This window comes from Netta rufina, assembly GCF_964035555.1.
Source record: "Netta rufina genome assembly, chromosome: 13".
Classification (NCBI taxonomy): domain Eukaryota; kingdom Metazoa; phylum Chordata; class Aves; order Anseriformes; family Anatidae; genus Netta; species Netta rufina.
In genome coordinates this window covers 11,943,891-12,010,690 of record NC_140136.1, presented here as the reverse complement: position 1 = coordinate 12,010,690, position 66,800 = coordinate 11,943,891, and the positions used below count along the sequence as shown (strand labels likewise).

Below are 66,800 nucleotides of genomic sequence, written 5' to 3'. Positions count from 1 at the left end.
CATGACGGTGGAGATGTTGATGATGGCTGCCTTGCTGCAACTCAGTCCCTTCTCCGTGCTGTTCCGGGCAGCCTTCTTCAACAAGGGCAGGAAAGCCTGGGGAGAAGCAGCCTGCTGGGATGTCTGTGCCTCCTGCTAGCCCCACTGCAACCCAGCCTGTCTACAGCAGGTAAGGAGGAGCAGTGGGAAGCCAAGACAGCGTGGGGTGGGAGCACAGGCTGGAGCCGTCCCCTCCCTCCCACAGCCTTGGGAAATTTTGGGAAGCGCTCTGGGACCTCCACCATGACCACAGACAGCAACGAGGCACGTGGCACAAGGAACAGGAGGAGGAGAGGCTGCGACAAACTCCCCCTCCGAGGTGGGCTCTGCCCCGAGCGTTACCTGGGCCATCAGCAGCGGCCCCACGGCGTTGGTCCTGTACGTCCTTATCATCTCCTCAGAGTCCACCGTCTCCAGCGACACCTGGGCATAGATACCCGCGTTGTTTATCAGCAGGTTCAGGCCCGCCCCGTTCAGCTTCCCCTCCACAATCTTCGCTGCATCGGTAATAGCTGAGGGATTCGCAACATCTGCGGTGACACAGAAAGGGCTTTCAGAGCCAGGGCTGACCCCGTTTCCCCATTATTTTTTTTTTTCCAGTTCCTTTTGGGCCAGAGCAGCCTTGGGGTGGGTACTCCTGTGGGCAGCTCAGACTGGAGGTGCTGGGGCAGGACGGGTGACCAGCCTTGACCCAGGTGGCAGTGGACGACCAGATCTCTGCACGCTCCTGCTGCCCTGGGTTTGCTCTACAGGCTGCAGTCCTAAAGCAGTGCCCATCCTGCTGCAGTCGCTCTCACTTGCAGTACATCAGCCTGACAAATGCTCTGCTGCCGGGACAGCTCACAGCTGGCCACAGGCAGGTCCATCTTTCCTCAAGATAACAGGACAGCTGGATTTATTTCTGAATGCTCAGCATCCTTGAAATCTTTGTGTCCGGGGTCCACCCAAGGGGCTGAGGGGAGAGGATGGAGGTTAAGCTGCTGAGGAAGAGCGGGGCACCCAGACTTACACAGTCTTTTCCATTTGCGGGCACCAGATGGTGCTGTGCACCCAGCCCAGAGCACCCCAGCACCCACAAACCCCAAAGAGTCTCCTCAGCAATGTAGGGTGCCCTGCTTCGGGCAGCTTGAGGACCCGGCCAGGGTTTTGCAGACATCCCCGTGGCGGCAAAGAGCTGCTGTGACAGTCCCCAGAGGGGCTGTCCCCAGAGGGGCTGTGGCAGGACCCGCTGCAGGATGACCCTACAGGGTGAGATGGGCTTGGAGAAGCTGGGCCTTCAGGGGCGGCAGCACTTGGAGCCAAACATTGGGCAGCTCTGAAGAGATGGAGGCAAATGTAGAGCCTGGTGGCAGCGAGGGGAGGAGAAACGGAGCCGCTGTGGCTGGTGGACACAAATGGCAGAGGCAGAGCACACCTACCCAGCTTCACAAGAACCAGGTTTGGGTGTCTGGACGCCAGATCTCTCAGCTCCTGTGAAAAGAAACGTGGGAACAGCTAGATGTGATGCCAAGCACAATCCCAGGGCACCAGCAACCAGCCACCTCAAGGGAAATATCTTCAGAATGTTACTGAGCACTTGTGGATGGCTGGGTAAGGCACCCAGGATTTTTCCAAGCTCCACAAAGCTGTAACCATTTACTCAGTGCACAACACAAGCACGCCTGCAAGGTACTGTGGCCACCCTCCCAAAGCCTGCTGCATCTGCATGCAAGAACCCAGCCAGAGCCACAGTGCAGGATGACTGCACATTTATTATTAGGGACCAGCTCACCCAGGAAGTGATGCACAGCGAACAGGCAAGGCCAGAAGCATCTCCCAGAGGCTGCTGGAAGTGTTAGAGGTGTGGGGATGACTGGGAGTGCATACCTGCCATTCCTGACCTGGCAGCATCCTCATTGCTGTGGGTCACCAGCCCCACAAAGCCCCATCTTTGGCTTTCCCTGGCTTTCCAGGTGCTTTCAGCGGGGCTGAGTCTCCTTAGGGCCCAGCTGAACATCCAGGCCTGGCTGATGAACACAAAGGCAGGCAAACCTTGGAGCACGCACCTAAAGCACCTTCACACAAGTACACACAGCCCTATCTGAAGATGAGGAGGGAAGAACTACACAACGAAGAGCATCTCCTCCCCCCTACAAAAACCTGGCTCTGTCTTTTTACTTCTAAGTGGTTTAATAGAGGTTATTTCAAACACCTGAGAAAACAGGTTTAAACCAGGGAGGTGTAGAACGAGGCAGGATCTCCAGACACTTCTCCCTGTACTAAGAGGGGTCCAAGAGCTCCCTGGCCCCCAGCCCCTGCATCTTGCCATGTCCAGCATCTCTCAAAGAAGGTCAGAGCACGTCCTGAGTGCCACAACAGACTAAGACAGCTAGAATTTTTATCCAGCCTTATCTGGAGCCAAACAGCACCATCACTCCAGACTCTGCATCTCACCTGCTCAACTGAAAGGAAACCCTCTGCAAATTTTTATTGATTACTGCCACCAAATGTAGAGGATTCAGAATCATTTTTCAAAAAGAATAAAATCCCAAGTGAAATGTTCAGCTTTACACTTCTTAGCAGCTCTTTGCTCTGAGCTTTTTAACTATAGCAGGTTCTAGACAACAGAAATCAAAGCACATTCAACATGTCCAAAATGATTACTTTTAGAGCTATTAAAAAACTCTCACAAACAAGCCCATAGAGAATGTTGCAGGGAAAACACAGACTGGCAGCTCCTTGTGAGGGGACACTTCCCTGGGACTCATCCTGGGACCACATCCCACTGCTGTGGAGTGGGAGTCACTGACCTGAGTGTCACCATCAGGCTCCACGTTCCCACATTCCCTCTGAGCACAGAAAATGATGGAAGATACTTCTCAGTGATTTGTGATGGCGATGGGCATTTTTCCTTCCCCTGCTGCTTTGCTCAGCTGCTGGCTTCAGCAGCTTCTCACCCCCAACATCTGCCACAAGGCTTTCCACAGCACCCTGACCATCTGGGAGAAACATGCTCCAGTCTGCCCTGCAAAAAGTCCTCTGATCTCAGCACTGCCCGAGCCCAGCAGGTGTAGGGAGGAGAACAGGGAGAAAAGGGAAGCGCTGACCTGGCTCTGATGCATCTCGCTTAGGCACCAGCAGCAGGAGCTCTGCACCTGCAGCAGGGTGCCTTCTCCCCTGCCATTGCCCATGAGCCTGAACAGCATGGGCAGGGGGATCCCGACCACCTCAGGGGCTTTTTGGGGTGGGATTCCTGCACCAAGCCCTGCAGGCAGCCAGGCGGTGAGGAGGGGCAGCGAAACAAACCAGCGGAGCAAACACCTCCCCTCCGGTATTTCAGCATGGACAGCAAGGGGAGGAAAACAAGCGCTGATGTTGTTGTTAGAAGGAAAGCTGTGTGTTTACAGATGCTCCCGTGACTTCCTGGTGAAACGATGCGTCTGACTCGCATTTTAGCGAATGGCAAACCCGGGCCAGGAGGGTCCCATGGCTGCTTTCAGACCCCGGGGACCACCGACCTTGCCCTCCACCGAGTCCAGCAGCATGGCGGCCGCTCATGCCCACGGCCCCCCGTGGCACAGGGGGGTTTTCCACCACCATCACCTCCACCCACCACACTCCAGGCCACGGTGCAACCCCTGAACCCAGCCCTACCCTCAGCATGTCCCACCCGCCGTGTCCCTTGGCCGGCCACGCACTGACCTGCGCCCGCGGCCCCTCGGGGTCCCGGCACGTCGCAAAGATCCATGCAGGCGGCCGAGGGCCCCCAAGCAGCTGCTTCACCAGCTCCAGCCCGATGCCCCGGTTGGAGCCGGTCAGCAGCACGGTGCGCGCCCGCAGCGCTGCCATGCCCGCCACACTGGCCCCCCGAGCCCGCTGCGGGCCGCTGGTGCTGGCCGGGGAGGGCCAGGCCTGGCGCCTCCCTCCTGGGGCCCAGCCGAGGCTGCTTGGGCCCCCGGTGACCGGGAGCGAGCTGCCGTGCGTGAGAGCACCCTTGCGGTACTGGTTTTTGTTCCTTTTTTTTTTTTTTTTTTTTTTCCTTCTCCACAAACAGTACGCAAAACGCCTCTGGCGCCAGTGAATGCACCAGAGAATCAGTAATAAAAAGAAGCAGAAAGCCTCGCTAAGGACGTTGTGTAACCAAAGGTCCCATTCTCCCTTTTGCTGCCTCAGGCTGGGAGCAGGGTTACTCGCCTCCTCCACACAGGCTGGGGTTAAGGACAGAGGGGTGCAGGCACCCGGTCACGGAGAGCCACACCGGGGAGCAGGACTTCAGCGTCCCGTCCCATTGGGACTGCTCAGCTCCTCCTGGGTCCCCACATGCATGCCATTAAAGGGTTAGTGTGCCGGGCCCCGCGGGAGCTCGTCCTGAATCCAAGGAACTGAAGCCTGACAAGAGGCAAGCTGCAAGCAGCTCTCATTGAACGCTTCCCAGCGTGGGCATTGCTTGCCCCAATTCTGGGCTTCAAAGCTTAGTGATTTTAGGCAACTTTGTCAGTTAAATGCTGTGAGGCTTCCACGAGGTTGTAAAGAGAAAAAGAACTGAAAGAAAGGGAAGAAAGCAAGGAAAGCAAAGAAAGGAAGGGAGGGAGAGATGGAGGGAGGGAGGAAGGAAAAGAAAGAGAGAAAGAGAGAGGGAGAAAGAGAGAAAGAGAGAGAGAGAGAGAGAAAGAGAGAAAGAGAAAGAAAGAGAGAAAGAGAGAAAGAAAGAGAAAGAAAGAGAGAAAGAGAGAAAGAAAGAGAGAGAAAGAGAGAAAGAAAGAGAGAAAGAAAGAAAGAAAGAGAGAAAGAAAGAGAGAAAGAAAGAGAGAAAGAGAAAGAGAGAGAGAGAGAAGGAAAGAGAGAGAAAAAGAGAGAGAAAGAGAGAGAGAAAGAGAGAGAGAGAGAGAAAGAGAAAGAAAGAAAGAAAGAAAGAAAGAAAGAAAGAAAGAAAGAAAGAAAGAAAGAAAGAAAGAAAGAAAGAAAGAGAGAGAGAGAAAGAGAGAGAGAGAGAGAGAGAGAGAGAGAGAGAGAGAAAGAAAGAGAGAGAGAGAGAGAGAGAGAAAGAAAGAAAGAAAGAAAGAAAGAAAGAAAGAAAGAAAGAAAGAAAGAAAGAAAGAAAGAAAGAAAGAAAGAAAGAAAGAAAGAAAGAAAAAGGAAGGAAGGAAGGAAGGAAGGAAGGAAGGAAGGAAGGAAGGAAGGAAGGAAGGAAGGAAGGAAGGAAGGAAGGAAGGAAGGAAGGGAAGGAAGGAAGGAAAAGAACATTTGGTAACTTTTTTTTTTTGGTAACACATTTTCAAGTGCAGTGGTTTTATCTGTAACTTCCACCCGTGTTGAAGCCTGTGGCTTGAGTGTGCTTTACAGGTGGTAGTAGCAAGTAGGACTACAGCTTTTTGCATACTCAAGCAAAACTTGAGGAGGAGTCAAGAAGCAATCAACAAGACAACTGTTGCAAAAAAGTGGTGGGAAGCGTACCAGAAGGATCTTTAAAGCCCACACAAGTCTCCTGATTTGAATGAAATGGCAATCATTATGGGGTAGCTGTTACAGCATCTGTGTTACAATCTGTGTTACAACTTCACTTTTTTTTCTTTCTTATGTCAAAGCTTGTTTCTTTGTTCTTTTATTCATCAAGAACCATAGAATTACCTTCCACTCTGCCCCAGACCTCCCAAGCTCCAAGCATGGGTTTTGTCTTGTGCCTTTCCATGGGCCCACCTGCACAGAGAAGTCTTGCAGAGAGGTTACGGCATGTGCACCCATTGTCTGCTAATTAAACAATAACATCCAGACTTGCTGACGGCACTTACATTTTACAATAGCTTGGAGAGATTCTGGGACCATTTTGGAACATATTCCTGTTTTCTGCATTCCAGCAGCCCTTAGTATTGTCCACGTGGTGTCCACAAGGAATGTCCCGTCCTGCTGCTGGGGAGAGACATCCCTCACAAACAGGCCAGGAAACCAAGCCACCCCCCTACAGAGAAAGGAATTCTCTTCAATGTTTTTTATCAATAACACAGGATTTGAGTGCACCCTAAGTAAGTTTGTAGATGATAAAATTTGAATTTCCTCAAGGGGTGAGAGGCCTTACAGAGAGATATTGATGGATTAGAGGTCTGGGCAATCACCAGCCGTGTAAAATTTAACAAGAACAAATGCTGGATTCTGCACCAGGGAAGGTGTAATCCTGAATGTACATATAGACTGGGGGACAAGTAGCGGGACTGCAGCCCTGCAGAATAGGATCTAGGCGGTTTGATTGATGAGTCAACAATAGGCTCTGGTGGCCATAGATCCGACCATATTCTGGGCTGCATTAAACACAGTCTGGCTAAAAGATGGGGTTGTCCTACTGTGCTCAGCATTGCTGTGGCCTCACTTCAGGTACTGTGCGCAGTCTGGGGCTCCACAGTGTAAGAAGGACATAAACATATTACAATGTGCCCACTGGAGGACAACAAAGATGGTAAAAGGTCTATAGTGGAAGATGTATGAGGAGCAGCTGAGGTACCTTGGTTTGCTCAGCCCAGAGCAGAGCATGCTGAGGGGAGGCCCCATGGCCTCATGAGGGGAGCAGAGGGGCAGGCGCTGAGCTCTGCTCTCTGGGGACAGCGACAGGACCCAAGGGGACGGCATGGAGCTGGGACAGGGGACAGTCAGATCCAATATTAGGAAAAGGTTCTTCACCAAGATGGTGGTTGGGCACTGGAACTGGCTCCCTGGGGAAGCAGTCATGACCCCAAGCTTGTCCATGTTCAATAAGCATTTGGACAATGTTCTTGGATGTTTGGTTATCTCTTAGGTTGCCCTGTGTGGAGTCAGGAGTTGGACTTGATGATCGTCGTGAGTCCTTTCCCACTTAGGAGAATCTCTGATTCTGTGCCCGAAGGTCTGTCTTGCAGCTAGCCATGCTTGTGTACTTTTGCACAACCCCATCTTCCATATTCTGTCCCAGGAGCCCAAGCACTTGTCTTCTCCTAGGCATCTATTCAAGCTTCATTCCAGCAAGTGTTTGGCAAGGTCCACACAGTTCCACAGGTATATTTGCCATGGCTCTGGGAGGGAAGCCTTCACTATAAACTTCTGTTCCCAAATATTTGCAGATGTGCTTCTTCGATCATTTATGTGAAAGGCTCCACACAACATAAGCAAAGTGCAGGATGGAGTTTTGCAGCTGGACACATCACAGCCCTGGAAGAGGTTGTCTATGAATGGCCTTCTGATGAGAGGGGGGAGACACAACCAAGCCTTTGCCTTCCTGCAGCCTGATGAGCATCACAGTGGGGTTGAGCAGGCCTCTCACAGCCAGATCAGCTGTGGTGGGGATGGCTGTTCGGGGCAGGAGGTGGTTGTGTCCTGCTAAAATCCAGCAGCACTGAAGAATACTGGCTGCTGGGAAAACAGCAAGGTTATGAAACAGGGCCATGAGAATCCTTACCAGGACCTCCTCACTTTGCCTGGGAGCTGTATTTAAGCTTGGGTTCTCATCCTGAGCGTAAAAGCACAGTCTCTTCACAATGGGGTATCACTAGTCCTCTTCAGCCAACAAGAAAATGAGTCACATAGGCATGCCTTGCCCAGCTTCAGGATACAGGCAGTGGCAGGAGAAAGCCCCACCCCACCCCTTGATTAGTTTTTCATTCATCGCTATCTATTTACTCTTCACCAAGTAAAGAATATGTGAAGACATGACACTATACAATCTTGAACACATTGCGAAGCAAAAAGGCTTGATAAATAACAGCACATTTGTTGCTACTTACACGGTAGATTAAACATAGTAAAGATAATTCTGCCGTGCCCTGTTCCCCAGGCTAACAAACAAAAGTGTATTTCCCAATACTTCTGTAAGTAGTGCAGTAATTGCCCTTTGTACAAACATCTGGATGGGTGTGAACACAACTGAGGCTGCAGTCATTGATAGTGGAGAAGCTGAGATCATGTGCTGGAAAGCTGCCTCTGACTCCTTCCAAGATAGAAAGATGGAAAGCATCTGTATGTGATATACGGCTGTCAGAGAGTCTATGGGACAGGTTATACAGCAGGGCCTTCCACCGCTAGCACTGTTGGACTCTGAAGCAATTTATTAAAAATAATTGCTTTTGCTCATTGTAGGAATCAGACCATGCAAGAATGTCCCAGCACAAAGCTGTCCAAATCCCTGAGCCTGTCAAAGTCCCTTCCTCAGCTGAGCCTTGGGGACAGCAGCACTTGTGATGAAGCTCCATTGCCAGCCTGACAAAGCTGTTTTTTTTTCTTCTGTGCACGTTTGCTCCAGGCTGGACTTTGACCCCCAGAGAAGCAGTGCTTGTTTAGACTTCAGTGGTCAACAATCCAGTGTGGGGCACCAGAGCAAAGTCAACATTATAACATAACAGCTGTAAAACAGCCGAAAGCTTCAAAAACAACATGACACGGCAGAAATAGGAGATTTAAAAGGTTATATTTTATTTCTGGTGTTATCTAGTTCTGAGTCACAATGGAGGTTTCTAGCATGCTGTGTGGCAATGATGCAGAAGAGGAAAACCAGAGTAAGTCTGTTAAACAAAGTGGAAGAGCACTGCACTCCTCTGCGAACAGTGTGTACCAGCAAGTATAGCTGTGGTCTGTGGTCGTAAAAAGAAAGTGAAAATAGAGAAAAGGGCATTGAAAAGAACTATTGGGGCTGGAAAGCCAATCCCACAAACTGGTAGGTGTGCTGAGGCAGGGGGGAATTGACAAAATCTTCAGTGAGAGATCAGCCTAAGACAAAATTCATGCGGGGAGACAGCTGGAAAATCCAGAGATTTGTGCTGGTGGTGAACAGCAGAGGAATTTTGCACCAAGAAGATGGTGCACCAAGTGCGGCCCTAGATGGCTAGCAAAGCAGGAACAGGATGCTGGTGCAGAAAGTAGTATGGGGCTACAAAAAGGGGAATTATCATGAAAGAAAAGCTACAAACAGCAGAAGAGAGAAGGTAAAAGTCTAGTCTTGGTAGTGATGAGATTGTCTTCGTAAGTGAATGAAATGTATGAGTGCCTAACAAGGTGGTGTTGTACCTGTATGCAAAGACTTATGAACAGCAGCAGCAGAACTAAACAAAAAAAGTTATCAGGGAACATTTGTCCCAAGGTCCAGAAAAGCAAATGTTGGATATTGCATGATGACAAACATTATTTTTTATTCCATGTGCTACACAGGACACTGTATTTGTGTGCATTTCTTACATATCATTTGGGTTTTATCTCAAGATTTACCCCAAGCAAGCAAAATAGTAAATTTTACTCAAAGGAGGTGGAAGCAGGTGCAGGTATGCTAACAGAGCTTGCTGCAGGAGCAGAAGGTGACTGGGGCTGCTCCAGGAGAGAAGTTTATGCCCAATCCAGCTGGAAAAGAAAGCCTATTAAAAGGACTGAATATCTTCTGCTGAGATGCTGAGGTAGGATGTGCAAAATTCAGTTTTCTCACAGACATGTGCATGGCAATGGTATTTCAACACCACCACAGCAGAAACTGAGAATTTCTGTCTGAGCTTGGCAAAAATTAAGTGGAGTTTTCCATTGTGATTTGTGGCATGCCTATACTTGCTAATCCTGTCCTTAAAACAGTTACTGCTGCAAGGGTTCTTGGTAAACAGGCCTTTTGGAAAAGGAAAGCTCAATGTTTTATTTACAATTAATTTTTAACACATCCGGGAAATAATTGATCACACTGCCAATAAGAGAATTTCTCAATGGCCTGAAGTCCACATCTGGATGAGGTCCAAGCTGATTTAACAAAAAACACTCGTCTGTCTTGTTCTGGATTAAAACATGCTGTGACAGCCTGAGCCAAGCCTGGGGGAAAACCTGGTGAGAGCAGGCTAGGAGCAGAAGATACAGTCTCTTGTGCGTCTGGACCATCGTGCCCTCCACTAAGCTGCCCAAACGTGAGTGCTGGCACAGGGGAGGTGGGAGATGAATGAGGCAGGGCAGGACTACCTGCCTTGGTGGCACCATGTAGCCGGCCCAAGGGGCAGAGGGGTCCCTGGGGTGCAACGTTGGCACAGCAGAACTTTGGAGTAGTTTTGGCAGTGACGTTGGGAGGAAGCAGGTCTGGTTGACACTGCTGCCAAGAAAACCTGAGGGAGAAGAAAACATGGCAGCAGTGTTTGTGATTCCCATGCTGCTCATCTACCCAGCAGCCTGTGCCCATGGCTCTGGGACTGAGTGCTCGAAAGCAAGGGGCTGCCACGGGAAATGTCTTCACCTGCAGTGGAGCTGAGTGCAGTGACGCTGGAGGGGATGGGAACACACGGTATGCACCCACACCAGTCCCAGAACTGCCAATCTGTAACGCCTCACTTGAGGAACTGGGCAGCACTGGGCTTCACTGGTGGTGTTGCAGAGCCATCTGTGCCCCACTGCTATGAGTGATGTAAGCCAAGGGGCTTTGTCCAAGACATTTATCTTTGCAGGAGAATACCCTCGGCAACTGAGCCCTTCGTAGCCCTGTTGCAAAAGATCTGCTCAACTCGTGGAAAATGGAAAGAAAGAGGAAGTGGAAAAGAAAAGAGGCTAGAGGATTCAGCAGTAGATGTTTTTAACCCCTTCTGACCCATTGCCCTGTAGGACTTCAGAAAGCCCAGATGGTCTGAAGGATTTCTGCACAACTTTGCAGGCCATGCTCACACAGGCCAAATACCAGGGTGCTGCCACTGGTGACGAAGCACAGAGAAAGGTCCAAAGAGGTCACCTGTTGACAGGACGTTAGCCTTTTACTCCACAACCATCTGAAGAGAATGGCTTTACGGAACAGAATCCACACACAGGATATGGATGATGACTGCAAGGTCCAACAAGTGCACGAGGCAGAGAGACGGGCAAGCATTTGCAATAATCAGGCTGTTAATCAATGACTTCCTCTTTAATCCTGAAAACAAATTAAAAGTTGTGAAATGCAGGGACACAATACGCAATAACATGATCTAATCTGCAAAGTGACAAGGCTGAGAGTGGAAGTCCTGACAAGAGCAATGGCTCCAGCATGGCCGAAGTGGTGGGATGGTCACTTAGATTAGTGCACTGCGAGGCAGCATCCAAAGTGCATGAAGAGCAAAGTGGTGACCTGCAGACTGTGCAGGGTCCACCTCCTTCTGCAAGCAGGCCATGCTGAATTTCCTCCACAGGGCCTGAATGGGACAATCAGTGATGGGGCATTTGCTTGGAAGACAGAGGAGAGCAGTGAAAATCAGCTCATGGCCATGTGAGGCATGACCTGACAGAGGAAACCAAGGGAAGGGGAATGAGACCAGCCTGTTTCAGCTGTTACATGGGTACAATCTGGAAAGTCCATCTAGCCTGAAGGATGCTCGTGAAGATGATCTGTACCTGACCCGTGGGGTATCCATCCTGTATCCCTCCCACTTGTTTCCTCTCTCCTCACCCAGCACCCACCCTCCTGGAAAGGGTGGCCATGAGTTACTGGGTTATGGGGCCACGTTTCACCAGAAAACCAGTTTGCCATAAAAAGCTGAGTGATTTTTGCCCTTCAGTAAGGAGAGATGGCTCCCAGCCAGAAACTGTGTCCTATAGAGTTCAAAGAGCTGGAGAGATTGCACCTAGAGCCAAGGGTTTGTGCAAGCCCCGTGTGGGTGGGGTGGCAGCTCGACACACTATAAGAAGCATTAGGGAACTGAACAAACAATGAACGTTGGAGTAGAGGCGGGAGAAGCAATATGGGAGAGCTTCGTGTCCGCTCCGTTCTGGTGACTGGAGCCAACCGAGGAATCGGCCTGGGGTTAGTCCAGCACCTGCTGGGGCTGCCAAACCCACCCGAGTGGGTCTTTGCAGCCTGCCGGGACCCCAAGGGACAGCGAGCACAGGTGAGGCTGGTGGCGGTGGGGGACAGCAGGGCAGGGCAGCGCCTGGTGCAGGAGCAGCCCCGTGGTGTGAACTGGGGATGTGTGGGGGCCTCCTTCACGGGGCTGCAGCCCAGGGCCCAGTCCAGGGGCACAGAAAGCTGGGGTAGGATGGCCATGGGATGAGCTGTGCCCAGGGTGCCCAGGGCTCCTTGGAGCTGGGCAGGGAGCTTCTGCTGCTGGGGCAGGTGATGGCCATGGTGGGCAGGGCGAGACGCGTGGCTTGTGGGGTGTGAGGGATGCGCAGAGACCTGTCCACAGGGAGCGGGTTGGCAGAGCAGGGTGCTGGGTGTGAGGCGGTGCTGGATCAAAGCCGAGCCTCTGTGCAGCCAGCCCTGCCTCTTTGTGCCCACGTTGTGCCGTCTCTTGCAGGAGCTGCAGAACTTGGCTTCCAAGCACCCCAACCTGGTCATCATCCCACTCGGTAGGTGCCCAGGCTGTGCCCCGAGGCTGAGGGTCCCTTGCCTGGGCTCCCTGCTCTTGCCTGGGCTCTCTGCTCTCCCTCTCCACCACATCCCCGGGGTGGGGGCTCCATCTCCCAGCACCACGTGTGGTGGCAGCTGCCGAGGTGATCGGATGCTCACCTCCCCGCCTTGGCTCTGCAGAAGTCACCAAGCCCGCCAGCATCAAGGCGGCTGCAGCCAGCGTCGGGGAGCGCCTCAAGGACTCGGGTCTCAACCTCCTCATCAACAATGCTGGCATGCTGGTTTACAAGACACTTGACACCGAGACACAGGAGGACATGGCCCAGGTGTATGCCACCAACACCATTGGGCCCCTGCTGCTGAGCCAGGTGAGGCCCTCACCACAGCTCCAGGAACGTTCCTGCCCCTTGGATCTCCCAGGAGCATGGAAAGAGCTGGTGGGACAGGGTCCCTGCTGGGTCTTTGACCTCATGACAAGCCCAACACACTTCAGGTCTTACTCTGGCCTCCTGATTCAAGAAGCAGGTGCCCAAAGTAGTCCTGGAAATGCTGAGCACAGTGAACGCTTTCTGGTTTGACTATGGTGGGCAGCAGGCTGAGGGCTCTGGCACTTTGGAGCCTGGGGCCTCTCCATTGGGACTGATCAGAGTGCAGAGGTGTGGGACCATGTTAAAGAGCAGAACCTCACGTTTTGAGCCAGAGGGAAGCAGAATTTACTCATTGACTTGGTACTGAGCACTGATGGGAGACTAAGTGCTATTGTGGTCTGCCCAAAGAGGTTATGGAGTGTCCCTCCATGGAAATATTCAGAAGTCACTTGGACATGGTCCTGGACTACTGGCTTTAGGTGGCTTGAGTAGCAGGATTGGTCCAGATGACCTCCAAAGATCTCTGCCTCCCACAACAATACTGTGATTCTGGGGTTCTGATGTGACCTTCTATGTAAGGAACTAATTCTCTCAATGAACCTCTTTTGTGCACGCTCCTCCTTCCCCTTCTCACAGGAATTCCTACCCCTGCTGAAGAAGGCTGCCCAAGGGAGCCCAGGCTCCGGGCTGAGCTGCAGCAAGGCAGCCATCATCAACATTTCCAGCATTGGCGGTTCTATCAAGGAAGTCCATATGTGGAAAGCTGCACAATGTGTCTCGTATCGCTGCAGCAAGGTATGTGCAGTGCTGGGCACGAACCCAACCTTCTTTTTTTAACCAAAGCCTGCATAAGCCCTCCAGAGTCATCTCTGGCAGTCCCTGTAATAGCCTCCAGCTTGGCTGAGCTCCAGTCGGTCACTGGTTCCCTCTCAAGGCACATCCCTGTGCCTGGTCCCAGACCTAATCGAGAGGATCTTCATAGGACAGAGCTGCTGCAGGGAACTGGCCCTGCCTGCCCCTGCTGTGGTGTCTGCACGTATCCCCGTGCAGGAACCTTCTCCTCCCCACCCTGATCCCTGCGGTGTCTCCTTGCAGGCTGCTCTGAACATGCTCACCAAGTGCCAGTCCTTGGGCTACCGGGAACACGGCATCCTCTGTGCTGTTTTTCATCCTGGCTGGGTACAGACGGACATGGGGAACGCAGCTGGAGAGAAGGTAGGAGCTTTACCACAGCGGGTCCATCCGAGCCCCTGTGCAGGTTTTCCATGGGAGGCTGTTGTCACCCCGAGCTACATGTTTTTCTCTGCCCCTGCAGCCCCCTGTGACAGTAGATGAGAGCGTAGGAGGGATGCTGAAGGTGATCTCCTCCCTCTCTGAGAAGGACACCGGGACCTTCTTGGACTGGGAAGGGAAAGTAGTGCCCTGGTGAGGCGCTGGCCCAGCCTCATGCCCAGATCCTGCTGCCCGACCTCCACTACATCCTCAATAAACCTTTTTCTTAAAACAGTAGTGTTGGTGTATCTGTCTGTGCACTCGACAGGCTCTGCCACACATTGTGAGTCTGTGGAGTTGGGCTCCCCAGGGCTGGAGGCCACTGAAAGGTCCCAATAGGTGCCCAGGCAGCTGAGGGCACAGAGCAATGGGTCTTCAGTGCAGGCAGTTGGGGTGCAGGGCACTGTGCAGCCACACATCGGGTGGGGGCCCGCAGCAGCAGAGGGCCCAGCACCGCTGCCCCTTCCCTGCACAGCATGGTGGTACCTGCCCTATCCCCACATTGGTCTCCACCCAGACAGGATGGCTTGCCACACAAAAGAGTCCCTTGTCCCTGAGCTCTGCAGCCAGACACCTGGTCACCATGTTCTGGGCAGCCTGGAAGAGGCACGGCCATGCCAGCACTACACTGGGCTCAGGGAGCTGGTACACGTGGGTGGGAGGGGGACATTTTGCAGCTGAAGGGCTGTGGAGGTGGGAAGCGGGCTTTGCCCTGCTGTGGAGCATGGGCACAGCCTGGGCTGGCACTCTGCATGCTCACCCTTGGAGGACCAGGTTGTGGGGGTCCCATGAGCTCCCCTCCATGGTGAAGCATCCCCAGCATCTCCCCTGGCTCCTCACCTTGCTGGCACGGTACGGGTACATGGGGGCCTCCAGCACCCCAAGGCACAGCCCGATGGAGCCCACTTTAGAGGACACGTTGACGATCGCGGCCCTGCTGCAGCTCAGCCCTGTCTTCTGTGCACTTTTTACCACCCTAGAATCAGAGGTGGAGCGGAGTTTTGTCTCAGGACATGCAATCCAGGAGTCATCTAGGTTGGAAAAGACCTTCAGGATCATCACATCCAACTGTCAACCAGACACAACCTGACCGATTCAAGTCCCATCACTAAAACATGATCCTTAATGCCACGACCATATGTCTCTTAAATACCTCCTGGGATGGGAAATCTACCACTTCCCTGGGAAGCCCATTTCAAACCTTGGGCAACTTCCCAGCCACTCCTCCCCGGGCCTGTACCACTGCACAGGGTTTTTGGGACCCACACGCAGCACCCGGCACTTGCTCTTGTTGGATGTCTTGAGGTTGGACTTGGTCCATCAACCCAGCCTGTCCGGATCCCTCTGCAGAGCCTTCCTGCCCTCAAGGAGTTTGACAGTGCCACCTACCTTGGTGTCACCTGTGAACTTAGTGAGGGTGCACTCTATCCCCTCCTCCTGATCACTGCTAAAATTGTGGAACAAAACTGGCCCCAAGACTGAGCCCTGGGGAACGCCAGTGGTGACCGGCCACCGGCTAGTTTTAACCCCATTCCCTGGGAGCCTTTGAGCCAGTTCTGCAGCCAGCGAGCCATACACCTGTCTGAGCCCTGAGCCACCAGCTTCTCCAGGAGAATACTGTGGGAGATGGTGGCAAATACATGACTAAAATCCAGGTAAACAACATCCACAACTTTGCCCTCATCAGCTATTTTTCTCCCTGCACAGACTGACCACAGTTTGACAGTCCTCCTGTGTTGCCTGCCCCTTTTTCCAAAGTCCATAGACTCTCTTTTCCTTCCTAAGTTCCAGAAGAAGCTCTGTGGTCAGCCAGGGTGGCCTTCTCCCCCAGTGGCTCCACCATTGGTGCTTTGGGATGTCCTGCTCCTGTGCATTTAACATTACATTCTTGAAGAATGTCCAACCTCCCTGGACCCCTTTGCCTTTCAGAACCACCTCCCAGGGGACTCTGTCAGCCGGGTCTCTAAATTGGCCAAAGTCTGCCCTCTGGAAATCAAAGAGCAATCCCAAGCACAAATACAGGTGACAAGAGCCAGCAATGTGCGCTTGCAGCCCAGAAAGCCAACCGTATCCTGGGCTGCACCAAAAGAAGAATGGCCAGCAGGGAGATGGAGGTGATTCTCCCTCTCTATTCTGCTCTTGTGAAGACCCCACCTGGAGCCCTGCATTCAGGTCTGGAGCCCCCAGCACAAGAAGGGCATGGAAGTATTAGATCGAGTCCAGAGGTGGGCCACAAAGATGATTAAGGAGCTGGGGCACCTCTCGTATGAAGACAGGCTGAAGGAGTTGGGGTTGTTCAGCCCAGAGAAGAGAAGGCTCTGAGGAGACCTTATAGAGGCCTTCAGTACCTAAAGGGGGTCTACAGGAAAGCTGGGGAGGGACTCTTAATGGGACAAGGAGTAATTGCTTTAAACTAAAAGAGGACAGGTTTAGATTAGATATAAGGAAGAAATTTTTTACTATGAGGGTGGTAAGGCACTGGAACAGGTTCCCCAGAGAAGCTATGGATGCCCCATTTCTGGAAATGAGCAACCTGTTCTAGTGGGAGGTGTCCCTGCCCATGGCAGGGGGATTGAAATCAAATGATCATTAAGGTCCCTTCCAACCCAAACCATTCTGATTTTATGTTCTTCTAACTGCCTTCCTAACTTCACTAGGGATCAAAGACACTGTCCTTTTGATCACTGTGCCCAAGATAGCCTCCAACCATCCCATCACCAACAAGTCCTTGCCTGTTTGCGAACCACAGGTCAAGTGGGGCACCTTCCCCAATTGGCTCCCTCACCATCTGAGTCTTCTGTCACCCACCCTTATCCTTTTTAGGTAAGTTCTGTGTCCCTGTGTGTTCTTCATGGCTTCCTCACTTTCTCCATATGTGGTTTTGCACTGGAAAATGGCCTTGAACAGATACCTCTGGAGCAAACACTGACCTTCTGCACACCTTACAAGCAGAGTTTGCCATAAAAAGCAAAGCGATTTTTGTTTGTTAGTAAGGAGAGATGGCTCCCAGCCAGAAACTGTGTCCTAGAGAGTTCAAAGAGCTGGAGAGATTGCACCTAGAGCCAAGGGTTTGTGCAAGCCCTGTATGGGTGGGGTGGCAGCTCGACACACTATAAGAAGCAATAGGGAAGTGAACAAACAATGAAAGTTGGAGCAGAGGCAGGAGAAGCAGTATGGGAGAGCTTCGTGTCCGCTCCGTTCTGGTGACTGGAGCAAACCGAGGAATCGGCCTGGGGTTAGTCCAGCACCTGCTGGGGCTGCCAAACCCACCCGAGTGGGTCTTTGCAGCCTGCCGGGACCCCAAGGGACAGCGAGCACAGGTGAGGCTGGTGGCGGTGGGGGACAGCAGGGCAGGGCAGCACCCGGTGCAAGGCAGGATTGTGTGAGGGTCTCCATCATGGGGCTGCAGCCCTGAGCCCAGTCCAGGGGCACAGAAAGCTGGGGTAGAACAGCCATGGGATGAGCTGTGCCTGGGGTGCCCAGGGCTCCTTGGAACCGGGCAGGGAGCTTCTGCTGCTGGGGCAGGTGATGGCCGTGGTGGGCAGGGAGAAACATGTGGAGTGTAGAGGGAACAGGACGCTGGGTGTGAGGCAGTGCTGGGACAAGGCTGAGCCTCTGTGCAGCCGGTCCTGCCTCTCCATGCCCACATCATCCTGTCTCTTTCAGGAGCTGCAGAACTTGGCTTCCAAGCATCCCAACCTGGTCATCGTCCCGCTCGGTAAATGCTCCAGCTATGCCCTGCAGATGAGGGTCCCTTGCCTGTGCTCCCTGCTCTGCCCACACCACTGTGGCCCCCAGCACCATGCGTGGTGGCAGTCCCTGATGGGATCGGGTGCTCACCTCCCCGCCCTGGCCCCACAGAAGTCACCGATCCCGCCAGCATCAAGGCGGCTGCAGCCAGCGTCGGGGAGCGCCTCAAGGACTCGGGTCTCAACCTCCTCATCAACAATGCCGGGATTGGAAATAACAGTTCTCTTGACAACGTGACACCGGAGGACTTGGCCCAGATGTACGCCACCAACACCATTGGGCCCCTGCTGCTGAGCCAGGTGAGGCCCCCACCACAGCTCCAGGAACATCCCTGCCCCTTGGATCTCCCAGGGGGACGGAAAGGGCCGGTGGGACAGGCCCCAGCTCCGCTCTTGTGCTGGTGACGGGCCCGGCACTCCCGAGCTGCCACAAGAAGCTGGTGGAACCGACTGGGGCTGGTGCTGAGGGGCAGGGGGAAGAGGAAGGCGGCTGCTGGCGGTGCTGGTGGCGGCGCTGCCCGCTGCAGAAGGAGCCGGTCCTCTCCCCTGCACCGCCTCTGTGTGGACCCCCCGCTTCTCCTCTCCTCGCAGGCGTTCCTGCCCCTGCTGAAGAAGGCTGCCCAGGGGAGCCCGGGCTCGGGGCTGAGCTGCAGCAAGGCAGCCATCATCAACATGTCCAGCTATGCTGGCTCCATTCAGGACGTCTATGTCTGGGAGTACGGACAAGCTATTTCATATCGCTGCAGCAAGGTACTGCTGGGCATGAACCGGGACATTTTTCCTTCTGAAGGATCTTGCACACCTCCCAGCCTTCCCCTCAGTCCCTGCAACTCTCACCGCTGCGGCTGAGCTCCAGTCAGTCACCGTTTTCCTGCCATGGCACATTCCTGTGCCTGGTCCCTGTCCAGGCCACAGAAAGACTTGTCAGGACAGGTTCTTGCCTGGGCTGGGCATCTGCATGGGGAGAGTGCTGTGGGGTCTTCATGTGTCCCTGTCTTCTTCTCCACCCTGATCCCTGAGGTGTCTCCCTGCAGGCTGCTCTGAACATGCTCACCAAGTGACAGTCCTTGGGCTACCGGGAACACGGCATCCTCTGTGCTGCTTTCCATCCTGGCTGGGTGATAACAGACATGGGAGGCACAATAGAAGATAAGGTAGGAGAGTTTCTGACCAAGGTTTGGAAGAACCTCTTGTTTTGGGAATGTAGAGCCTGCTGTGGATTGAACACTCCGTACATGCTGGGCTGTGGGATAGCTCTTTGGAAGGTGCTCCCTGCACATGAGGAGATGAGATAGCAAGACAAGGACTCTTCTTTCTTTGTGCTGGCCTTTCCTTCTTCACCCTAGAGAGCCCCAAGCCCTTGTGCAGGGAGGCAGTGATCCAAGCAGGCACCAGGGCAGACCCTGGCCACTCCTTGGGCACACACAGTTGTGTTTCTGTCCCCACAGACCCGTGTGACAGTGGATGTGAGTGTGCGAGGGATGCTGAAGGTGATGTCCTCCCTCTCTGAGAAGGACACCGGGACCTTCCTGGACTGGGAAGGGAAAGTTCTGCCCTGGTGAGGCGCTGGCACAGCCTCGTGCCAGGATCCTGGCAGTGGTCCCTTTGCTGCTACACTGAGTTGTGCCTGTGTCTTAATAAACTCATATCTGTAAGAAATAACAGCACTGTGTGAGCCTTCTTGTTGCTTGCCTTTTAACTACCATTGCAACAGTCTTCACTAATGCTTTGGGAGAATTCCTCAGAGTTATTTTGCAACTAATTGAGCTCAGTTGGTCAGATTGGCTGATTTCTTACTAGGGACCTGGCCATCATCCTGGTAGGGCTTTGTGCCTGGACACAGAGGGTCCTACCCCTCGGTTCTCTATAGTCCCTCATCTCCCAGGTGTCTTGCAGGAACATTAGCAAGAGTTCATCTTTATAATACATCTATACCAGGTGTGCCATGAAAAGAAAGGCTTGTGTTTTGTGTAACACCAGTTTGCCTCCCCAAGGAGAAGCACCACTAGATTATGAGTTTCTTTTGCAGTAACAGCAGAGCAGTGATTCTCATGGAAGATGAGAGTAGAAGCAAGGAATTAAGCAACAAAACCTGCTTGCAAAAGTAGCTTAATTTAAATAATCATTGATTTGTGATGATGTTACATGGATTCATCACGCTTATACACAAACCTTCAAGGACTCTTTTATTGTCACTGTCCACTAGCTTGACCTTATTGTACCCACTGGATTAATGTTTAACAGTAATTTCCTGCACCATTTGCTCTAGGAAAGCAGTGCCAAGAAAAACTTTCTTGACTGAAATGGGAATCAGTGGGACAGAGCTTGCTTAAGTGGTGATAACGCAGTGCATGAGCAACTACTGGAGGCAACAGAACAGGCCATGGCTTGCAAGAACTGCCACGGAAATCACACATGAAGCCTCACAGCCTACAATTGTCTGCAACAGAACTGTGTGCTCATGACAAATTAGAGGGCAGCTTAGCACACCAGAAGTATTTCTGGAATTCCTTTCAAAATGAGGAAGCAAGAAGGCAATAAAGAATCTAGGAACTCTGGGTGTGAAATACCATGTCATCACTCATCTGAACACCTGGGGACGTCATCCCTGAGACAAGGGCAAGACCACTTACCCTAGCTGCTACTACAAATCTAGATTTGCCAGCCAAGAGGAGAAATAGCAAGAGCATCTGGCATATTAAAACAGAAGAAACTACAGCTTTCATGAGGAAACGTGCAATCTCACACAACCAGTAGCAGAGGGAGCAGCACAGGAGGATCCAGCAACTGAGGTGGCTGGATTTGGAAGAGCGAGATGGCATAGCTCCACAGTAACAGAGCAGACTTAGATTTCGGCACCAAGCAGACAGGAGTAAACAATCTCCTCCACCCTCAATGAATGTCTGGGCCACATCCAGCAGGGCATATGCTGTCTCAGAGAATTCTCCACCTAAAAGCATCTCCTGGTGGAAACAGGATGGGCAAAAGTCTTGTGATGGCAGAAAAGAGCTCCTCTGGGTTGAGGCCACAGTCTGGAATAAACAAAAACAAACCTGAGCACCAGACTGATACCATGAATTTCAACTTCTTCTTCCATTTGTCCTTTCAGCACCTAGAGCTGCCCTGGATGGCACATACATATGGATAAGACTAAAGTGAATAACTGGAGTTTGTTTTCTTTAAAACAGCCTGTAAAGTGTATGTTTTAGATTCATGGCTAACATGTCATTGATAACACACCGCTGTTTGCCGAGTGGTGCTTGCACAGCATCAAGGTTGTCCAGACACACACACACATTAGCCCCTTGCTTCACTTATTTTTTGCTAATATCAATTCCAAAATTCTGGTCACTTGAGACTGGTTGTCAGATTTCCCTGGGTCAAAGGACAAGTTCCTCTATTAGTTTCCCAATAGTTGGACTAGAGAAGCAGAAGAGGGATTTTCAAGCATTTTCTTCTTTATTCTTATTATTCTGACCTCCCTGTGGCATTTGATACAGCCTGACTCACCTTTCCTTTTAAGAGACTGGCATTTCAGGGGTGATTCCCATTAAGGCTGCCCAATTCTGCAGCCCTTGAGCCCTTATGGTGCTCCATGGGCTCCACCACGTAACTGAGGCTCGGCTCTTTGGTCCCCCAGGCACCGATTTGGCAAGACTTTTGCTTTCCCTCTTGCTGTTGCTAAACACAGACACCATGCCCTGGGGTACGTCATTTTGTCCATAAAGGACATCTTGGACAGCCAGTGTCAGTGTCCACGTGGAAAACCCAACAGGAGCAGCCCAGGGAGGGGAAGGACATCTGCCATAGCTGTTCCGCATCAAATGCCACTGTGGTCATTGAGACCTGGAGTGGTGGGGGAGCACCTTTGTCTTCAGCAGTACCCTTTCATAACAGCGTACAAGGAGGCTGTTTAATCAGGCTTAGGTTCAGGTGATGAGATGGGGGCAGATGGTCTGTTGCCAAAATCAGAATCATCATCCTCATTATCAGTTCTTGGTGCCTGTAGCTTTTCAATGGTCTCACTCTTGGAGACTGGCCATGTACACTTTGTCTAGCTGTCGTAAAGCCAGAGGTCTGTGGTTAGTTTCTATTTCTCAAAGTATTTACTTTTAACATGACTACAAGATTCAAAGGCAGCCACTAGAGCTTGTTGTAAAGCACCTTGACCTTTCTTGCCTTTAGGAAAAACAGGCGGAGCTTTCCTCCTGCTTTTAGCAATGTGTCTGTGAACACCAGTGTCTCCTGTCTGTTTTTCTGTTATTCCAGCTGGAACAGCCAATAGCAGTTGCCAATTTCTACTTTCTCAGGATGGTTTTCCCTTTCCCAGACCATTTTCTTGCCTCTCCAGTTGATCAGTAGTGCTTTGTTCTTGCACCTGACAAGGCTATCTCAGGATATCTCCATTTTTTCAGTACCCCTTTCCACTTCAAAGAAGCTGGCTGTGCTTTACAAGGATGCTTCTTGCTCGCAGGTTTAATTGTCAGGCCAAGATCCTATGCTAGCACTTCTTAGACTCACAGGCAGCTTATTCTGCCAGTTCTTTCACAGAACTCTTCTGCTGGATGTTAACCCAGCAGGAAAGGGACGGAATGGGGATGTGCTCCTGGAGGATGGCTGTCCATTGGAAAAGGGTCCAAAGGAGGCCAGAGAGAAGAGGCCACGGTACGGTGGTCTTGGAAAAGGTCTGGAGGGCAGAGGAAGGACCCTGCTGCTTCAGGGAGCACAGAAGAGCTGGGGGGAGAGGAAGGTCTGGCAGCCGTTTCTGAATGAGAGGCTACCGGAGGGGTTTTTGGCAGCACACATGCACAGCTAATACTGCTTCAGAGACCCCTGGATCCCGTGTTTGCCCCTGCCGCAGAGCCCTGAGCCCACCCCGGTGTTGTCTGGGCTTGGCAGTACATTTTGCAGCCTCATTGCCATCCTGAGGAGGAAGGGGGACGGCAGCACCCCATCCCACAGACAGCCTGGAGAAGGAAGATCAAGGTGAGGAGAGCCCCACCGCCAGCACTCCCTGGGGAACGGGATTTTGGCTGCAGCACCTCCGGTGATGGAGAACTTCATGGCAGAGGTAAAACCCACTCCGTGCTGAGGAATGATCCTGACACGCTGCAGCTCTGGCAAGCAGAGGGGTCAGGGGCACCGAAAGGCACGTGGAGATCCCTGTGGTGCACCAGGAGGTCTTCAGTTGGAGAAAGTGTTTTAAACCACTGCCTCGAGTCTTTAGCAGCCTTCAGGCCATCGAAACATGGAGTTCCCTTTGTCTTAGTGCCCCCTCCTGTCAGCTGTGCAGAACTCACTTCGGACAGCAGCTTTCGGAAAAGAAATTAGAAGTAGCTGAGCAAGATAGGTCCCCCTGGGAAAGTCACTCGGGGCTCAGCTGGCGAAGGAGCCACTTGTGCATCAGAAGGGGAGACTATTTGCAGACTGTTTTCTTTTGTTTTGTTTTAATTCATACTTTATTCACTTTAGAAAGCAAACAGAGCTAGGAGTAACAAATGAGGAAATGGTTCCACCAGGTAGCCGTGCCGCAGCTGTGGGAGGGGATGGTGGGCTCAGGGCAGCAGCTGTGTCCTCCTTTTGGGCAGGGGAGTTGCTGCCGAGGAGCCCTGGGCACTGGTGATGCTCCTTGGCAGGTGCCCAGGTTCTTTCTCCTTTTTTGAGAGCAAACTGTGGAAGTGAAGGAGCTAGAAATAGAAACAGAAGGCAAAATTCATTGCTCATTTACCTTTAGGATTTGCAGTTTGTAGGGAACTACTTGCACACTCCTCCAATCTTCATATACTCTTTTATTGCATATACATATTTCTTTACTCATACAAAGTTCCTAAAGCATTTTCCCTTCTAAATATAATGCAGAAGGAAGAGAATAAAAATAATCTACAGAAGTTGTCTTTTAGCACCAGAAGCACCTGTTCTACTTTTACACAGCTGAGACACAGAATGGAAATACAAGATGTCTTCATCCTTTAATTTATTTTTTTTTCCCAGAAAGCCAGGTTTGGAGATAAGGCCATTAAGCTTATCTGAAGAATAACACACTGAACTTGGATAACTGATGTATGTTCACGTTGAAAAAAATCCCCATGCAAAAATGTCAAAATCCCCAAAGGGGTGTTTTTCATCCAGTACTACACAGCTTTCTCTTAAAGAGTTTATATCTTGCCAAAATAATCTGAGATTGATACGCACGTGTGCAGTGCAGTTCAGGTGGCCCCGTGTGTCACTGCAGCCTCTGCTCTCACACAAAGACTTTTTGCCTTGATGTGAAGGAGGGCTCTTTTTGCCTAAATGGGTTTGGGGTGCTGGGCAACCCTGTGGCAAACTGCTCCAGCACCAAACTTTCCTGAGAGGTGAGGGAGCAGGAGAAGGTGAGCAGGAAGGACTGAGAAAAGTGGAGAAAGGAGAAGAAGGAGGTGAAGACAATGTCCAGTCTCAAATCCATGGATTGTGCCAACGCATGGGATAATTTAATGGACAAGGCCACTGTAGGATGACAGTCCCGATGCAGAAGGTGGTACCCAGGGATGAAGTCACCTCAGGAGGGGACAGACTGAGGAATGAGGACATCCCAGAAGGAAAGTCCAATAACATACAATAATTAGGGAAAGTCCCGGTGGCTGAGGACAGTGCAGACAGATGAGATGGTCCCAGGGGAAACAGCTCCAGGATCTGAGAGCTCTGTGGGTAGGAACAGTCTGAGCAGATGTCCAGAAACCAGCCCCACACACAGCTCAACCTCCCTGCTCTTACCTTGGGCCTCAGGACCTCAGCCCCATGGGTACCCCCAATCGTTCTCCATCCCCTAATCCTGGGGTGGGGCAGCAGGTCACCCCTGAGCCCCCCAACTCCAACCTGACCTCCGTGGGGTTCTTCAAGGGGCCAAACCCTTTGTAGACCCTTCAGATTTTTACACACTCTGCTCAGCCTGGTCCTGGACAGGGTTGGGATGAGAACAGGTTCTGTGGAGAGCATCTACAGGCAGCTGGAGGAACTGTTCTGGTGTCCTGTGGGCATCGCAGCACTCCATACATCCACCAAGCTCCCTGTCCATCCTGCAGAACCTTCTCCACAGCCAGAGCCCCATTGTCAAAGTAGACTTTGGGACATCTCAGGAGCTGGTTTCTCTTCTGCTGTCCTAATCCTGTTTCTCATGAGCACTTACTGCCCACCCACCCCTCACCCAAAAAGCAGGGGCTCCATCAAAAACAGCACTCTCAGAGAGATGAGGTGGGGAAAGTGCTTCTTTGTTTTGGCTCTGCTTTTCAACCAGTCCAATGCAGAGCCTCAGGCATGAGGTGCTGGAGCTGAGTTTTTGGGTGAGGGTGGTCTCGTATGGCTGCAAAGATGGAGCCAGGGGGCAGCAGGAACCTCCTCAACCCAACCTCCAGCTCCAAGTGGAAGGTGTCTGTTCCCCTTCTCTGGCAGCCTCACCACAGAGACCTGAGCAGAGTCCTTGAAGCCCTCCCAGTGCTTGGTGGGCTCTTCCTCTGAGGGTGTGCATGAGGGAAAAGAGGCAGGAGAGGGTGCCTGGGGCAGGCTGCAGCCACCCCAGCCCTCGGGCTCCCCTTGCTCACACCTAAAGGATAAAGCTTTCGCCTGAACAGGGGCTTGAACCCTGGACCCTCAGATTAAAAGTCTGATGCTCTCCCAACTGAGCTATCCAGGCTCATGTTTGGGATTTTGGGTGATGCTCAGAACAGCCCCGTGAGCCCCCCGTGTCCCTGTGCCACCAGGGGGATGAGGTGGGGACTCACTGCTCACCAGGCTGCCCCCAGAGCCCCTCTCCCTGCTCCTGTCCCGGGACACGCCATGAAGGCCCAGCGTGGCCTCCTCCAGCTCTACCCCTTGTCCCAGCACCGTGGGATGCCCGAGGGCAGCCATGGGGCCTCTGAGGGAGGCAGGGGGGGAGCACGACCCAAGGCAAGGCCTGTGCTGCGCCGCTGTGCTCGCCCAGCGGTCAGTGCTCTGCCCTGTGGCCACTGCGACCTCGGTTCGACTCCGAGTCACAGCAATGGTTTTGCAGAGATCTTGGTGCACAGGGGGGGCTGCCCTGGCATGGCCCCAGCCCAGCGTCACCCTCTGGAGGCACGTGGCAGTCACCGTCCCCGCACACAGCTCGGGCACCATGAGGCCATGGGTTGAGCCACCAGGTCTGCTCACACCCGCGGGCAGGGCTCCGGGCATGCAGAGAGTCCATGGCATGTCTGCGAGGCTGGGCCTTCGTCCCTCCCCGTCCCTCCTCCCCATCACGGCCAGCCCCTTGCTGCTCTCCCCTCCCCTGCGGCCCCAGCGCCTCTGCCTGGACCTGCGTAAAATATAAAAGGCTGTTTGCTTGGCGACGTCCGGAGGGAAGCCCAGCCAAGCTGGCCATGGGGAGGACGGGCGCTGGGTTTGCGCTGCTGACGCTGCTGCTGCTGCTCCCGCAGCCCGCGTCCCAGTTCTGGCTCTTCAATGTCCTCTTCCCACCCACCTCCACCCCAGAGGCACCCCCGACCAACAGCACGCCGCCCGTGGTGCTCGGTAAGGTCACATCTGCCCGCCTGCCAGGGTGCTGGCGGTGAGGCTGGGGCACTTTGCAGTCTCTGCCCATCTTATCAGAGACCCCAGCATGGCCGAGGGGGGGTCAGGGCTTGCTCTGCTCGGGGAGGGCTCAGGGGGCTGTGGCTCCCCAGTGCTGTTCCAACAGGATGGGATCTACCACCCCTGGCTCTCCTGATGTCTGCCCCATGCTTTTTGCTGCTCCCCAGTGATGGTTGCTCCATCCCCTAATGCTGCAGGGGGGTGTCCGCCTCACACCAGACCACCCTGCTGGGGCGATGGCAATACCAGAGGTGCACGGAGAGGCAAAAGGAGAGGTTGGGGCATCACCTAGGGACGTGGGGATGGAGCACCAGTCCTGCTGCCTGGCCAGGGCTGTTTGCAAACAGCTCCTGGTGGTGCATGGCTGTGGCCAGCCTTCCTGTGCCCCCTGCGCCGTCTCCAGGGACTTGGCATGGGCTTTTGCCACTGTTCTGAGCAGAAGGGTTATTTTTTTCTCTCTCTCTTTTTCTTTTTTAATCAAACGGAGTTTCCCTTTTAAAAAGAGAAGAGAAAAAGCAGAACATCTGGTGGATGACCCTTTGAACACCCATGCCCATGGAGTTCTGCTTGCACCAGGGCAGCCCGCACTGAGCACCACAGCCTGGCAGGGGTGGCCGTGCCCCCAGCCCCTGGCACAGCATGGTTGGAGGGACATTGCCTGAAGCCAGGTGGCCCAAGTGGCTGTCACCACGTAGGGCAGGGGGTGGCGTGGCACCATCCCCTCTTCTCAGGATGGCCTGCAGCAAGAAGAGCATCTCCAACACCCTTTCACCTGGCTGCAGCTTGCTCAGACCCCCATGCAGCCCCAGTCCAAGCCCTCCCAGGACCTCCCTTTCTCCCCATCCCAGCAGGGGTTCCTGGCTCTGCCCTGCACCCCCAGCACCAAGCTCACCCCCGTGCTGTGCCCAGGCCACGGTACCGGGGTGGTCGGGACACCATGGGCATGCAGCCCATCCCCCTGGGCTGAAACCCAAGGGCCAGAAACCCCCAGTGCCCTTGGGACCCACGATAACCCCTCCGCCCCCACAGGAGCTCCCTTAATAATTACCTAATGTCCTCTCCGAGGAGAGGCAGAGCTCAGGACTACGCACACCGGGGCTGCTGGCTGCCCTGGGGGAAGGGGTTGGGGTGCCCCCAGCACCCTTGAGGGGGCAGTCCCCTATGGGGCTGCCCCATGGGACTGGGGGTGACGTCCTGCCCCAGGAGCTGCCACCCACTCTGCTCGCCCCCTGGGCAGGTCCAGCAGCCCTCTGCCCACTCCCCATCCCATGCCTGGGCTCTCCACCAGCATCCACTTGTGTACAGAGAAGGATGTGCTGATCCTCACCCTGCTTTAAAGGCAGGATTAGACCTTCCCTGTATCCACAGGGAGCCTCCACCAGGGTGAGGGAGCTGTGAAGCAGATTAAGCAAGGCAACCAGCAGATCCCATTCCCCCCTTGCATGGGACGAGGCTTTTGGATATCCCCGCATCCCAGGGAATGCTCTGCCATGCCGTGGAGCTGTGGCTGTGGTGCATGGGATGAGGCTGGAGCATCTCTGGGCCAGGCTGCCCTTGCACCCCGCAGCAGGGACACTGCTGTGGCTCTCCCAAACCCGTGTCCTTGACACAGTTGGGGTCCTGCGAGGGCTGTCAGGTTCACTCAGCACCCAGTGCTCCCATCCCACCAGCCTGGCAGCCACTGCCCTTGTGATCCCTTCACTTCTCATCCTTGTCCAGTGCTTTGGGGCAGGTCTCGGATCCTGCATGGTGGCCAGGAGCAGTCTCCGTAGCGAGCGTCCCCTGTCCCTGCCAGGGAACCACAGCGCAGGTCCCAGAGGCAGAGCCCAGGTCACATGTGGCAGGCAGTGAACTTGGTTAAAACGGGGTTGTGTTTACCCTATGTGATATTTGCACTGAATTCCCACAGGGAACGGTTCCGAATCATTTCAGGGACCTTGCTCAGCCTACATGGAGGGTTTAAAGTTCAGGAAAACAGTGTGTGGGCCTTGGGCATCAGCACTGGGACAACTTTCACCCTGGACACCTCCCCAGGGCCTCTGCTGCCCTGGGCAAACCGATGGGTGTGATTTGTAGGGCAGGGGACACGGTGGGGCTGGGCAGCCCCAAGGAGCTCCAGCTCTATCCCTCTGGAGGATAGGAGCAGAGGAGCTTCTCTGGAGGAGAGGAGCATGGAAAGGCAGCCACGCAGGGGCAGATGCACCAGGCTGCTTCGTGCTGGTGTATCTCCACGTGCTTGGGTGGGTGCTGGGTGCTGGTGGCAGCTCTCAGCTGGGTGTCGCAGGGCAGAGCACGCATGATGGAGGGAGGCAGCTCAGTGGTCCCCAGGGATGTGCTTTTAGCGTGCTGCCAACACTTTTGTGCTCACCCCACATCTCCAAGTGCCCTCAGGTGTGTTGTGCTTGGTAGGGACCAGGGCTTGGGCAGGCTGTTTTCCATGGGTGCTGCCTCCAACAGCATCCAACAGCAGGTCCCTGGGTGTCCCCAGCCAGGCAGCCCCAGGGGAGGATGGAGGCTAGGGAAGCACGGGGCCAGGCAGCCCCACAGAGATGGGGTCTAGCTGGCCCTGGTCTCTTTCTGTGGTGCCTCCAGTGCCCGGGTGTCTTGGGAACCAGCTGGAAGCCAAGCTGGACAAACCAGATGTGGTGAACTGGATGTGCTACCGCAAAACTGAGGACTATTTCACCATCTGGCTCAACCTCAACACATTCCTGCCAGTGGGAGTTGACTGCTGGATCGATAACACCAGGTACCGCTCACCCCCATCCCGGGAGGTCCCCAGGGAAATGACCTACCAGGGATCTCCCTCCCCTCTCCTCCCTCTCTGGCCTTGACCCAGCACACACGCCGTCCTGCCTGGACTGTGCATTCTGAACGCAGCTCTCACCGGTGCTTTCCAAACGCCTTCCCCTTTTCCACATCCCCACCATGTGCTCGTGCCAGCCAGACTGTCCTCAGCACCTCCTAGAGACGCTGCCACCCTGCCCATAGCAGCAAGGCCAGAGAGACATCGCAGCCTGCTCCACGGAGCCTCCTGCCCTAATACAGGAGCCCAAAGTGACACGGGGACACTGTCTCAGCACCAGTCCATGTCCCCATCCGCACAAGACTTGGGAACAGCCCCCTGGGGCCAAGCTGCCACCTGGTGATCTCTACCCTGTCCCCCATGGACGTGGCCCTGCTCCTACCTTCTCTCCTGTCCCTGCAGGGTGGTGTACAACCGAACCTCCCGGAAAATGTCCAACGCCCCTGGGGTGCACATCCGCGTACCTGGCTTCGGCAAGACCTACTCTGTGGAATACCTGGACCAGAGCAAACTGGCAGGTGAGAGGAGCCAGCTTCATGGAGAGGCACGGGATGTCCAGGGCTCCCAAACACCCTTCAGCAGAGGGCACCCAGGAGTGAGGGACGCTGACCCCAGGGACACGTTCCCTTCTCACCCCGAGTGCCTTGACCCCAGCACGTCATGCCTCCGGGACACACAGGGCCACTATCTCTGACCGGAACGATCGAGCTTATCAGAGGGAATTCTGGCTGTCAATAGGATCGGGATGGCAAAAGGATAACAGGAGAAGACTGCAGACCTAATTCCCACCTGTTCTCTCTCCGCAGGTTACCTGCACACCCTGGTGCAGAACCTGGTGAACAACGGCTACGTGAGGGACCAGACGGTTCGGGCAGCCCCCTATGACTGGAGGGTCGGGCCCCGTAAGTTTAGGGTTGTGACCAGGTCATGCATGCAGGGAGGGAGGCAGGATGGCTCTCGGTGAGCAGGCCAGCATGCTGATAGAAGCAGTGGGGTGCTTCAGCATGGAGGAACCCCTGGACAGGGCTGTGTGTGTCAGTGAGCACTTGGCCACCAGCAGCACTCTAATGTGAATGTGCCTGGTGGCACTTCTGCTGTCTGTGCCCACACTTCTCTCCAGCTGGGGCTCTTGGGGTCAGTCCTGAGCTGCCCAAGAGCTGGTGCCTCTCTCGCCCACAGAGGAGCAACCCGAATACTTCCAGAACCTGAAGGCGCTGATAGAGGAGATGCACGACGAGTACCAGCAGCGTGTCTTCCTCATCGCGCACAGCATGGGCAACCTCAACGTCCTCTACTTCTTGCTACAGCAGAGACAAGCCTGGAAAGATCAGTATATCGGGGGCTTCATCTCCCTGGGTGCCCCCTGGGGAGGGTCTGTGAAGCCCCTGCGTGTCCTAGCATCTGGTGAGTGATTTCTCGTGTGCAGAGACTTCTTTGTTTTCTTTCTCTCCTGCAGAAATGGAAGGGTGGCAGTGAGCAGGGATCAGACACTGGTGGAAGAGCTGGGGGACAAACAGCTGAAGGCTAGGGATGTTTCTTGAAACCAGAACTGCCCATCCTCGGCAAGAAAATGCTTCAGACACAAACTGTGTGGCCAGGGAAGCAGGCTGGGGAGTTCATTTTCTTCTCACTGCCTCCCCAGGCATCCACACTGCCTCCGATGGGGCAGGGCTGTGAGGCAGATGGACCTTTGCTCCAAGCTCTACAACCCTTCTGTAGCAGAGGCCACAGAGGCCACCGAAGGGACCCTCGCACTGTCCTGTGCCACTTGCTGGCATCTCCCCATATATCAGAGCCCATCCCCCACAAGCTTTTTTTCAGGCTTTAAACTCCCTTCACCCAGTTCCTCTTTAGCCTCTTTTCAGTCTAGAAAGCCACAATCAATTGCCTAATGCTGACAGCCCAAATATCTACAAGTCACAAGCTGAGACTCCAAAATGCAAGGAATTTATTTAAAATCATGTGCTTGAAAATTTTAACATCTGACCCCTTGCATCATTCTTTGTTGTTACACAGTCCAGAGACTATTTTTTAAGGTCATCTAAGATCGTTGCATGGTTTTAGGACTCCAGACACACCAAAAACACCCAGGTCTGCAGGAGGCAATGCAGGTTGGTCACCTGCTATCAGCCCCCTTCTCCCTGTTTCTGACGAGTCCCTATGTCCCGCAGGTGATAATCAGGGCATCCCGCTGATGTCCAACATCAAGCTGCGCGAAGAGCAGCGCATGACCACCACCAGCCCCTGGATGTTCCCAACAAGCTTGGCCTGGCCCGAGGACCACATTTTCATCTCCACACCCTCCTACAATTACACCTACCGGGACTACAAGCAGTTCTTCACCGACGTCAACTTGGAGGATGGCTGGTACATGTGGGAGGACATGAAGGACTTGCTGAAGGGCTTACCCCCTCCTGGTGTGGACACATATTGCCTCTATGGCACGGGCTATCCCACCGTGGAGACTTACATATACGATGAGCACTTCCCTTACGAGGACCCCGTGGACATGATTTACGGGGACGGGGATGACACTGTCAACAGGCGCAGCTCAGAGCTGTGCAAGCGGTGGCGCAACCAGCAGAAGCAGAAAGTCCACATCCAGGAGCTGCGAGGCATCGATCACCTCAACATGGTCTTCAGCAACCTGACGCTGAGCTCCATCAATGAGATACTGCTGGGGAGCTCGCAGGTCGGGGCTGGCAGCAAGGAGCACGGGGAGCTGGGGCAGACGGGTGCTCTGAAATCCAGCCTGGAGGCAGGGAGGAGAGGGAAGAACTGAAGGAGATGGTGGCCAGCTTCCCTCCATGCTGGTATCCACCAGAAGCTGGCGTGCAGGGGGGCAAAGGACTCAGAGTTGGGTATCTATGAGAAGGAGCAAGACCAACGGCTCGGGTGGATGGGCTGGCACCCACTTCCACTCTGATTGTGTTGTGTTTTTTTTTTGTTTTGGGAACGGTGATTAATTACACTTCAGAGGCTTGTCACTTCCCACTAGCGGATGGATAATTAACCGCGCTGCCAGCTCATTAACATCACACTCGTGGATTCTGCTGTGTGCGCAAGCCCTCATCGCTAGCAAGCTATCTTTAGACACTTCAGACCATGGTACCGTAGCCTCTGTCCACGCAGGACGGTGCCTTGCTGGGGTCCGTGAGCAGCTGTGTAGCACGGGTGGGCTCGCGGTGCCAGGGCAGCCACCACCGGGGTGGGCACGGGCAGGAGGACGGGCACAGCTCGCAGGAGAGCCCCCACCAGCCTCCAGCGTGCAGGCAACGAGCTGGGCCCCCAGCATGAGACCAGCTTAGAATCAGCAGATCTACCAAATAATAAATATACCTGGCTTCTACACCGTCAGCCTCCTTTGTGTGGTGTTTTGCAGCTCGCCTCTAGTGTGACTGATAAGCATCGTGTAGCTGAAAGCGTGGTGAGCAGTGATGGATGCAAGGGAATGGCTCAAAGCTGCATCTGGGGAGGTTCAGGAGGGCTCCTGGGGTAAAGTTCTTCCCCGGGAGTGTGGCTGGGGGCTGGGATGAGCTCCCCAGGGAAGCAGCCACGGCCCAGGCTTGTCAAAAAGCGTTTGGACAATGCTCTCGGGCACACGGGCTGGCTCTCAGGTGGCCCAGAGGTGGTCTCGGTGGTCCTTGCAGGACCCTCCGGCCCCATGAGATGCTGCGAAGTCCCCATTTCCTGACAGCACCCTGGGGAGACAGAGCACTCAGCAAAGCCACCCGGTCCAACCGGGCACGCCTTTGTCCCCAAAATCTGCCATCCTCGGGCAGCTTCGCTTCCCTAGCGGCTTCCACCGCCGGAGAAAAACCAAGCGGGTCGCAGCGAGGGGCACGGAGGCGGCTCCGCTCCGGTACCGGGGGTGGAGGGGGGGGCACCGGCAGCCGCCATCTTCCTGCCTGCCCCCTCCCGGGGCCGTCCCCGTTCCTTCCAGCGGGGGCTGGGCGGTGCCTCGGGGGCTGGCCGAGCGGCTCCGATCGCGGCTGCTCCGCTCCTGCAGCCTCCGGTGCCGCCGAGCTGGAGGAGATGGTGCTGGACCCGGGGGCGGCGGCGGCGGCCGGGCAGGGCCGCGCCGTGCTGGGCGAGCTGCCGGAGCGCGATGGTTCCCGGCCGTGCTCCTCCTGCCCGTCCCCACCGCCTCGACAGGCAGCGGGAGGCTCGCCCCGGTACCCGAGGGGGAGCCGGAGGCTGTCGGAGAGCGGCGCCGGGATGCGGCGAGGCGGCGGCGCTTGCACCGGGAGCGGGGGCAGGATGCGCTCCGCCGCTTCGCTGCCCCACATCGGGCGGCCGCGGGGCGAGGAGGGCGGCGGGGGAGGCGGGGGGGGACGGAGGAGCCCCTGCCTGCTCGTAGCCCTGCGGCCGCTCAACGTGGAGGCCGAACGGGAGAGGTTTTTCCGGGCCCGCTTCGCCTACGACCCGCAGTTCGAGTACGCCGAGCCGGTGCCCGAAGCCGTGCTGGATAAGTACCGCGCCGCCTCCGACCGCTTCGTGGCCCAGGTGAGCCCGGACTGCCGGCCCGGTGCACGGTGAGCCTTGAGTTGGGGGCTCTCCCCCCGAGCTTTCCCCGTTTTATGAGGCCGGCGCCTCCGTTTGGGCGGTGGGAGCATCGCCCGGGGGGCTCCGGTCCGCTCGGTGGCAGCCCCGGGTGTGCTGGGTTACGCCAAGGGCTGCGCGCTCCTCCTCTTCCTCCAGCCCCGCGAGGAAGGCCATGCGGGGAGGAATCCAAGGGTTGAGGTGTTGGTGACCTGAGAGCCCACCTTCAGCTCCAGGACCCCCGGCACCGGGACGTGGAGCTGTTGGAGTGCATCCCGAGGAGGCCACAGGGATGGTCAGGAGGCAGCAGCACCTCTCCTGTGGGGAGATGCTGGGAGAGCTGGGGGTGTTCAGCATGGAGAAGAGAAGGCTCCAGGGAGACCCCACAACAGCCTACCAGACCCTAAAGGGAGGTGCAGGAGAGCTGTGGAGGGACTCTGTGTCATGGGTGTGTGGTGACAGGACACGGAGTAACAGCTTTACATGAAAAGAGGGTAGGTTTAGAGTAGACATGTGGAAGAAATTATTGCTGTGAGGCACTGGAACGGGTTGCCCAGAGAAGTTGTGGATGCCCCATCCCCATCTAAGCTCTCCCTTAGTTAAATACTCCACTTACACCAATACCTTACCAACAATACCTGGGGGATGGCCCCTCCTGGGGCTGGTCCACGCTCTGAGCCTCACGCTGCCTGCAGGTGTGCAGCCGTGGTTCGGAGCTGGTGCTCTGTGAGGGAACCCTGGCACTCTTGGGTTAGAAATAAGGGGCGAGGAGCTGCAGCACGAGGTTGGCTTGCCTTTGAAGCAGCCCCCAGCCTGTGTGTCCTGGTGGCTGTGGCTGCTTTGTTTCCTGGAAAACCTCAAGGTTGTCCTGCACAGCACCCGTAACACGTAACTGGTGGCTGAGGGCACTCTTTATGGCAGTCTGTGTTTTATTCTGAACTGCTTAGGTTGGATATAAGCTACTGAAATATTCCTGGCTTGTTCTCCGCCATAGATAATAATTACGCATGGATGACAGCAAGCAGAGCACCCAGTCATCTGAGCCAGAGGGAACGGGCAGGAGGCAAGAAGGAAGCGGCTTTCACGATGCTGTTTGTAAATAAGCCCCAGCCCTTGCCCAGGCGCTGTCAGGCTGACGTGGGCAAAGGAGGCAGAGCTGGACAGGACAGCAGGGGCTCGCTGTGAGGAGCAGTTGCGGGCAGGCCATGTTTTGAGGGCTTTAAACTTGCTGCATCCGTACAGCTGAAAGACTTTTGTTCAAGTAAGCAGTGCACACAGCAAACGGGGATGCACTGTGCTCGAACTCATGCACGTTAAAGGTCGTGCTCACTCTTTGTTGAGGCCATGTGGAGCCTTTAGAGACCCATCTTGGTACGGGCCGGGATATCACACTGGTGTAGGAAAGGCTTGTTTGCAGTGATGACCATCTTAGTTGCTTCAGAGGAAGAGGAAAAATCTCTGTCATAAGTAACCATCAGACTGGGACACAAGAGCTGCTTCTTTGCACCACTTAGTTGGGAGTTTTCCTGCAGTGTTTCGAAGAGCAGCTTCTTGACTGCTTACTTTCTTGGCTTTTGACCGCTTACTTGTTCTTGTATTGCAGAGATGAGAAGAGAGTACTTGTTTGCATTTTGGTGCACAGCAATCATATCACCTCGTGCTTCTGCATCTCTAGTTGGATGTTATCTGGGCTGCTCAGTCCCTTTCAGTAGACAACTTTCTAAGCAGTGAGCCATCTCCTGTGCTGTTTCTGCTGCACCTCTGCCCCAGTGACACTGGTGCCAGCAGTGTTTATTTCGGGGGAGGCAGTCTGATTCCTGTAATGACCCCTTGCTGGCTTTTCAGTGATTTCTTTTGTTCCTTCCTGCATTTAAGTGGTGTTTTTTGTTTTGTTTTGTTTTTTTATTCTCTGATTAATGCAGTAAATGGAATTGTTCAGAGCTACTTCCCCTCTTCTAGTGCAGTTGACTTACAATATGAATAATTGAATGTATTTGTCTCTGTGCATTACTTTGAATGAAAGTCTTCATAAATGGTGTGAATGTTCTCATCCTGGTTCTTGCACTCATTGCAAGAGATATTAGTGTTAAATATTTCTCCCTATCTCTACAAGTTCTCTGATGTCTGTGTGATGTGTCTTGGGAGAACGGAGGCTTTTCTGCCTCCTGGAAAAAGCACAGCACGCACCAGTCATGTTGAAAGCTGTTGAGAAACATTTAAATTCTGTGATTTGGATGGGAAAGCCTTGTGGAGGTGAGTGCTCAGTTAAAGGGGAGATGAATGGGACTCCGGCAGCAATGGTGTCAGTGGTCCTTTGCTGATACCCTGCAGTCGCCTCCTTTCAGTCCTTTTATTTTGGGAGACTTTTTTTCTAGGCAGCTAACAAATGTCTTTTAACAACCTGCATTAGTCATGGAGCTTAAATTAGTTGTGTTTTTTGTTTTTTTTGTTTTTTTTTTTTCTAAGTTAACATCTCTGTGCAAACCAAAATCAGCTCCCTGTTCTTACTTTTCATCTTTTGAAATGAATGACCCCTCCAGTTCTGCTGAATCGGCTGCTCTGCACAGGCATTGTGGGCTTTTTGTTTGCTTGGGTGTGGTTTTTGCTTGTTTGTTTTTCATAGAAATTGAATAAATCGGAAGGGTCCTCCTAGAGAGCAAGAAGTCTGTGTGTTGGCAACCCAGTTTGTCGAAGGATTGAGAACAGCATCGAGGCAGGGCTTGGACCCCACCTGAGTGCCTGCTGCCCCCCGACACGTGGTGGTGAGCATGCTTGTGGGCTGAGCTGGTGACAAGCTCCTGCCCCGAGAGGCAGCCAGGACACTGTCTGGGTAGGAAGGGCTGACGTGGTGCTCAGCAGCTTCTCAGACAAGCAAATGTGGTGTCTTAGGAATTCTGCTGTCTGTGACCTGTCTGAAAGTCGGTGCGGAACGTGCTCTTTGTGCACCATCTGTGCCCAGTTCCTCTTTGCCTTGTGCTTTTGGTCTTCAGGCCCCGAGTGCAGCTCAGTGCCCATCTCATGGCTCGGGATGGGGCTGAGCAGCAGCAAAAGTGCTTGCAGAGAAGGTTGTGGTCACTGAGCTCCTGAAAGTGGCAAATGCCAGGGGTTAAATGTTAGATGTTAGAAGCAAGTGATGTTCAGGTTGGGAGCGAAGGTTGTGGAGCACCAGGGCTCCTGGAGCCATGGCATGCCGTAGTGAGCTGTCATCCCCCATCTTCAGCAGAGGTGGCAACGTGGAGAGAAAAGAGGGGGGAATGCAAGAGGAAAATCACAGAAGTGGAACATTTTAAACAAACAAAAGCTGCTCCTGGAAAGACAGAATAAGTGAACTGAGAATGAAATTTAGCTGCTTAGGGGACATTGTTCAGGGAAGGAAAATCTGGAACTTCTGTTGTGGGAGAGAAGGGCAGTCACAGAGCCCCTCTTCCAGAGCATTGCTGTGGCTGTTCTAGGTGGTGTGAGTGCTTGTGTGGGCAGTAAGCATCCGTGTCAAAACCCTGTGTGTCCTTAGGAGCAGGGGAGGGAATGGCAAGAGAGGGGATGAAAGCTCCTGCAGGGCTGCAACCAGTGGCTTTACCAACCATCAGGGTGAGATGGGAGAAAGGACACTCTGCACCTGGGTTCAGGAGGCTCCTCGCAGCTTCCTCCGCTCCCTGACTCGAGTGCATATGAGAAGAGGCCCTGGGTAACGCAGACCTGAGGTCTGATCCAGGTGTGAGTGCCACTTTGTTGGTTAGTACAAAACCGTGCTTTTAATTCTCTGTGGAAGCCACACATCCTCCTGGTCTCCAACCTGGCTGTTCATGCCGTCAGCCCAGGTGCACTGAATGCTAGCACCACAATCCATGTAAAATCACTGTAAAATACCAGTGATCAGCTTAACTCATCCCTCTTGTAGTAAGTGAAATATGTGTTAATAGGCTAGAGAGAGTAATTGCTTGAAATTGACAGTGCAAACTCACTTTCTGGGGAAGAAACAGACTAATAAATGTTTGTATAGATGGCACATGAATGTTAATGCTAATGAAATAGCACATGCTGCTCTTAAGATGCTGTTCTTGCAGTAGATTGGTTGTGTTGAGACCCTGCCTGAAGAAGAGGAAGCAGCATTGCAGCCAAGAGAAATGCTCGTTGTGGAGGCTTTGCTACACGGCGTGCTCCTGTGCTGACAGTTTGCATTTGCGGTCCTGACCCTTTTGTGCCCTGAGTGCTTTGTCGAAATTGTCATTTCTACAGAAGTTCTGCAAAGCAGATGTGGTAGCTGGTGAAGAGCAAACAGCCTGAGCTGCTGCAGTGATTTTAACTTCCCCACCTCCTTTTTAAAAACTCTGCAGCTGATTTATACTAATTTTGTTGCCCTGATATAGCAGAGGGCAACAAAGATTCGTACTTCTTACAGCTCACTCTTCTGCAACTCCAGTCATGAGCCCATCCTGTTTTTATACTTGCTACTTTTATGCCAGGCCAGAAGATATCTTGTGCCAGGAGCTGTGCTCTATCAGGTGCCTTCCATGCTGTGAGTTCCTGAATTCAGCCCAGTGTTGCAATAAGCAACTAATAAGCAAGTTAATAAATTTGCAAACACTAAAGTTTCAAAGAGGAAGCGAAAGCAGAAAAGATTAAAGTAATCATGGCTTTAACATCTAGAAGCGGCGTGCTGCATACAGTAAGGCTGTTTCGGTTCTGCTTTGCCCGATTCCCAAAATAGACACTTGTGAGGATTTCTGAAACAATAAAACACAGACAGAATGTGCTGCGGGCCATGCTGGCAGTGTCACATATCGATCTGTCCTGGTACTTGCCTACCCTTGAGATGTCCTAGTCTTACTCTTCTGTTAGGTAGCACAAAAATATCTCACCTCACTGGCTCTTGACACTTTGCAGTTGTTTGAATCCTTTCTCAGGGATTTCTTCAGCTGTGTTTTGGTACACCTGGGAGTTCTGGTGCTGTAGAAGAGGTACTTGAGAGCAGAGAGGATGTTTTGACTGATATCTTGTTTGTATGTGTGTGTGACAGGCGATTAGGATCATCCATGCTGTCCTGGAGAAGTATGGGACCTACGAGAGCTTCGAAGTTGCCACTGGTGGGAGACTGCTGAGCAAATGCCAGATCTGGTCTGTTATCCGAAAGTACATGCAGAAGGAAGGCTGCGTGGGAGAGGTAATCATCGCCCTTGTTTTTTATCATTTGTAAAATAAATGTGCAAAATATTTTATTTTTCACCAGTGCTTTTGTTCAGCAAAGCATCAATTCTGATAACAGTCCAATTAAGAGGTGTTTTGGGTACAGAGGACCTATAAAAAAAACAAAACCCTACTCACCAGGGGAGAGAAGCTTGGGAAACCCGTGTCTCGGGGCAGGAGTTAAAGTAGTATCTGAGACCTGAGTTTGTAGTGCAGTATGCAATAAACAAACTTGGTGGCAATTTTGTTTGCAAAAAGATTTCGCGAAGGTTTTCAACAGTCCTCTGCATTGCTGTGTTGCTTCTGGAGATGCTGGACTCATTCTGAGTAGCTTCTTCAGGCTATTTAGGGCTCCCAGCAAAGGCCACCACTGCGTAAGTCTCTGGAGGTGGGTTGGGCAAATGTGGTACAACTACAGGATTTTTTTTAGCCTGGCCATCGCCTGATGCAAGCTGAGGGCCGGGTGTTTTGTGCAGCTTTTGGAAAGCTGGGAGAGGCAGCAGCTCTAGCGTCAGGCTGCCTGAACAGAGTGGAGCAGCAGAGTGGGCTGCAGCAGCATTTGGGCTGCATGCTCCTGAACCTGGCCTCGAGGAAGAGCAGGGTTTGGAGCAGGAAGGAGCGAAGGGGAGCAGGTCTACCTTTCTCTTCCACCTTACAGTAAATTGCTCTGCTTTTCTACTCTGAACTGTGGCTTCCTTCCATCTCTGGCTTGGCTACTGGCATCCTGGAGTTGGGGAGCAGGTGCTAGTTGTGTTCCTCCTCCTCCCCCCAGTTTCCCTTGATTTCTCATTCCAGAAATATCTCCCTTTTATGCTTGAGAGATAGCGGAGCTGCTGCTTGGCCACATGGCCAGGCACTCAGGGTGGGGAGTATTTTGCTGCCTCCATAAGGCATCAATTACCGTTGGGAAGAATAACCTATTTCTGCTAGCAGTGGTATGACAGAAATCTCCGACAGCTGGGTTCATTCACATGTTCAAAAGCAGAGATGGGGGAGAGATTTCCTGCTGTTCTCTGGGATGGGCTGGGTTATGGCGCTTTGAAACTCCAAGTTGAGGCTTTCAGAGTGGCAAATACCTCGCTGAGGTATTACTGGGGGTGATTCAGCTGCGTGGGAAGGAGGGTGGAAAGTTCAGCACCTCTTGCTGCTCCTTGCTGCACATGCTGTGCTGCTTTCTGACAGTGCCCGCTGGGCGCAAACCTAGGTCTGGTGAGGCAGGAGGGATTTTCAGCTGGCTTCCTGAAGTTAGCCAAATAACCTGCCCCCTTCCAAAGAAAACAAAACCCCTGCTGCTCTGTAACAGTGGAATTGCGAGAAACTAAGCCAAAAATGTCAGGCACTTAAATAAGCAGTGAAAAGACAAGTTCCTTCCTTTCATCTTGTTTACCTCTTGGTTCCTGCTCTGCCAGGGGCACTGTCCCTTTCTCCCTCATCTCAAAGTCTTGGTGAAAAGCTAAAAACAAAATGTACCTGTGTATGTTCATCTCACCCAGTGGTCTCTGCCTGCTCCTTGTACTCCTGATGCTGCTGTCACAGTTGCGTGGTTGGAAACCTGCTCTCCTTTAACACCGAGCTCACAGGGATTATAAAGCAGGGTGAGGAGCTTAAGGATTTTTCTCTTCCAAGAGTGTTTCCTGGCAGCTGGACATGCACGGGGAGGAGGGATGCCCTGTAGCTTCGTTTAAGGGGCTTTCTCCTCTTCCTGCCTGCAAGATGTGTGCAAAACACTTCCATGGCTGCAGGGCCAAGTGGTGAGAGGTATTTCTGGGCCTCGCTTTGCTTTTTGCTTGCAGAGTTGCCTTTGGCTGTAGGGCACAAGGAGGCACAGTCAGCATGCCCGAGTGCTAGCTGGTGTAGGAGGCTTCCTCGCCCTCTCCTCTTGGCAGCAGTGCAGGGTTCAGGTGAAGTTCCTCCTCCAGCTCCGCCTGGCTTGCTCGGAGGTCCCCGGCGGTGTCCCTGGGATGTGGACGTGGTACCAATGTCCTCCTCAGCCTCTGTTCTCTGTATATGCTAGGCTGGTACCAGGCAGTGGTTTGGGGGTTGGTTTTGTTTGTTTTGCTTTGGGGTTTTGTTTGTTTTGTATTGAAAACCCAAATGACAAAACAAACAAACAGAACTGAAGTCATTACACCTTTCACTTCTGCAGTTTCCTTGCCCCCCAGGGATTACCTGTCAGCCAACAATGTGCCTTTACAAAAAGAAAAAAGAATCATACTTTGTTCTCAAATCTTAACTTATAAACACCTGCTTATGTTCTCTCTCTTAATTTTATTGATTGATTAAATTTAGCTATTACGTTTCTCTCTGTTAATCTAAAACAAATTGCTCCATCTGGGCAGCAAAACATCTTTTCTTAAATATTAGCGTTGTGACTGACTTTCTGCCAGCCCTGTATAATTTTCCCTTTGTTCAGGGGAGCTAAGAGTTCAATTATTATGTTTGCACATTGGAGTGCAAGGTACATGGCCCATTTATTCTGAAACTTCTGATAAGCACTTGTAAAACCATTCAAGCATTGGTTTGTGTATTACCAGTCACTACAAATCGTGCTGAATTTCCCTGGGGAAGGGAAGAGGGAAGTGTTTCACCTGTTCCTGCACAGCGAGTGTTGTGAAACGTTGCTCCTGGTATGGGACAAAAACGTGCTGGAACTCCTGTCACTGCCGCATTGCTGATGATTTCACACCCTGTCGAGGCACAGAGCGGTTTCACAGAGCCATCTACCTCCATCCCCTCCCTGCTGCCTGTGTCTGTATTGCCTGACTTCTGTGTGCTGCACTCTGTCTGCTCTGTAGCGCTGTTTGCTTTTCTGTTGCCAGTTTCACATTGCACACTAATCATAAGGAGTTTCTTTTTTAAAAGAAAAAAGAAACTCTGCTTGTGGGGCCCCGCAGGTCACCCAGCTGCCGGGGGCTGTGTGAGCTGCGAGCACCCTGCGGTTTCCCCGTCGCCTTGGCTGCAGAGCATCGCTCTGGCAGGATGCAGGAGGCACCGCCACCACGCAGGGCTCAGTATGGGTTTTCCTGGTACAGGTCTCAGCCTTGCGGTGCCTCCCCAGCTGTAGAATCAGAACAGCTTGGTTTGGAAGGGACCTTAAAGTTCATCCAGTTCCAACCCCATCAGACGTGGAAGACCACAGAACTGGGCTATGCCATGCTGCTGCGACTTGTCAAACTGGCCTAGGAGCTTTTCTCTGTGCTGCAGTCTTCCTTGGCACGGGGGGCAGCCCCAAAACCACAAGGTGCTGCGTATTTGGGAGCTGGGCACGCAGCAGGGGCTGTTGGCCTGCAGCTGAGGAAAATGCCATCAAAAGCTTGTGTCTGGTGGGACCAAAGTGTTTGCGAGGGGCTGTGGGTGTGCAAGCATGGCTGCTGCTTCCTCTGCCTGGCCTGGCTGCGGCGCAAGACCTTCAGCTCCAACCCCTGCATCAACCAGAAACACGAAGTCGAAACTTGCGCTGCTTCTCTTCCCAGCTAATTAGCAAGCAAACAGCCCTCAGGGGGATGCTAAAATAGAGCTGCCTGTGAAGCCCCAGGACAAACCCTTGCGCAACATCTAGAGGAGTCTTTCCAAAACTGGCAAGGAGAATGGTTGTTTGGGTGTGCAGTAGGAAAGGAGGTGCACCTCGCTCTGGCACTCCATTGATCTGAGCAGCCTGTGAAAGGCAGGGCCGGTGGCGTTAGCTGCCAGGGTGGTGTCAGTGCAGAGCGCTCCCCTCGCACCCCCGCGCCCATCCCTGGCACTCGAGGTGCAGAGGGATGGGCTGAGCTGTGATGAAGGCAGGAGACCAGTTTCCAGCACGCCAGGGAGCATGTTTACGGGTAAGTATTTGCACCACAATTTACTTTGCGTATTCGAGAGTTTCTGTGGCGGGGTCCAAGCTGCAGGTTCTGAAGCTGTTGTGGTTGTGTTCTGCCTCAGGGCTGAGGTGATGCTGCCGGAGCTCGGAGGCCTCCTTACAGTTGTCATGGATGTCCCAGCTGCTCCCAGTTCGCACCAAAGTAACCTTTGGCTCTGTTGGTAAGTATTACGCAGTCGTCCACGCCACTGTGAAATGTCCTTCGTTTTAGTGCTGCTGGCTAGCACATCCCCAGGGCCTGCCAACAGTGCTCGCCCTGCCCCATCCCACCCCAACCTGCCAGCACTGAGCAGAGACACACTGCTGTCTGTGCTGCAGAGCTGGTGAGAGGCTTTGGCTCCCTCAGCATCCTCTGCTTCCTCCCACAGTTTTTGGGGATGAGCTCTTTTCTCTGTCATTACACCCACAAACTGCGCAGACAGCTTCGTGGCCCGCAAGGATGTGCTGGAGATTGTGCTTGGAATTCAGGCCTGAGCTGTGAATACTGGTCAAAACGAGGGAAATCACAGATCTGGAGAGCTGGCCCTTCTGCCCCAGGAATAAGACTTTGGCTGCAGCTGTAATCTCCTGTTCTCACAGTATCTGTGCCTAGGTAAAATGAGGGTCCTGAAATAAGGAGAGTGATGCTGGAGAGGGAGTGCTTTCTTCTTCCTTTTAATTCTTACCAGCTTACCCCAAATGTGCTTGTGTCACTAGGCATCTAGACCTGGTTTCTGCACAGAGCATCACATTCTCAGCTACCTTTTATTTTCCAGCAGTTGATTCTGTTCTCCTTGCTCACCTTGGTGGGTGTCAGATAGGAAGAGGGAAGGAAAACAGATGGCTTTGAACTGCTCCATCTGCCTCCTGTTTATCAGGCACAATACCAAAGACTGATGGGCAGTGCTTGCCTTGCAGTGTGGCTAGACTTAGTCCTTTTTTGCCAAGGCCCTTGTTGAATGCGTGCACTGTGTCAGCAGATCATCAGGGCTGTGGCTGCAGCACTGAAGGCCTGTGCCGTCAGGGCCTGGTGATACCTCGGGCCTACACGCAAAGCATTTTCCCCTTGTCTGAAGAGGGACCCCCCTGGCCCAGCTCAGCCCTGGCAGCCCACCCAGACTGCAGCAGTGGTAAGACCTTGCTGGGCATCCATGGGGACACCCCACTGTTCAGTGAGGGCAGCACTCAAGCAGGAGCACTCCCTGCTCCTCAGCTGACGTGCGGGTTCACCATCACCACTGAGCATCACCCTGGCACTCAGAACGACTTCTTCCCACCGTCAGAGCTGCATCGACATGAATGCAGGTTTAGAAACCTCAGGAGTGGGAGAAAAAAGCGTGAATTTCCAACAAATTCACTCCTGTCAAGTAAGGAGCAACCTGTGCTGTGGATGAAAGAAGAGTTACATTCTTCAGCATGGCATTCCCCCATATTGTCCATAGATGGGTCAGGTTATCATGAAGCCTGGCTGGTTTTCTTCGGTGCCAGTGCAGGCAGGAAGGGAGAGCTGGGTGTTGTCACAACGGCGGCGATGATCTGCACGGAGCATTGACCTCTGTAACTTGATCGGTGTTGTTAGACTCCCAGGTTTATGCAATATTGCTGTCATTTGCATGGAATCTGTTACAGAGTTGTTTTCACAGTTAGCTTTTGAGCTATTGAAACTTGAACTGCTCAGGGGATGCCAAGTGAGCAGCAGCCACCTCCCAGAAATCACCAGCTGGGATAATCCCAGTGAAGCAGCTCCCACTGGTGCAGAGCTTAGAGGAGCCCTGGAAAACCACTGAATACATGTTGTTGTCCTTGTGGAGTTTGGTGTTGTGTGATCAAGGATGGACAATTGGAAAATGAAGAAAAGCACAGAATTCAGTGACTTATTTTTATTATTATTTTAAATAGACTGGGGGAAAGCAGACGTAAGAGAGAGCATTTACCCTTGGGGAAAATATGTTTTTTTTTTCTGTATCTACCCAGGATTTTCTAGTACCCAAATTCCAACCCCCTTGTGTTCTTTTTCCCTGTAGGGGCAATTAAGAGTGACAAGACAGCAAGATGTGGACCTTGCCTGGCCTGTCCCAGCCAGCTGAGCATTGTGTACTAGCTGGTTTTCTTGTAGTTGAAACCCACAAGCTGACACAACACATCGTCCTGTGCTCCTCGTAGAAGCTGTAGGTCAAACAGCAAAGCCTGGGGGACACGGGACTCTGAGAGGAGTTCAGGCATCATTTCTGTGCTGAAGAACACAGCAATGACTTCGAGGGAGCAGGAAGAGTGCTGTGACAATGAAATGCATTCCTTTTACTTTAAGCTCTGCCCCTTGTCTCTTCCCCTCCCAGGTTCCAGGATTTCAGCTAGCTGTATTTGGAATTGCAACGCAGGATGTCTTGGTTGCATTCCTGTCACACCAAGCCGACATAAAAGATGGGAATTGGTTAAAATAATACCAAAGTGTGGCTCATATGTGCCTCCTTATTTCTGCTTACAGTGAAGCTGCCTCTGGTTTTCAGCTGCATCTCCTAAAATCTGCAGGACCCAGCTCACCAAGGTACCAGGTCAGGACTTGAGCCTGAGGACAAGGTCCAGAGCGGTGACCTCTGCGTGCTGGCTGGGTGCAGGAAAGAGCAGCAGAAGTGCAATTTCTATTTATTTTGAATTGTTTACTGGAACAGAAATAAAGCTCAAGAATGCTCCTACGTTAAAAGTAAATTTGCAAGTCTTTTCTCTGTGTCTTCTGTAGTTGTATATTTTAATCCAGTTAATTGTGGTATGTCTTTTATGCTGTTAATTCACACAGTAGTAGGTTCTGCTCTGTTATGAAGCACTTCTGGCTTTAATGAACAGCTTTACACAATAATAAATCTGGGTTTAAAACAAACTGATTCAGTCTGCTCTCTTTCTTTAAAAAAAAAAAGAAGTAAGAACTGTAGTGTAGTAGTACATGTGTGCATCAGTTTGGCCTATGCTAGCAGTTTGGCAGTGAAAGACGAGAAGCTGAGAGGCAATTCTTGCTCAGGAGTGTGATGTTGACAGGTTTCTGCTTTTCATCCTGAAAAGTTTCAACTATGAAATAAGTGATTTTAGAGTTCATATGTGTGTGGCAGATGGATTTTTGAGATGCAAATGGTATGTGCCTGTAGTATGTGCCCGTGAGTCCTGTATGCTTGGCTGAATGGGGTTTGGTTCTTCCTCTCACTGGGCGATGCAGGATCCCACTCCTGAATGGGTCTGAGAGCACTGATGTTGGATGTGAGCAGCTGTCTTGGTTCCATCATGCACAATGTCCAGGTTTCCTAAAATAGCCATTTCTTTCTGTATATTTACCATTCCTGCTGAGGATTGCAGCTGGCAAGTGCCCAGGTAGGAAGCCTGACTACCATGTGTGTGGCTGGCAGCTCGTGCTGCGGGTATGTTGGATGGATCTGTCCTTGTTACTCTTCTCTTCAAGCCTTAAAATAGAGAATACAAAGGAGATGAAGGTGTGAAAATGGAGCCAGGTTCCCTTGTGGGATATTTTTGGTGGGTGCTGTAGAGCTTGGACCCACAACAAACCAGTTAAGGCCCTGTGGGAAGTTCCCATTGCTGTGTGTGTAGCGCTGAAGGAAAGGGGGCAATGAAATGGCTCTAATGGCTCTGTTGGGGCAAAGTGGCAAAGGTGGTGCTCGTTGTGCTTTGTTTCACATTGCATTGTACTGGAAAACATGCTTCTCCCACTCCTGTGGCTTGCAGGCCCGGTCTGGGCTAGCAGGGGTGAGGAGAGAGAGGCTTCAGGACACACTGCTTGCCTGATTTTGGGCAGTTTATCACAAGTAAAATGCTAAGGGTTAACTGGGCCACAAACTGCACCAGTCTCCACAGCTGCTGCTGATGGAGGGAGGTAAATCCCGGTGTCACCAGGGGTCTCCTGGAAGGCTCCTGGTACTGCAGCCATCTGCCCCCCCGGTGAGTTAATTGGGGGTGCAGGAGATGCTGGGAGGGGACTTGGGACTAAGCAAAGAGATACTCTGTGCTGTACAACATCATGCTCAACAAAAAAAAGGGCAAAGAGTGGGTTTAGGGAGGTTAGCCAGCTTTTGGTTGGGGACTGGCTGGGCATTGCTCTACCCATGGGAGGTGGTGGGTGAAGATGGAAAGCGGCACGTGGCCCTTGGTCCTGCAGCCTGCAGGGAGCTGCCTGCAGCAGGAGGGGTGCTGGAGACGTGCTGGCCAGGGCAGCCAGCTCCAGCACAGCCTGCTCAGAGTCTGTGGCTGTAGTAAGGCTAGAGGAGCTATTTCACGTTGGGGTCCAGGCCCGTCCTGCTACATCTCTTTGCAGGGGGATCAGCTGTTCCTCCCGCCATGTGTGTCCCCTCTCTCCCTGCCCAGGAATTGGCCATGGCTTTCCCAGGGTACAGGAGTATTGCCAAGATTGGTTAGGGCAAGCATTTCACAGTCACTAAATCACAGGATGGTTGGAAAGGGACCTCTGGGAGTTACTTGGTGCAGCCCCCTGCTCAATCAGGGTCACCTAGAGAGGTTGCCCATTTCCCATCCAGTCCAGAGAGCCCCCCGGTACCTAAAGTTTTGACCTACCTCCTTTCTGGACCGGAACAGTTTTAGCATGTTTTCTCTGGACACTTTGAAGCATGACCCAAACCATCTTCCAGCAGTCCCCGGGCTGCGTGTCGGGGAGGCTTGCTAACAGCCTCTTGCCTCCTTCTCCCTCCCACACAGGTGGTGGTGCAGCTCACTGACGACCTCCTGTCCCAGGCCGTCATGATGGTGGAGGACAGCCGCCCGACGCTGGCCATCAACCTGGCCGGAGCCCGGCAGTACTGGCTGGAGGGCATGCTGCGCCACGAGATAGGTCAGCGGGGCCGGGGCAGCAGCGGGGACCGTGAGCAGGGGGGAGGCAGAGCATCCCCCGATGGCCATCAGCATCACGGCCTTGGGGCTGGGAGAAGCAGGCAGGATGAACACGATGGGGTAAAGCTTTTGGTCACCAAGTTGTCCCTGGCTGACGATGCTCGCTCTTGTCCTCCCCCCACCCAGGCACCCACTACATCCGCGGGGTGAACAACACCCGCCAGCCCTGGCACAGCTCGGAGGGCCGCAAGCAGTACAGCCTGAAGCCCGCCAACCCCACGGAGGAAGGCTTGGCCAGCCTGCACAGCGTCCTGTTCCGCAAGCAGCCCTTCCTCTGGCGTGCGGCCCTGCTCTACTACACCATCGAGCGGGCCAGCCGCCTCTCCTTCTCCGCCCTGTTCCAGGACCTGGAGCAGTACGTCCAGGACGCCGGCGTGCGGTGGGAATACTGCGTGCGGGCCAAGCGAGGCCAGACTGACACCTCGCAGCCAGGTAGAGCTCGGGGAGCATGAAGCCTTCAATTTTTGGAAGTTTTTTATTATTATTATTCATTTAAACAAGCGTGTTTTGGTGCTGGGCGGCTTTACCATCACCAGGCTCACAGACAGAACGTCCTTTAAAGCGGTGGCTCTGCTCCCCTCTCATCCCCAGCTCTGCTTTCACATGGGTTTACACTTATCTTTGTGGCAGTTTTGCACACAGGACAGCCCCATCACGTCTCCGGCTGCTCAGAGTCAGGCAGGGATGGATGGGTCAGCCTGGGGAGACCTGAGAGATCATCCCAGTTCAGTAGGTCTGGGCAGAGCAGCTTGTACAAGCTCCCAGGGAGCCACAGGAGAAAGAGAGCATTTTTTAGGGGGTGTATTTAGATTCTTGCATTAAAATATATATATATATATATATATATAATCTCAAGGAATGGTGAGTGTCCCTGTGAGAGGCTCTACTGCCTTCCCTTCTTTCCCAAGGTGGAGGCTTCTCAGCACGAGTCCCCAGTGCTGGCTCTGCTCATCCCTTGGGCCTTTCCTTCCGTCACACCCAGGAGGATAAGGCTTACCCTGGGGCAAGCTCCTGATCACACTTCCTTCTTTTCCAGGCTGCTTCAGTAAGGACCAGGTGTACCTGGATGGGATTCTCCGCATCCTGCGACATCGGCAGACCATCGACTTCCCTTTGCTGGCTGCCCTTGGAAAGGTGACAGCCCGGGGCAGCAGCTCGAGCACCACACCAGGAAGGGGCTTTCTGGTTTGGGGCAGCCAGGACTGCTGTCCTGGGGAGAGCAAATATGGGTTTTTCTTGGGGGAATAGGATGAGACTGTTTCAGATGTGGTCTCAGCTTCCCTCCATACAACAGAAATGAGCTTCAACCTTGGCTGGAAGGCATTCAGCTCTTTGTATTTCTGGGGACTTAAGGGTCTCCAGCTAACACAGAAAGGCTGTGGGAGCTGTAAAGACCCAAGGACGGCTGGGACAATCTGTCCTCCTCCATGGGACACCTTTGGGGAGAGGCTGGAGATTCATCCACTGGGTTAAGCTGCTCTGGGAACCTTCCATGGGTCTCTTCCCTCTGCTCAGAGGGTGCATCCTGGAGAGTATGGCTTTTCTGATTTAGGGAAACCCACAGAAACATCAGATAGGCTGCTGGACACCATAGCTGGCTTTTCTGCAATTGCAACCAGTGATGGATTTTGTGTACCCACATTGAGACACTGGTGGGGGGTTGGGGTCTCAAAGGCATTACATTTTAAATATTTTGTTGTTGTTGGTTTATTAAATATGCTAGTGCATAGAAGCTCAGCATCATTACTTGTCCCTAGAATAACAACGAAAAGACCAAAACCACAAACTCATCCTTGTAATACCTCTCACCTGGTGCCTCCCCACAGGCTGGAGGGGGATTTGGGCAGGATGAGGGTGGAAACACCAGCTGGGCAGGCAGAAAGGTCACAGGGGGACAGAAACCCTTCATTGGCACCCGCTGACCTGCCCTCTCCTTTCTTCCCATCAGGTCTCCTACGAAGATGTGAACCGCCTGAAGAAATTTGGGGTGCTGGAGAAGGCCCGCATCCCCCACTTCATGCAGGACCTGGAGCGGTACATGAAGCAGCTCGACCACATCGTTACCACCAACCAGCTGAACGAGCAGGAGCTGGAGGAGCTGCTGCCCGACTGAGCAGCACCGGGCACCCCACATGTCTCAGCGCAGCCTGCCAGCACCTGGCTGCTGCTGCTGGCCCTATTTATTTGGTATTTATTGGGGCTGTCGAGCCAGTCCTTGCCTGGAGGAGACAGCACAGCTTGGGCTTCCATCCGGGAGGCCAACGTGCATGTACCGCTGTGCGGGGTAGCGCAGCCAAGATGGTCAGTGTGGTTGTTGTTGATTGTCCTCCCCCCGCCCGGCTCCGTGCATTTTGGGGAGCGCCGTGCCGCTCTGTGTGGTTTTGGGGAGACAAGGGTTTGGAGAGAGCCAGGGCAGAGCCTGGGAGCTGCACCAGTCCTGCAGCAGGAGGCTGCGCTGGGCTGGTTGCAATGAGGAGAGCATGGGAGGGTCCTCGGGGTGCCAGGGGATGTTCCCAGCTCCCCTCATGCCCTCCCTGGCAGCAGGAGATACTTTAATTCCCTCAAATAACCTCTGCTCTCCCTGCTCCTAGGTATCTGGCCTGTCCCAGCAGCCCATGCAGACCCATATAAAGTCATTATTGCGCACCCCAAATCCAGCCACTCTGCCTGGCATCAAGGCACTGGAGGACTCGGGGCGGGGAGCTGGCTTGATGTTATGAATAAAAAGGTGTAATAAAAAACATGTAATGGAAACTACGTGTTGGCAAAATGTTATGGATCGCAGCGAGTGCGAAAGCCTGGCTGGCACCCCTGCTAACACAGCTTGCTCACATGGGCAAAGCTGCATGTTTCTGAGCGGGTGCGTCAGGAGCAGGAAGGGGTCACCAGGGTGTAAAACCCCCTAATGAGCAGGGACAGCACGAGTAAATCAAAGCAGGCAACAGCAGGTGTTGCCCAGAGCCATACGTGGTTTCTAATGTGGGATCTCTGCCACAGTCACAGCACCCCAGCTAAGCCATCCATGGGATTTTTTAAGGCAAGAAAAAAAAAGAAAAAGGATTTGTTAAAAGGATTTGTTTTTTTGCGTTTGTTAGCTGGAGCTTTTCATCCCACTGAGCTCCCCTAAAGGTAGCACAGGCCAATCTCTCCAGAGAGCCCAGGCTCAATCCCAAGAGCTCCAAGTTTGGCTGCAAGCTCAGTTCACAGCACTCCAGCTGCTCTGGACACTCCCAGTCTCCCAGGGCAGCTGAGGCCCCTCTGCAGGCTGCTGATACTGCAGCAGGCAGGACAGCACGGAGCAGGTGTGGGAAGGGATGAGAAAACTGAGCTGGAGGGATTTTGCTTCCAGATATTTGGTTCCATATTCTCGGGGTCCTGGCCTCCAAGAATATGCTGGCATTTTTAACCTCTCCCCTCTGTGAGCACCCCTGCATGAACACACGACCAGCATGGCCAATTAGACTCTGCTCTTTAATATAATATTTCCTCCAGCATTGCAATCCCCACCCTCGAACGCGATACAGCACTGCTTTAGAAAGGTATTTACACATCCCAGCACAACCCCCCGCCTTGTCATCACAAGGAGCAAGGCCTCGACTGGCACTAAGAAACCAACCAAGGGAAGTCTCTTGCAGCCTTCATCGTGGAATGGCAGCAGTGACAGAGGGCAACATAGGTACTGTGATGGTTTCGGATTGGTTTCTGTCGCATCCCTGATGAAATAACAGCATGGAGATGAGAGACAGCGTTAATCCATCTCCCCGGCCTGGGCTAAAAGCGCTTCATCTGGCGGCGTTCTTGTCGGCGCTGCTTCTTCTCATTCGGTTCCTGACTGGCGGCCGAAGACTCGGCTGTAAACCAGGGCCCCAGGATGTTCACCCACAGGAGGTAGAGAGCACGCCCCGGAGCCTGCAAAACACACGTGGCAGCAAACTCAGGCACTGCGGAGGCAGCTCAGGATGGCTGGTCCTACAGGGGAAGCTGAAGGAGCTGGAAAATATCTACAGGCTGGGTCAGATGCACTGACATCAAAGGCAGCGGCAAGCACCCAAAAGATGTGGCCTGATTTCATATGATTTAGGACCTTGCATACATCTCTGGGATCACAGCACTCAGACTTCATGTATGGAAATCCCAGCATCAGTTTTGAATTACCCAAAAAGAGCCAGCTTCCCAGACGTTCTGCTTCTCCCTCCTTTGGAAGCAAAAACACATTTCTCTGAATGAAAAAACATGACCCATATGGTGTCCGGGGTAGTCAGGGCCTAGGCTGCCCCCTGCCAGAACCAGCTAGAACGAAACTTGGGAGTAAGGAAAGCAGGTAACTTTCTACTATCCCAAGACTGCGTTATGCATCCTCATGAGATATACTCAGAAAAAAAAAAATGAAAACAAAAAAAAAAACACCACCACAGTTGCTCTAATTGCTTGAAGATTTTTTTAGCCTTTTGCAAAAGCAGTTTTAGCTGGAGGCACATGAGAAATGGTCCAGCAGTAGAAAGCACCTAGTATGTTAAGGGGGAGTTTAATCATAGTTTAATCTGCAGAGTTTAATCTACCAAATGGCATGGGGTGCAGCAGCTCCCAGCCTCAGTCAGTGATGGAGAATGACTGAGAAAACCAAACAAGAAACACAGCCTGTTGGTCACAGTCACAGAAAGGCAGAGAAAATAGCTCTGTGCACAATGAGGGCTTTAATCTGCCTCATGCTTCCTGTTGCTGTTTCACAGGACCAGAGAGAAAGGCCAAGGTCAGGTTTTGCACAATTTACTACAAAGTTCAGCCAGAGGGATCAGGATTTCTTTCCCTCGTACTTTTACAATGTTTGATGAAAATAAAAATAACTATCAGCAGTTTCAGCCTGAAACAGGACACTTTGAAATGGAATGGATAAATAATGTCCTCAGTTCTGATGACAACTGAGAGCAACAAGAACAACTGCAGGGCTTACCAAGAGCCAGAAGTACCAGATGTAGAGTGAGAAGCAGCTCAGCACTTGGACCATAGCTGTCAGCAGGATCACATCCTTGAGGTGCCTGAGGGAAGAAAAGCAAAACGTGAGCCCCTCAGTTCCAGCCCCACCAGCCTGAGGCAGCGCTGAGAGCGGTGACGGACAGGAACAAGCTGCTCATTGCTCCACCACCACCCTCTGGGGGAGCCGAGGTTCAGCAGCGTGTCAGGATGAAAAAAACACTCTTGGAGCAGGTAAAAAACACTACTGGAGCAGCTCCCTGCGAGGGTGGACGCTTCCACCACAGAGCCGTGGGTGGTGGACGCAGCCCTCCAGGTCCTGGGCTGCAGGGAGCGCCTTGAGCCTGCCTCTGACGCCAGGAGATGGCCCTGCAAGGACCCCCTGTCCTGAAGGAGGTGTGCCACCAAATGAAGATCTATGAGAAGCAAGCAGGCTGTGCACCACCAGAGAAGAAGAGATGGGAATTGATCAAATGAGAATTCACCAAAAGAAGATGGATGGGATCTTGTCTGTGTCACAGCTTGAAGAGCCTCAGACCACAGCTGCAGCAGAGAAGCAGGCAGTGTCCAGAGGTCAGCACAACCTCTGGAGAAGGGGAAGGATGGAAGCTGGTAACTTCTGGCGCCACCAGCAAAGCTCCTGCCCTACCTAAGGGCTTACACCTCCAAAACAGGTTCACCACCGCCAGCACTGAAGAGGGGCTGGATGTCCCTACAAGCAAACAAACCTCACCCTAAACCACACAAGACCACCAGGAAGAATCAGTCATCCTCAAGGGGGATGCTGCACAGGCAAGCACCTGCTGCAGAGGACAGAGGCACCCACCTGGAGACCTGACCTATCAAGCAGGGGGGCTTGCTGCCTGCTGGGCTGGATTCAGGATGTTGTGCAGGGATCCAACATCCCACGTGTGAGCTCTGGAGGCAGTGGTTAAGGGCACGGGAGCCCAGGTGGTGGTCTCAATCCCAACGGAGAGGGAAAAGGGAGTGAGGAGGGCACTGCTGAGAAGGCTCAGGGGGATCTCATCGGTGTACTTAAATACCTGAAGGGAGGGTGCAGAGAAGACAGAGCCAGGCAGGGGACAGGACAAGAGGCAGTGGGCACAAGCTGGAGCACAGGAGGTTCCCTCTGAACATCAGGAAGCACTTCTGTGCTGTGTGGGTGACGGAGCACTGGCACAGAGAAGTTGTGGAGTCATCACTGGAGGTATTCAAAAGGGGCCTGGACACAGTCCTGGGCACCCTGCTGGATGAGGGGCTGGACCAGATCACCTCCAGAGGTCCCTTCAACAGCCTCAACCAGTCTGTGATTCTGTGATAATCTGCTGGATTAAGAAGCACTCGAGTCACATCCAAGAATGGAGTCAAGAAAACAACAGCAAGTGCAGTGGTAATGAATTAGCTTGTCTCGTGCTGGGCAGCACAGTGCAAACCAAAGTGACGTTAGGTATTCATCGGTTGGATTACGATGGGACACCAAGCACCCAAGACACTGCAGAATCTACTATCAACAGTGCTATGATGGGATACTGAGGTTCAGAAATTCAGTGCATCACCAGAGGTCAGGCAGGGAGACCTCCCACACTGAACCCAGCTCTCCAAGACACCTGCAACTCCCTGCACCATTACTCTGTGCTTTATTTTTATATTTTGTGCTTTTAGAATTACTCAAAAGAGCCAAAAGAAATGGCAAGTGTAAAACAGGAGAAAAACACTCAGCTGACAAGCAAGAAGTTACTAAGACATGAACACAGTGTAAAGCAACCATCTTGCAAGTTGTCCTAGAAATAATTCCCTCTTTTTCTGTCTGCATTATCCCTGTGATGGAGTCTCCTACACTGGACATTTGTGTCACTGTGGCTGCATGTAGAAAATTCACTAGTGAAGCAAAACCACAGCAGATGGGAGTTCATCATGTGCAGAGAGAACTAGTTCTGTGCTGCATAAGTCAGTCTGCCTGCTAATAATGTCCCTATTCATCTGCTGGCTGAAGAAATGAGACTTCTGTTTAAAAAAAAAAAGCAAAACGTGGCCCTTCCAGCAAGAGGTTGCTTGACATGAAAACAAGCTGCTTCCCTGGGTAGGACTATTACACCTTGACATCAGGTAAGAAGCTGAAGCAAGAGACCTGAACACTGTTGAGAGGACAACACAAACCAGCAATGCTCAGCCTGCAGTCCTGCTCCCCAGTCCAACACCTGCACAGCCAATCCACCCCAAACTGCCTGCTTGCCTCCTCCTCTACCTCTCTCTCCCCTGCCTAGGTTGGATTACGATTCCACCACTGGACACAGAGCCCCACTGCCTTTCTTCACAACTCCAACAGCAAGTGAAAGACAGTCATAAACCTAAAATCATACCAACCCCAAGGACATTGGACATTGGAGGGAAGGGGCTGAGAACCCCAGACACCTCGCTGAATACACACTGAAGTACCCCAAAAAAGACAGAACCTACAGATGGAAGCTGAGGGCAGGGAGGACAAAGAGCTAAAGATGGAGAGTCCAAAATTGCCTTACAATGTTCTAAAACTAGCTTGGGGCTCACTGTTGGAAAACACAGAAATCTAGAAAATATTTCTACTGTTTCTGTAGTGTTACCTCCTTATTTTATTCAACATCGCTTTGCAAGAATTACTGTTGCGTGTTCCTTAATCAAGGGAAAGGGAGTCGTGTCACCTCTGACACTGACCAGGCACTCTGCAGTGTCTGGAGAAAGATGTAGGTAAAGCACAAGTACAGAAGGCAAAAGGGCCAAGGTGGTGCGAGGAGTTAAGATGCTGGGCTGTTTTTTTAGTATGGAAACAACCAAATTAGAACAGATCAAGACACCAGCAGTTTGCAGCCAGGACGGGGTACCTGGCAGCACGCACCCTTCTGCCCTGTCAGGCACCACCTGCAGCGGTGGTTTATAAAAAATAAACTTTCACCGTGTGCTGCAAGAAGTGGGCACGGAGTCAGCGCTGCCTCTTCCTGAAGGAAGATTTAGGCTGCTCCAGCTGAGCTGGATCTCCTGTGGGATCTCCTGTAGGATCTCCTGTGAGATCTCCTGTGGGATCTCCTACCTGCGCACCTCGGCACTGAGGCAAGGCCCTAAGGACGGACGGACGGACGGATGGCTGCGGTTCCAAGCCCACGTGGCGGCTCCTGACCGGGCCGAGCTCTCAGCTAACGAGGCCGAGATCGGGCTCATTTTGGGGAAGAAAGGCTGGAGGCTGCCGGCTCCCCACCCGGCGCCCTGCGAGCGCGCTCAGGCAGCAGCTCCTGCTCACCTGCACGGCGCGGCGCGGACACTCACTCTGCCATCCCCTGCTCCATATTCAGGTCAATCCCCCCGTCGGCGAGGCTGCCATCGTCTGCGAAAGACGGCTTGGCCATGGAGTTCATGGAGCGGTAGCTGGTGCCGTAGACCACGCAGCTGAAGACGAAGGCGAGCTGCAAGGAGCAAAGAGGCGGTCGGGCACCGCTGGGGGTGACTGGGGACAAGGAGGAGCAGCATTAGGGCCCCAAGCAGGGCCCCGAGTGCCCGATGCTCACCCAGGTCCATGCGGAGGCGGCGGGGTAGAAGATGACGAGGTTGACCACGGCGTACACAGCCTGAGGGGAGAGCGATGGCGGCGTCAGCCCCAGCCCCAGCCCGGCGTTGGGCCCTAGCCCGGCCCCGGCCGCGCTCACTCACCGAGGCGCCCAGGATGATGCGGAGGTAGAAGCGCAGCGTCTGCCGGTTCTCCTCCAAGATCTGCTTCTTGCCCTTGGTGCCCGCCTTGCCCTTGGGCTGCGGAGCCGAGAGAGGCGCTCAGCGGCCTCGCCCGGACCCCGTTTCCCCGCTTTCACCCTCCCCCCCCCCACCTCAGCCCGGCCCCGCCGCTCACCGCCATGTCTCCGCGCTGCGCCGCCGGGGAGGGACGGGGAGGGACGGGGCAGGGCCTCGGTCCCCGCCTCAGCTCCTCGGCTCCGCCTCATGGAGGCTGGGAGTGTGGCCTTCAGAGCGACCTGGGGCAAGCTGCGGTGCTCCTAGGGCCGTTTCCAGCTTAGCTGCAGCCCTATTGCCGCCTTGCTCTGAGGTGATTCAGCTCCATGCATGCTCCTCTGCTCAGCAGCAGGAGCAAAATCTTCCTGCCAGACACCCTACAGAGTTCCTAAAGCACCGTGTGGTGGATTCCAGGATGGCCTCGTGTCTTCTACACCCCATGTCCTAAGAGCCACCCAAGGCGCTCTTCTTCAACAGCTGCTTTGTGTGGGTCCCTTCTGGGGCATTTAGGCAGAAGGGCAGCGTGTGCTGTCCCTGTCACGTCCCCTGCATTCCCCAACCCTTCAAAAACAACATGGCCATGAGTTCTCCACAAGTGTTTATTGTCCAAATCTGCAGGAGATGGGGGAGTCAAGAGCCCTGGCCACCCCAGCAGCGTGCAGTTACAGTGCTTAGACAGTCACAGGCTACACCCTTGTCACTACAACACCCGTCGGAGAAGCTGTAGGCACGAGGAGGTGCAGGGCACCGGGGCGGGAGGCTTTTTGGGGCCACGGAGGAGGTAGCTCGTCGTATTGCAGTAGTGCAGCAGCATGGCTGAAGTGTGCAAGTATCCACCGGGGTGGGGGAAGGCACCAAGGTTAGCACAGACTGGGGTCAGGCACTGGGGCAGCGAGCCTGTGCCCGTCTGAAATTGTGCTGGGGAGAGGGGACTCGTACCCTAAACAACCTCTGGGAGCATCCCACCGCCCTGCCCGGGACTGGGAGCGCTCGCAGCAAGGAGAGGGAGGGGAGCAGAAAAGAAATCTTTCAGTGCATAAGTGCCTGGCCTGTCCATCAGCAAACCTGACCCTGCTGGAGAGTGCTGGCTGCTCATCAGACCGAGCAGTGGGCATTTTCTAACCCATTTTTAAGCCAGGAGGGAGCCTCTGCCCCAAGCAGCCAGGCAGACGTACCGCTGTAGTGATGACCCCCCAGCTGCAGTGCCTGCACCTTCACTCCTCCTGCTGCCCTTGCCCTCTCTGCCCAAATCTGACCGCAGCAAAGGGTGGGTGTGGGGGCAGCACCAGCTGTCTAGGAAGCATTTCATCTCGCCCGCCTGTGGCAGGGGAGCAGAGCAGACCTGCCCCTTCCCTCTACTAACAGTTTGCTCAGGGATGCTGGTGAGTTCTGGCTGGGCAAGGTGCAGGTGTGGAAGGGGGACAGGCTGCCCTGCTTCCTCACAGCCTCCAGCGCAGGAGGGGGACAGGCAGCGCACACCCAAGCACCTGGGCTCATCCCTTTGGGGCAGGAATGGGGGACAGAGCCTGGAGGAAGGGTTTTTGCTGTTGGCAGGCGACAAAACGATTCTAGTTCCAACCACCACAGAGCTGAATGGGGCAGCCCGCAGAGGAAAAAAAGGGGCAGGGAGATCAGGCACAGGGGGGATGCAGAAACTCACTGTTCTGCATGGCTGAAGTCATAGCAGAAGTTTAGGTTGCTGGGGGGCTTTGGGACAGGAGGAGGGGTGTCGGGGATGCTGATGTTCTCAATGTCCAGGAGCCGCAGTTTGAGTTCCATCGACAGCAGGACGTCGAGGTCTGTCTGCATGCGCTCGCTTGTCATCTCCTTGCCCAGGAGCACGTTCAGCCCGTCCGTCCAGAGGCAAAACTGGGGAAGCACAGGAGCTTAGGAGAAGTTCTGGGCAGCTGGAAAACCCCTACCTCCACCAACCTGACCCACCCCAAGGGCCTGGAGCACCTCCTTCCCTGCCACGCTCTCGCCCTTCCTTCACACGGGCTCAGGGCAGCTCAGTCTGTGAAGCCTTCAGCAGCACCATCCTCTCCCTCCTCACCCCAGCCAAGCTCCCTGCTGTGCTGGGGAGGCCACCAGCTTCTGCTTGTGGTCAGTGTGGGACCAGCTGGCTTCTCAGCGTGTCCCTCAGCACTACGCTTGCCAGCCACAGCCCCTGGGAGCTCCCCGTCCAACCTTCCCAGCCAGACTGGGGCTTTGTTCATCCCCTTATCTCGCAGCCAGCCAGAGAGCTGCAGTCCTCGCATTCCTGCAGGACCACGGCCACGCACGCACAAAGAGGTTACTGTCCCTTTGGTGCTAGCCCAGCAGGCTGGCTGGAGGCCAGGGAAGCCCAGCTCCTCTGGGCTATGTAGGAAGGGTGGGAGCAGGCACTTCCCCTCCCAGCATCACAAGTCACCCTTTAGTGTCCAATTCCAGGATCAAGCCAGCAACTGCCTGTCCAGCCTCAGCCCCTTCTCTCCTCTGCACTGCTAAGGCTCCCTTGGCAAGGACGTGCCATCCCGTGGCCCCTGCAGCTCACCTCGTACCGCGTGGGGGCAACGAAGTTCAGGCAGTATTCCTCCACATCGTACACGATGGAGAAGGCGAGTTCCAGGACATCCTATGGGGAAAGAAGAGAGGTTAGGTGGGTTCTCAGCTGGTTTCTTTACAGCCTGGTGGGGTTCACAGCAGGAGCTGCCTCCCAGTCTCTTCTGCAGCCTGGAAGACCCAGCAGGTCTCCAATCTCAAGCCACATCAAAAGCCTGTCAGGTAGGGGTGGAGGTGCTGACCTTGTTCTGCTTCCCAGAGCTCTTCTCCTTCGTGTGTGGACACTCCTTGCCGATAAGCAGCGCCTTCATGTCTGCCACGGGAACTGGGACAAGTGCAGGAGCTGTGAGTGCCCGCTCTCCTGCTTCCTCACCCACAGAACCACTGCCACGGGCAGGAGGCATCCTGCCCCACACCACGGGGTGTCCCCACTGCTCAGAGCCCCTCAGAGCCCAGGCAAGGGGTCTCTCAGCAGTTGCCAACGTGAGGGAGCCTGACCTGCTCCACAGTGCCCTTTCACAAGCCAGCCAGCCCCACTGAGGTTTTCCCCAGCCCCCCAAGCACATAACAAGGGAGATGGGCAGAGGGCTCCCCTCCTCACCACTCCCCTTCCCCCTCTTTCTCCTCGCCACCTACTTTTCTCCGTCAGGCTCTCGATGGGGGGCGACTGCACCCCTTCCTCCACGTCCCCGTAGTGCAGCACCTTGTGGTTGGGTGACAGGCGGCAGTACCACAGCTTATCTGCAGCAGAAAGCCCGCGGGGAAGCGCTCAGCCCCCAGAGTTCCCACTCCCCAGGAGGGATGGTGCTGCCCCCTCAATTAGCACTTTGCTCAGCGCCGCGGTTAATTGAGGTGCCCGCAGTTAATTGTGACCTCTCCTTTGGCAGGGAAGGGGGCACTTTGTAAACCTCTGTGCCCACCCCTTGCCCAGGAGCAGGCCGGGGCTGGCGCTCACCCTGCCTGCGGCGGCTGCTGATCTTGCGGAAGAGGGTGCCCTCGCAGAGCCGCAGCAGGCGCTGCTGTCGGATCAGCTCCAGGAGCTCCGGCTTCAGCCTCTCGCGCAACTCCCTGGGGCAAGAGCCAGAAGAAGAGGAGCACAGACCCTTCAGTAGGCACTCGCTGACCCCACAGCCCCTCAGGGGGCACCTCCAGCCCCACCACATCGCCAGCACCCTGCCCACAGCCCCACTCACAGCACGGGCACCGCCAGCGTCTCCTCCTGGTGCAGCCGCTCCGTCTGCCGCAGCTTGAGGATCTCGCTGTAGTTCAGTGCGTTCACTCGGGTCTTGAAAAGCTCCAGGGAGGTGGGCTTGAGGGACAGGGTCCTGGTGATCTGCTCCCGCACCACCTGCAGCACCTGGGGGCACAGGACATCATCCCCGGTCTGGTGACGTTCCCCCAGAGCCCCTGAAATATGTGCACGCCCCATTGTCCCCAGCCCTCGTTCAAGGCCCCAGCATTTTCCCGTCACCTTATCAAAGTCCTCCTGGGTAGCGCGCATCTCCTTCCAGGTCTTGTTCACCAGCTGGATGCAGATGCAGAAGAGCTCTTCAAAGAAATGATCCTGCCCGAAGAACATAGGGTAAAAGGCCTGAGCCGTCTCCGAGCCTGCGGTGAGAAGGACAGATGATGCCAGACTCCCGACTTTTGCCAGAGAATTTCAGCATCCAGGAGAACCTGGGCATTTCCTAGCCCTACCTCCCCTTCCCTGCTGTCGGCCACGGCGGAGCCTGGGGGCCCCGCTGGACAGGCACGCACGCAGCCCCCTGCCTTGTGTCCCCGCTGGGAGGCAGCAGGGCAGGGAGGGGGACGGGCTGGGCACGTACACGGCTCTCCAATGTGCAGGATCTCGCAGAGGATCAGGGTGAGCTGGATGCTGCTCCGAGCGAAGGGGCATTCGTGTTTGTCTTCACGGCTGCTGTTCTCGAGGACGAACTGAGGAGAGGGTTGATACCTCACGTTACACACGCCACAAAACCAGAGTGCTGTCCCCGCAGCGAGGCTCCAGCTCCCCACCATCCTCCTGAACCTCCTAGTTGAGCTGTTCCCACCAGAGCTGAGCTGTTTCTAACAGCAGCAGCTTGTTCTCCCCAGGAGCCAGCCCCAGCATCCTCCTTCCCCTGCCTCAGCTGAGGGCAGGAGTTGATCGCAGGCAAAGCAGCTCCAAGCGTGGCTAACACTGCACCCACTGACTGCTTTTTTTCCCCCAAATCACCCTCGTCTGCTCAGACTTAAACAAGGCCTGGAAACCCAGCTGTAAGCAAAACACTTCAGGGACCCTTCAGCAAGGAACCAGCAGCCTCAAATCGCTGCTCCTACCCACAGGAAGGACTCAGAAATTAAAACAGGGCAACAGTAGGATACCAGCTCAAAAGGGGTATCCTGGCCAAGGACAGGTCACTATGAAGAAAGGAAAAGAAGCCGGAGATCCACCAGCAGCTCTCTGCTGGGGAATTTGCCAGGAAAGAGCACGCACCCGGCTGTAGGCGTTGGGGGTGTGCCTGGAGAAATAGAGCATGTTGTCCAGGGCGAGGAGCCCCGGCGGGGCACGGCGGAGGTCCTCTGCTGGGTTGCTGTTGTTCTGGAAAGACACAAAAGGATGCAACTTAGCAGCTGCTGCTTTCTTCTCCGAGCGGCAGAGTCACCCCGATGCATTCCAGGGGCTTGCCCTTCCAAACAGGGGCTGCAGGAAAAGCAAAGAGTGGTGATAACAGTCCCGGCGGGGCACGGCAGCTCCACAGCACTTGCTGTTGAGCAGCGCAGGGGCGGCAAAAGGGAAGCACCACACGGCAGGACCAAGAAGGACAGGAGGCCCAGGGGAGAAGCTGCAAGTCCTGCTGAAGCTGGGAAATGGAACTGGCACGTGGCCGGGGAGGGGACAGAGGGCGGCCGCACCGTGAAGCCCAGCTTGCGGAACTCCTTGGCGCACAGGGACCGCCGGCGCTCGGTGCTGAAGTTGCCGGTGGGCGCCTCGCTCTCCGACTCGAAGGCGGCTTGGCGCAGCGACTGGAGGAGCTCCCGCTGCTCCTGGGGGGGACAGCAGAGGGGAGGGATATCAGCGGGAACCGCGCAGGCAGGTTCCCCTGGGTTTGAAACTGAGAACGAAAGCAAACGCACTGGGAAAGGAACACACCCCAAAGGCAAAGCCTCGCCCGCCTCTGCTTCCGCAGGAGGAAGCGGGGTCGGACTGGCAAGGAGAGCACTCCCCCACCTGCGAGTAGGGATCCATGGAGGTCCTCATGCGGCGGTCGTAAAGGTTGAGGCTGACGGACTGCAGCACGTACAGGTAGTGGGCCATCTCGTCCCCCAGCGGCTCCGGGCTGTGGATGATGTTCTACAGGAGACTGCGAGTGAGCAGGGTCCTCCAGGGCGCTGCTCCCAGTCCCTCCAGACCGAGGGACCAAGAGCCAAAGCCCGGCAGGCTCTGCTGCTGGAAGGGGCTTTAGGAAATGGGCAGCTCCCCAAAAGGCTGAGTGCTGTGGGGGGCACACACAAGGGTGCAGAGGCTGGGGGTAAGGCCAGGAAGAAGCATGGAGCAGACCCTTGGGCGAGCAGTGCTCCTCACCTTGTGGATGAACTGCCTGATGTTCTTCTCCCTCAGGTACTCCATCATGTCCTAGGGGGGAGATTTAAACACCTCTGGGACCTCCTCACAGCATCCCAGAGAAGGCAAACGCTACAGCAGAGGACCCAGCTGCCCAAACCTCCCATCGCAGGGGAGGGAACGCCTGCCCTGGTGCTGGTTCCTGTCATCTGACATCTCCAGCATCCCCAGCATCGCTCCACAGGGTGTGAGAGAGCAGAGGGCCCTTGGCACAGGGCCCCAGTGACGGGGGCACCGGTGTTCGGGTTCCCGGTGCCCCCCACCCCGCAGCCCCTTACCCTCCTCTCGCTGTCGGTCGCGGCCAGCAGCAGCGCAATCAGCAGGGCCATCGCCTTCAGCTGCAGCTGGGCGTTCGTCCTGAGGAAGGAGGGTGAGGAAAGTCACCAGCTGTGGTGACCGGCACAGTCCTCTGCCCCCTTCTCTGCTGCACCCCAGAAGAAGCCAGAGCCATGAGGGAGCAGCTGCTGACAGTGGGGCCGGGGGAGAGACGCCCCCCGCAGCACCCGCACGTGGAATTGATGCTGCTCTGGGCACATCCCTGGGTGCAGCTCCCCAGGCAGCTCTGGGAGCACTGAGCAAGGAGAGCCTAGACACGAAGGAGAAGCTGCAGGTGCATGGACCTCTGGGACAAGGGAAGGGGACAACGTTTTGGAGCCACAGGAGTAGGTGGGGTGGAAACCCAGGGCAAGCAGCAGGCCTGGGAGGCCAGCAGGAGTCCTGGACACAAGGCTTCCCGTTTTCTGGAATGAAAAGCTCAAAACTGAAGACATGCAGAGGTATAAGGAAGAGGGAACGCAGAACCTGCCTCAGCTGTACTACTGTTCATAAACACACTGGGGAGAGGGAAGGAAGAGCCAACGCCAGAAGAAAGGCAGTTCAGCTAAAGAACAAAAAGATCTGAACAAAGCAGGCAATGAATGGGTCCGTGAATGAATCCAACCTGGACATGGGACGGTTTGCAGAACAGTCCAAGCCTCCTGCAGCACTGGGGCAACAAGGACAGAGGCTGGCCACCCCCAGAACATTTATAAAGGGACAGTACAATGTAGTGCTAAGGGTAATCAGCAAGACCCCGAAAAATCCCCCCAGTGCCACACTCCCCCTGGCTTTCAGGTGCAGGAGACCAGTGCTCTGGCAACCACTTACACCTGCAGGTGGGTGAGAAGACGATCCACCGTCACTTCTTTTTTGACTAGGTCAAAGAGGAGGCGACTGCTAGGTACCATGTTCTCCAGGATTGACAAGGAGAGCTGCTGCACAGAGGCGTCCATCGCGTTCATGTTGACGTAACTCACTATCTACAACACACACAAACATCGAAGGCAAGCCGAGCCTAGGTAACGAGGGCAATGAGGCATCCCAAAGGCACAGTTACGGAGTCTGCAGAACGAGCTGCTTACCTTTTTGATGAAGGCTGCGCTGAGAGTCTCCCAGGAAACGAAATCATGCTCCATCAGCTCCATGAAGGCCTTCAGGGTGTGAGCCAGGATCTCCCCCGAACTGCAGGAACAGAACAGCGAACTCGGTGAGGATGGGGCCAGGTACCCCCAGCCCCCACGGGAAGGTGGGAGTTGCACATTGGTGGGCACATCAGGAACAAGCAGAAACGCAGGCAAGTGAGCACGAGAATGAAAAGAACAGAAAGTGAGAATGTAGGGTAAGAAATGAGACTCTCACTTGGTCATCCCAGGAAGTCAAGGCAGGGGAAGTTGTACAGTTTCTGGAAAGCTGCGTTACCACAGTACAACAATCATGCACACAATCCTTAGTAAACGCAAATCACCCCAAATCCCACCCCGTGCTTTCAAGAAACATGCACTTTGCTGTGTGATTTTAGGTTCCACTTCCAGATGAGATGCACCACCACATTGTGAGAGGATCGAGTCAGGGAGGCACTAGTTTGGCAGTCAGGTTTTCCTCAAACTGCCCACAGACCTCTTCCAGCTAAAAACCTCAGGGCAGAGGGATTATTTGGGGGTGGCAGATGGGGCAGCAGGAACCAGCAGCAGCAGGAGGTCTCCTGGTAGCAAAACTGGTAGTGCTGCAGATCACGAAGCCAGAGAAGGGATGGGAGGTTCAAGTCTGAGCACATTCACAAGGGGTCAGGCCCGCAGGCAGGGGACCTCCGCCTGGCTCCCAGAGCGCAGGGAGAAAGCCACGTCCCTGCAGGGAACAAACCTGCAGAGCCAGGCACGCTGCTGCCAGTGCTGCCCTCCGTGCTGCAGCACGGGGCCTTTGGAGAGAGCAGCCAAAAGGAGCAAGAAGCCAGGAACACGAGCGAAGCCCAGCTTGGAGCTCATACAGCATTAGCAAGGGAGAAGACAAGTCAAGAACTGCAAGGAAATTCCCCTCCTGATACTCACTCGTTCCCTTCCTCCACAATGCAGAAGATTAGTTTCAAGCCATTCCTGTTGATGAACTCCTGAGCAAAGGTAACATCCTGGGAGAGGCTTGCAAGCTTCTTCAATGAGTCAGTCTTCACGTCCACGTTGTTGCTCCGGATCCCATTGTACAACCTCTCTGCTTCTTGGTCCTACCAGGAAGGAAAGAATCAAGCCACCGGGGCTCGTCAAAAGGCAGCAAGAAACTCGGAGGCAGAGGCTGGAGGAACGTAAGTGTAAAGTTTTGGAAGGAGGCTCAGGCTAGAGCAGCCCCAGCAAGGAGAGGACTGAGACAGAGCGATCAGAGCAGAAACCAGCAGGAGCTGAGGAAGTCAGGCCGGCACCACACTAAGAACACTTGATGAATCTGCCCGTGCATCCACAGCGCTTCTCAAGGCTATTTGGTTCTCTTCACGCTCCCCCAAGCCCTACTGAGGGAGAATGAAGGCTGAGACAGCACTCCCCATGTTATTTCTGCTGGGTCTGAGGCACCGGGAGGAGCTGTCATTAGCCAGGAGTCGCCGAGGGAGGCAGCGGCAGGGGGCTCGGAGGGCCGCATTGCCCCGCGGCGGGGAGCAGAGCGCCGACCCCAGCTTTCGGAGAAGGAGACAGGGGATGTACCGGGGAGGTGGTCAGCCGTAGGATGCTCCCGTTCTTAATCTCCCCGCGGTTCTGCGAGGAGAAAGGGAAGCGGTGAGGGGGGCGTGCGTGGTCACCGGGGCCAGTGTCCGGGCGGGCAGGTGGCCGCTCACCGACTCGGTGATGTAGGTCTGGCGCCCGTCGGCGTACTGCAGGGCGTAGTGCTCCGCGTTGGGCAGGCTCCACCTGCGAGGACACGCAGCCAGGCGTGGAGCCAGGATGGTCCCGGCCACCACCGCCCGGCGGGACACCAGTCACCGCCTGTCACGACCCGGTGGGCCACCACGGTCCCCATGTCGCGATACTCACGCGTCGCAGACGTCCTTGAGCACGGAGGCCAGAGGCTTGGTCTGTGGGTGAGGGAAGGGGAGAAGAGGACGGCGGTGAGAGGGCGGCTGCGGAGCCGGGGGGCTCTGCTGAGGGGGGTCCGGGAGGTACCTGCTGGAGCTCGATGAGCTGGGGGATGGCGCCCACCATCTGGATGGCGATCTTCACCACGTCCTTGGGCGGCGGCATGGCTCCTGCAGCCGCCCCGGCAAAGCACGGCCCGCCCCGGCTCCCCGCCGCAGTTCCGGGTCGCCGCCGCCTCCCCGCCCCTGGGAGGGCCCGGGAGGCCCGAGGGGAACGGGGATGGGGCCCCGGTGGGTGGGGGGCCCGGGCTACGGCTGCCCCCGAGCGGAGGCAGGGAGGGCAGGGGTCACGGCAAACCCAGCACGGGAAGGGCCCGGAGACACAGGGAGCAGCCGGAGGCTCTGGAAAGGGGTCGTTTATTCACTCAGAGAACAACTGTACAAATATTACAGGCAAATTTCTTTCCTTTCAGAAAAAAAAAAAAAGTAGTATAAAAATAATCTTTATATATGAATCAAAGTTCAATCTGTTACTGTAAATCTTCTCTACATCTTTTTTCTTTTTTCTTTTTTTTTTTTTTTCTTCCAAACATTGTCTAACTGACGGCAAACATGAACACTGGGAGGGAGAGCGAAGGTCGGGCAGCGTGCTGACGGGAGCTCTAGCTACGCACAAGCCGCGGCGCCAAGCGAACGCGCGAGCAGGACCAACAGTTTTTGGGTAGCTTCCATGCAAAGGAGGGAAGGCTGAGGAACTGCTGCATGCGGACGCAAAGTTCACCACCCACCCGGTCTCCGTCTCACCAGTAGTAGCTGCCCACTGCCATCTAGAAACTAGAAAAAGTGTCCAATGTTGTCTGCTCCTACTGAATTCTTCACGTTTCTCCTAGAGGATGCTGGTGCTTCACACCACGAGCTTCCCACGCTGCAGAAGTGAACAGCTTCTGGAGGAGTCCCACAAAGAACATAATGGCACGAGGAGCCACCTCGGGAAGAGAGGTCCCAAGCATACACTT

General features: G+C 54.1%; 6 protein-coding genes and 1 pseudogene across 8 annotated transcripts in view; 4 read left to right on the top strand and 3 right to left on the bottom strand.

Annotated features, from left to right (window-relative positions):
• Window positions 1-3,989, bottom strand: part of LOC311214077 (C-signal-like) — a 5,293-nt gene extending 1,304 nt beyond the window's left edge. The window contains exons 1-4 of the mRNA XM_084294488.1: window positions 3,721-3,989; window positions 1,458-1,509; window positions 382-569; window positions 1-96 (exon numbers count right to left, since the gene is read on the bottom strand). The exon at window positions 1-96 is cut by the window's left edge and continues 63 nt beyond it. Of these exons, the coding sequence (XP_084150614.1) occupies window positions 1-96; window positions 382-569; window positions 1,458-1,509; window positions 3,721-3,867 (483 nt within the window). The 5' untranslated portion in view covers window positions 3,868-3,989. The remainder of the gene's footprint in view (window positions 97-381; window positions 570-1,457; window positions 1,510-3,720) is intronic.
• Window positions 3,990-11,696: 7,707 nt separating this feature from the next.
• LOC311214079 (C-signal-like) lies at window positions 11,697-14,101 on the top strand (the record flags this gene model as incomplete). The annotated part of the gene is made up of 6 exons (XM_084294490.1): window positions 11,697-11,843; window positions 12,252-12,303; window positions 12,485-12,672; window positions 13,309-13,467; window positions 13,768-13,887; window positions 13,988-14,101. The coding sequence occupies 6 exons, from the start codon at window positions 11,697-11,699 to the stop codon at window positions 14,099-14,101; spliced, it is 780 nt and encodes a 259-aa protein (XP_084150616.1).
• A 3,016-nt stretch (window positions 14,102-17,117) lies between these two features.
• LOC311214080 (C-signal-like) lies at window positions 17,118-19,255 on the top strand (annotated as a pseudogene). Its single transcript has 6 exons — window positions 17,118-17,264; window positions 17,611-17,662; window positions 17,806-17,993; window positions 18,285-18,443; window positions 18,728-18,847; window positions 19,142-19,255. The product of its transcript is annotated as a C-signal-like (transcript).
• A 6,810-nt stretch (window positions 19,256-26,065) lies between these two features.
• Window positions 26,066-32,269, top strand: LCAT (lecithin-cholesterol acyltransferase; the record flags this gene model as incomplete). The annotated part of the gene is made up of 6 exons (XM_084294483.1): window positions 26,066-26,216; window positions 28,869-29,025; window positions 29,485-29,600; window positions 29,889-29,984; window positions 30,262-30,486; window positions 31,254-32,269. 6 exons carry the CDS (start codon window positions 26,066-26,068, stop codon window positions 31,862-31,864), a joined length of 1,356 nt encoding a protein of 451 aa, XP_084150609.1. The 3' UTR covers window positions 31,865-32,269.
• Window positions 32,270-33,061: 792 nt separating this feature from the next.
• On the top strand, window positions 33,062-50,231 carry MATCAP1 (microtubule associated tyrosine carboxypeptidase 1). The gene is made up of 6 exons (XM_084294484.1): window positions 33,062-33,588; window positions 38,642-38,785; window positions 47,357-47,489; window positions 47,675-47,980; window positions 48,585-48,682; window positions 49,497-50,231. The coding sequence occupies exons 1-6, from the start codon at window positions 33,118-33,120 to the stop codon at window positions 49,659-49,661; spliced, it is 1,317 nt and encodes a 438-aa protein (XP_084150610.1). The 5' UTR covers window positions 33,062-33,117; the 3' UTR covers window positions 49,662-50,231.
• Window positions 50,232-51,000: 769 nt separating this feature from the next.
• TMEM208 (transmembrane protein 208) lies at window positions 51,001-56,426 on the bottom strand. Its single transcript, XM_084294494.1, has 6 exons — window positions 56,391-56,426; window positions 56,198-56,293; window positions 56,056-56,115; window positions 55,817-55,953; window positions 52,500-52,584; window positions 51,001-51,457 (listed from the first exon to the last, which is right to left on the bottom strand). The coding sequence occupies exons 1-6, from the start codon at window positions 56,394-56,396 to the stop codon at window positions 51,320-51,322; spliced, it is 522 nt and encodes a 173-aa protein (XP_084150620.1). The 5' UTR covers window positions 56,397-56,426; the 3' UTR covers window positions 51,001-51,319.
• A 434-nt stretch (window positions 56,427-56,860) lies between these two features.
• ELMO3 (engulfment and cell motility 3) lies at window positions 56,861-66,087 on the bottom strand. Of its 2 annotated transcripts, XM_084294467.1 has the most exons (21): window positions 65,873-66,087; window positions 65,744-65,784; window positions 65,548-65,620; window positions 65,417-65,467; window positions 64,778-64,947; window positions 63,815-63,914; window positions 63,561-63,712; window positions 62,693-62,771; window positions 62,376-62,426; window positions 62,022-62,144; window positions 61,706-61,837; window positions 61,287-61,391; window positions 60,637-60,745; window positions 60,282-60,418; window positions 60,004-60,167; window positions 59,766-59,878; window positions 59,447-59,551; window positions 59,053-59,135; window positions 58,803-58,883; window positions 57,930-58,138; window positions 56,861-57,085 (listed from the first exon to the last, which is right to left on the bottom strand). In XM_084294467.1, the coding sequence occupies exons 1-21, from the start codon at window positions 65,948-65,950 to the stop codon at window positions 56,956-56,958; spliced, it is 2,286 nt and encodes a 761-aa protein (XP_084150593.1). In that variant the 5' UTR covers window positions 65,951-66,087; the 3' UTR covers window positions 56,861-56,955. The 2 variants fall into 2 exon arrangements, with proteins under 2 accessions (XP_084150593.1, XP_084150594.1); XM_084294468.1 differs by having other exon boundaries at window positions 56,934-58,138.
• Window positions 66,088-66,800: the final 713 nt, after the last annotated feature.

Coding starts and splice junctions, on each gene's coding strand:
- MATCAP1 (XM_084294484.1), top strand. CDS start 33,118: ATGGTGCTGGACCCGGGGGCGGCGGCGGCGGCCGGGCAGGGCCGCGCC. Junction 47,981..48,584: donor GACTGACACCTCGCAGCCAG/GTAGAGCTCGGG, acceptor CTTCTTTTCCAG/GCTGCTTCAGTAAGGACCAG. Junction 48,683..49,496: donor TGCTGGCTGCCCTTGGAAAG/GTGACAGCCCGG, acceptor TCTTCCCATCAG/GTCTCCTACGAAGATGTGAA.
- TMEM208 (XM_084294494.1), bottom strand. Junction 56,116..56,197: donor GCATCATCCTGGGCGCCTCG/GTGAGTGAGCGC, acceptor CTCTCCCCTCAG/GCTGTGTACGCCGTGGTCAA. Junction 52,585..55,816: donor ATGGAGCAGGGGATGGCAGA/GTGAGTGTCCGC, acceptor TTCTTCCCTCAG/GCACCTCAAGGATGTGATCC.
- ELMO3 (XM_084294467.1), bottom strand. CDS start 65,950: ATGCCGCCGCCCAAGGACGTGGTGAAGATCGCCATCCAGATGGTGGGC. Junction 63,713..63,814: donor GCGCAGCCTTCATCAAAAAG/GTAAGCAGCTCG, acceptor TGTGTGTTGTAG/ATAGTGAGTTACGTCAACAT. Junction 58,884..59,052: donor GCTCTGGGAAGCAGAACAAG/GTCAGCACCTCC, acceptor CTTTCCCCATAG/GATGTCCTGGAACTCGCCTT.